Source organism: Macrosteles quadrilineatus, unplaced genomic scaffold, assembly GCF_028750875.1.
Source record: "Macrosteles quadrilineatus isolate MER2022 unplaced genomic scaffold, UCM_ALF_1.0 Scaffold_9__3_contigs__length_116548681, whole genome shotgun sequence".
In the NCBI taxonomy this organism is placed as follows: domain Eukaryota; kingdom Metazoa; phylum Arthropoda; class Insecta; order Hemiptera; family Cicadellidae; genus Macrosteles; species Macrosteles quadrilineatus.
This window is the reverse complement of record NW_026542602.1, coordinates 89,811,415-89,883,503: the sequence shown is the minus strand read 5'-3', so window position 1 is coordinate 89,883,503 and position 72,089 is coordinate 89,811,415. Positions and strand designations below refer to the sequence as shown.

Sequence of the window (72,089 nt, the reverse complement as noted above, 5' to 3'; positions counted from 1 at the left end):
AATCATTCAAGGTACAGATTACAAGAGTACACTAGAGAGATTAAAAACTGTCCTAGAAAAACTTAGAGCGCATAACTTGAAATTAAATTTTGACAAATGTAAATTCTTTCAACAAAGAATAACATACTTGGGACATACAATTGATGAAAACGGGCTGAAGAAAAACTCAGAAAAGGTCAAAGCAATTATCGAGGCAGAAAAACCTAGAAATGTGAATCAACTACGATCTTTCATTGGCATGGCCAATTACTACAACAAATTCATACCAAGACTGGCCGAAAAGCTATATCCATTGAATAAGTTACTACAGAAAGGACAGCGATTTGAATGGTCACAAGAATGTGAAAACAGCTTTATCAATGTTAAAAAGCACATAGCCAATGACAACACTCTAGCACACTACAATCCAAAACTTCCTCTAATACTCTCAACTGACGCATCTCCTTATGGATTGGGAGCAGTAATTTCCCATAAGTTTCCTGATGGGTCGGAACAACCCATAGCTTTTGCTTCCCGATCTTTATCAAAAAGTGAAAAACAGTACAGTCAAATAGACAAAGAAGCTACAGCAATTTACTGGGGGGGTAAAGAAATTCTTTGCTTATTGCTATGGACGAAAGTTTGTTCTTCAGACGGACCACAAACCTCTTGTTTCCATATTCCATCCATCAAAATGCTTACCGGCAATGTCAGCTACTCGTTTATTGAACTACTCACTTTTCCTTGCTGGGTTTGATTATACAATTGAGTATAGAAGAACTTCAGACCACTGTAACGCAGATTTCTTGTCTCGTTTTCCAGTTGAACAAACTCAAGATGATGAAGACTTGTATTCCAAATTCCAAATGAATCAAATAGCAATTCTTCCTCTCACACAATGTACACTTGCACAGCATACAAAGAAAGACTCTGTACTAGCTACAATAGTTACAGCACTAGAAAATGGAGAAAATCTGGAAAAGGTTGGTTTCCGAAATAATGATTTAAGTTTACATAAAGGTTGCATCTTTAGAGGTAGTCGAGTTGTAATACCTAACACATTGCAGAAAGAAGTTCTCAAGGAACTACACATTGGGCATTTAGGCATGTCGAAAATGAAGGCCATGGCGCGAAGTTATGTATATTGGAAAAACTTGGATAATGATATTGAAAACTTGGTTAATAACTGTGACAAATGCAAACAGAAAAGAAATGAACCATCTAAATTAAACCATCACCCTTGGGAAGAACCTACAGCTCCCTGGCATCGCTTACATTTGGATTTTTGTGGACGCGTAAATGGAAATTATTTCTTCATAATTATAGACGCCCATACAAAATGGTTGGAGGTTATACATACAAAAAACACTTCTTCAGACTGGTGCATTCGAAATTTAAGTCACTTATTTTCAACTTTTGGACTGCCAGTTATGATAGTAACAGACAACGGCTCCCAATTTACGAGTGCACTTTTTCAAAGGTTTCTAAGCAATAATGGAATTTGCCATAGGACTTGTGCACCTTTTCACCCATCAAGCAATGGCCAAGCTGAAAGATTTGTCCAAACTGTTAAGAAATCATTGGCTGCCATGAGTGAAGACAAGGGAGACTTGCAGCATAAAATAGATCTTCTCGTAACTCAGTTACGCAAAGCTCCAAACTCTACAGGACTCTCCGCTTATGTGTTAATGTTTGGCAGAGACATAAGAACGAAACTTAACGTGATGGCAGATAAAGTTGAATGGAATAAAAAGACTATGTCGGAACACAAGCTGAAAAGAAATTTTCAGGTGGGACAGAGAGTACTGGTAAGAAATTATTCCTCAAAAGTAAAATGGAAGGAAGGGAAAATAATTTCAAGAACAGGAAATGTTATGTTTAAAGTCAAGACAGACACTGGACTCACTTGGACTCGTCACTCAGACCAAATACTTCCCTTACACTAAGGGGGGAGAATTGATGTATAGTTTTAAACATGTGTTCATTAATTGATTGTTTATGTTTACCAATTTTGTAAATAGAATGGATTGAATAAAATAATGTACCTATCTTTTGATTTGAATCTAATTATTATACAATACATTCAAAAACACTTCAATATACTAAATTATTTGTTTTTTTAAGCTCTTCAAAATGGTCTAGAGAGAAATTTAGAAATTTTAAGTTTTTATGGTCAAAAATGAGAAAAACCCATTTTTACCCCATAAAACCCCCCATAAACCCCTGATCCCATGGTCCGATTATGCTGGTTCGCGAACTCGTTCAAATAAATGTACGTTTACACGTTTGTACCAAATTTCATCAAAATCGGATCAATTTTGCTCGAGTTATCGCGCTAACGGACACATATATAAATATATATATATGAATTTGAACGGATGGTGTTTTTGGCCTCTGGGGGCCTCAAAACGAAAAAGTAAATCGGTCCCGGGTCTAGGTCTTACAATGAGACCTACGGTAATAGCTTATTCCCTATATGGGAAATTCGCTAATACAACAAAAATTTTGTATCCATAGATACAACACACTTTTAAGAAAGAGATCTTACAATTATCATCAACTATAATAATTTCTTCATAAAACATTTAGAGGCTTAAACCAGCAATGCCTCCCATCATGGTTCCTGTTCTGACGGCGGTGTTTGGTGCGGCTGCGCGGTTTCTGTGGATTTTGATTTTGGAGCAGGTATGGGGAGTAGATTGAGTTTTGAGAGTATTCGTTGCAAGTGTTGTATCCAATGGAAAAGAAACATGGTCAAAAAATGAACAACATTTTCTGAGTTTTGAAATCAAGGATGCATTATCCTTATTAAGTCAGATGAACAATTATATTGAACCTGAAGAAACGTTAACGACCGCCTCTTATCCAACTACTCCTCAAAGTTAGTCAAAGCTATTAGTCTTGGCGCGTGGAGTAGCAGGGAGTGTTTATTGGTAATTTCAAAAAACATCTGGCCTACAAAGCTCGAGGGTGGTTCAGCTCTTTATGGCTAGAAGAGGTGGACGGGGGATGGCTAGTAGTGAAGGAACCGCCCAGACAGATTGTTCTTACTGTACTGAGACATCCTTTGCAACATCTCCAACAACCATCAAAATGAACCCAGTTGTTCCTACAACTTCGATTAAGTCTAGCGTTCTGCTTGGCGTGGATGCCATGTGCACTTATAAAAAGTAGTCCAGTGAAAGAAGTGTAAATAGTTCTACACACTACTATAAGAAGAAGGGGAATATCAGAAGGGAAAGAATCAGAATTCATAGCAATAGTCCAAGCATTAGTAGTGATCTTTTTTTTAAGAAAATAAAAATCCAAGGCAAGATAATAACGTATTTTATTAAAACTAGAGTACCTGTTGCTCGAAATCAAGCAATTTTCAAGTACCTGAATTACAGGAGTTATTATTTTAAAATTAATAACAGTCATAATTTTTTATGAGATTCAACTAAAAGCTTATGTAACCAATCGAAATACTTACACTGTTCATAACAGTTCGATATAACAAACATTTCTTGTAAATGTTGTATAATTTTTCGAAAGCTAGCCTTGATTTAGTGTTTTCTAGAAATGTTTCCTGACTCACCCATAGCCCCATATTGTTGTCCATGTTTATCTTCATCATTGATACTGTAGCTTACATGGTACCACCGTTGTTACCAATATGTTTACAAAATGCAGTCTTTTTTTATATAGCATTAAAATTGTCCAAGTACTACCCGACTTCCTGCATTATCTGTCTGTCACAATTTTATTTACTTAGAATATAAAAAAAATGTTGCGGTGAAATATATCAAACTGCCTCGGTTTCTTGCCTTTTCCATTATCATACGAACGCAAGCCCACATTCAAATCGGTAAATGTTTCATTTCAACTAAGTCAGTAAACGTGTGTACACAGGCGCGTTTCCTTCAATTGTAATTTTTAAAATATTAACAGCAGTTAAATTGTCCAGCTGAGCTTAATCTAATGTAAACAAATAATGATAATTTGGAAACTTTAAAAGCCACTGGGACGGAGCCCAGGCGATTTTTTCAACATGCAAGACCTTATGACATCTACTGAATGAGATCTTTCCAACGAGCCTTAAACCAAAAAAATCGGATGAGAAACCACTGAAAAGTTCTGCCGACAAAAATCCTGCTTGCCTATTTTATACATATAGATTTTACAAATTTGTATTGAATATTTACATTTGTATTGTAAGAAAAAATGGATAGCAAAAAGATAGGGTTACAAAAAGAAATGGTACACAAGCCGCACTAGCAGGTCATCTTCAGCAGGAAATTCCAGTTTTAAGTAAGTTGGCGGGGAACATGCAACTTGAGGTGGTAGCATAGTATAGAAGTCCCTGAACGTAAAACTGCCCAGACCCCAATTTTTAAAGACTTCGGTCGTCCGTAATGACGTCATCAAGATGGCGACTGTAAAAGGATGCTGGGTCGCCATGAATCGGTTATAACACCCAATTGCCTGAACCGATTTTAATGAAATTTGGCATACAAGTGCTTGAATACATTATCTCAGCCCAGGTTGTCAATGGTCGAGTTTGATTAAGTCGTTTCAAAATGGCGGCCGTTAATAATTAAATTAATACAAATGTTTCGGTTTTTTTGTGTTTTCAACTCCCTCCAGAGATCTGCATCAACCTATTAATTTTCCTTGCAATCACAGGATGTGATGCCGTCTCTAAATTTCATGGAATTGGCAAAATACCCCCACCACAGCAAACCTGTAGACTTAAGTGAGTTTCTATTTGCCTGATTTGATTTTAAATTAAATCTATTTCAATAACATTAGACTTCGTGAGTACCTGGGTTTGCTGCTACAGGGAGAGTATTAAAGCAAGTTTTTTTATTTATATAATAGTAGCAAAGTTTAAAATAAATACATTTGCCAAGTTTCATAAAAATATATTCATAAACAAGCATACTACAACAGTTTATGTATTCTCCGTAAGAATAACATGGGAATAATTTAAAAAATTGAACTTTCTCCGTAACTTATAACCGTACAAATACACTTCAATATACTAAATTATTTTAGGTTTTTTCAAGATCTTGGAATTGTTTAAAGATAAATTGGAGAATGTCATGTTTTGAGGTTTAAACATAAGAAACCCCAATTTTTAACCCTTAAATCCCGCCTAAAACCCCGTTCCCATGGTCCGATCACGCTGGTTCGCGAACTTGTTCGAAGAAACGTAGGTTTACACGTTTGTACAAATGTTATCAAAATCGGATAATTTTTCCTAACGGACACACATTTATACAAACAGCGTGTTCAAAAAGGGTAGGAACAAAATTTACAAATTGATCCCTTGTGCCAAAATAAGAAAAGCATAGTTTCGTTCACATATCCACTGTTTTGTAATTTGTTATTAGCCTACAATTTTTATCTTTGGATTATTTTGACTGAACTTTATGAAACTTGCTATGTTTGTAAAGGTAGAATATGCCAATTTTAGGTAATAAAATTACCTTGGTCCAATTCAAAAATTTAAAATGGCGTTCTTTTAATTTTTGAATAATAAATTATTGAAAATTGAAGATTTTATGAAAAAGTGTCAAGGACACTTCTGTTTAACATTTAAAATTCCCTATCAAACGATACCAAGTTCAAAATAATCTTAAGAGAAATGACTGATATATCACGATTTTTAGTTGTAAATATAGTCGGATTGAGGCTAAGCTAGCCAGGTGTTCTTCAATTTACAACTAAAAGTCTTAATATTTAAATTATTTTTATTCAATCGTTTTGAACTGGAAGTAGTTTGATAGGAAATTTAAATGCTAACCAAAAGTTTTCTTGACACTTTTTCATAAAATCTGCCATTTTCAGTAATTTTGATTTTAAAAATAAAATGCCCGCCATTTTGAAATTTTGAATTGTACCAAGGTAATTATTTTCCCTAAAATTGGTATGTAGGTGTTTTTGTTCACCCTGTTTATGTGTGTGTCCGTTAGCACAATAAATCACACAAAAATGATCCGATTTCGATGAAATTTTGTAGAAACGTGTAAACCTACGTTTCTTCGAATAAGTTCACGAACCAGCTTGGCCGGACCATGGGAACTCCAAAACCATGGGAATAGGGTGGTTGGGGGGATTTATGGGGTGAAAATTGGTTTTTCTCATTTTTGACCATCAAAACATAGAAATCCCTAATTTATCTCTAAAAAATTGTGAAGAGCTTAGGCAAATAAATAATTTTGTATACTGTTGTATTTTTGTACAGGTATTAGTTACGGAGATAATTCAAAGAATTGTAAATTTAAAATTATTCTTACAGATAATAAATAAACTGTTTTAGTTTGCTTGGTTGGAGATATATTTTGATGAAACTGGGCAAATTTATTTATTTTAAACTAAGCTATTATTATATTAATAAAAACTCACTTTATAACTCTCCCTGTAGCAGCAAACCTAGGTACTCATGAAAACGAATGTTATTGAAATAGATTGAATTGAATATCAAAATAGGCAAATGGAACTCACTTGGTCTGCAGGTTTGCTGTGGTGGGGGAACCAATTCCATGAAAAGTAGAGACGGCATCACAACCTGTGATTGCAAGGAAAATTAATTGGTTGATGCAGATCTCTGGAGGGAGTTGAAAACACAAAAAACTGATACATTTGTATTATTTTAATTATTAACGGCCGCCATTATGAAACGAATTAATCAAACTCGACCATTGACAGACAACCTGGGCTCAGATAATGTATTCAAGCACTTGTATGCCAAATTTCATTAAAATCGGTTCAGGCAATTGGAGGTTATAACCGATTCATGGCGACCCAGCATCCTTTTACAGTCGCCATCTTGATGACGTCATTACGGACGACCGAAGTCTTAAAAAATTGGGGTCTGGGCAGTTTTACGTTCAGGGACTTCTATACTATGCTACCACCTCAAGTTGCATGTTCCCCTCCAGAACTGAAGTATTCTGCCACTTTATACAACCATATAACCACACTATATGCATTTTGGTCCCACAGGTGCGTTACATGAGAGTGTACTTTGACACTCGCCGTTTACGTCAATATTGCTCAAACATTGTTATGTTATATATGGAAATGAAGCGGAATTTAAAGCTCTACATGTTTGTTGCAGGTAAAATCTGCATTTCCTCAATAATAATGGCGAAAACCCCCAAAAAGTAAGAATATGTCTTATTTTTTACATATTTTAAAGTTTAATTTGTTTTTTTCACTATTAACAATCGTATTACTATTATTTAATATGGTATTTTCTTGTAGATAATATTATGCCGAAGAATCTAAGACTAATTTGACTTTTCTAGATGGAATGGTTTGGGAACAATAAGTTTTTAAGTGGAACCTTGCAGTGTTTTACAGATTGTCCGCCATTTTCCAAGATGGCGGATTTTCCTACAGTGGGAAAAGTTGGGAATTTTCACAAAATGTTAAGGGAAGTATGCCTAACACATTCCAGTTGGTTTTGCTTTGTTATTAATTTTGCCCAGGTAAAAGTCTAAAAGGCCTATCCTATTAGTCTATTAAGATTATGTTACAGTACATTATACCATCGATATGACACGCGATCGACAACAATAGGCTAAACCTTACCTAATAAATCTATCAATAAATAATTTCGGTCAATACGATTGCCACAAACGAAATTTACATTTTTTACAACTGCTAGTTTTGACTCCCTAAAGACTAAAAATGATTTTTACTACTTAGAGAGTAAAATGCTACTTTAAGTAATGCTACTTTTAGACCCATAACGCAAGCATTAAAAACAGATGTTTTTGCTGCAGTATGATGAAATAGTATATTACGTTACTAGTCCTGAAAATAAGTGTTTACCGGACGAGTGTGGTCGTTCCCGAGCGAGACAAAGTCGAGTACGGGATTACCATGCGAGTCCGGTACACACATTTTGGACGAGTTACGTACGACAGTTTACGCCATACTACTTATTTCGTACAAATCCTTATATATTTCCACCTACTAAAGGACTAAAAATCACTAGTCATAACCTCTGAGAGAGGTTATGTTTTTGTTTATAACCACTAATTGCCACGCAATTACAGTATAATCAGCTGATTGGTGTCCGGTAAAACTCATTGCAGAACAGTAGTACGCAATGAAACCCCATTTGAATAAGCTGGCGGCAAACAGCTGTTTTCTGGACTAAATCCTTGCGTGGGAAGTTCGTCAAAATAATGTAGTGCGGCGTAAAATCATTTTCGTAGTATATCAATTAATAAAAAAAATTAAAAAATAGTCCCTTGTTTGGCTTAAAAAGGCATTATGACACAAAACCGCTGGAGTGTGTCCTACTTATTACAGATTTAGCTGGGGAATTAAAACAATTCATAACGTGTATTTGAGTTGTCTAAAGAAAACAAAACTACCCATCTAGAAATTACGATACACACAATATCATTAAATAAATCACTAGTTCCGCAAATTCTTTAAATTCTCCCGCTGTATAAGCTAATACGCCGGATAAGAATCAGCGAAAACAACCAAAATGGGCCATTTGGACGACAAATCTGCTATAATGTGGGTTCTCGGAGATAATGTTGTATTTACTTTATAACTGGTCACATTTACAGTGTTTTATTGGGTAATTTGTTGGTAGTTAGCGGTTTTACAAATACTTCAGTTTGAAATTTGTTACTTGGATTTTTTATTTCATCTTGGCGAGACTTAGATTATAGTAGTAAGTTTTTTTACAATGAAGTCTTAGTGGAGCATACACATAGGGTAGTAAAACCTTCTTACTTTTCTCAACTGGATTATGCTATAACGTAAAATTGATTTAAAATTGAATTTACACTAATCTTGGAATAATCTCATAATCCCCTCGAATCTAACATAAATATTCTAAATACTATCAGAAATGTGTACAGAAAACAGCATAAAACTCATACTATGTACACTTTAGTAAATCGTAATCTTTACTATAACTTAATACTATACACTTTCAATTGTGAATTTTCTCATATTCAGTTATTAAAATATTTTCTTTCAGCTTGTTAACATACTTGTTTCTTATTTAGTTTAACAAATTAATAAGCTGATTTTGCCGTTAACCTATTTATCCCTACATTCCAGTTGCAGCGTTATATAGTGAATAATGTCACCGATTAGAGCAGTGCCGCAGGAGATTGTACAGTGCTATTGTACGGACAGGTTAACTTACAGTCTAATTTCCCATTCAGTACCTGCAGTAGATCTAATTTATGGTGAAACTGTTTACTTGAAAGTTATGGGAAAGCGATAATCAAACAACATTCAGTCACGAATATGGACAGCGTGTATTAAATAAAGCTACAACAGTATACAACGAGGCAGGTTTTGAAATAAATCGTTAATGAACTAAAAGAAAAATGTTATGATTAAAATTTAAGGTTATGCTAATACGTATCAGTATTTTATCTGGCATAAATGTATCCTAAGACAGAGAATACCTGAAGTAAATGCGCTTGGTTGACATTACAGGCACAAACATAAAATACACATTAGAAGGACGGTTGGAAAAGAATTATGCAAAAAAACATTACTACGAGGGCCATTTCAGAAAGTAAGGAACGTTTTTAAATAAAACTAAAAATAAATACAATACCAAATTTGTATTACATACATCTGAAAGAGCAACTAAAATACTACTTTTCTACGTAGTCGCCAAACAAATTGAGACACTTATCGTACCGGTGCACAACCTTTGAAATTCCTTCATCATAGAAGTCTGCCACCTGCGATCTCAGCCCCTCAGAAACGCGAGCCTTTGAGCTCCTAGTCGTCGTCGAAGCGCTGAGTTAGGTCTTCATTCTTGGAAACAATTGGACATCGCTTGGTGCAAGGTCAGGACTATAGGGTGGATGAGGAAAAACCTCCCATTTGAAAGAATCAAGGAGTTCTTTAGTACGGTTTGCTGTGTGAGGTCGGGCATTGTCATGCACAAACAAAATCTTCGACGTAAATTCCCCTCTGCGCTTGTTCTGAACTGCTCTCCTAAGGTTGCGTAAAGTTTGTTAGTACCGCTCAGATTTTATTGATGCACCACGTTCAAGAAAGTCAACAAGAAGCACACCTCGCCTGTCCTAAAAAACCGTCGCCATAATCTTCCTTGCTGACAGTTTGCAAACATTTTCTTGGCTTTTTTGGGGGATTTTGTGTACCCCACGCCATTGACTGTAATTTCGTTTCGAAATTAACATGTTTAACCCACGTCCCCTCACCAGTTGCGATACGATCCAGTAGTGACTCACCATGTAAGTTGGAGGCATCCAGAAATGTCAAAGCTGCCCCCATCCGCTGAACTTTATGGTGGTCCGTGAGCATTTTCGGCACCCATCTTGCGCAGAATTGTGGTAGCCTCCTAACCTTTGTGTGACAATTTCAAACAACAAAGTCCGCGAAACTTGTGGGAAACAAAGCGAAAGCTCCGTTATCGTGAATCGGCGGTTTTCGCGAACCTTTTCATCATTTTTTGCGACCAGTTCATCAGTCACAATGCTCGGACGTCCGCTCTTCGCTTCGTCATGAACGTCAGTTCGGCCATTTTTGAACCGAATGCACTATTTTTGCACAGAACTTTCATTCATTACGTTTTTACCGTTGACTTCACACACTTGGTGATAAATTTCTATAGGTTTTAAATTTTTACCAACAAAAACCGTATCACAGACCACACCTCGCAACTGGCAGGATTTTCAATCGCAGCGCAAATCTTAAGTTGAAATTGCACAAAAACGGGCAGCGACATGATGTTCCTTTTGTCACGGCTAGAGGCTGACTAAAATCGTAAAATCGTAAAATCATGAGCGACTTATCTAGCTGACTAGGCTGTGAGTAGGTAGCGGACCACAGGATCAAATGGAGCCGTTCACACGAGTGTAGGGCGACGGCGATCAAGCCACGTTCGAGCCTGAAGTTGCGAACCCATGCTGTTCCAGCTGCGATGCAATCCCATGGTTACTTAAAAGCCTGGCTATCTGTTAAAAAAATCACCAAGTTGTCGAGTGCGCACGCACCAAGATGTACGCAATCGGCACGTGCGTAGCGGCGTAAGAGTGAAACGTTCCTTACTTTCGGAGTAGCCCTCGTGTAGTATATGGAATGTATCTAGGAAAATATCAAGTGATTTTAACAAGAAATAAACAGAAAAGAATAACGTAGCAAAGTGTTACTGGAGTTGAGTGTAGCTGGTCGATCTAAACATGTAATAAATATGTAAGGAGATATATTCTTAGAGGCTAATATTTTTATGTCATCGTATAAAAAAAAGCTTAATACTTAAAGCTTACTTGAAAGCTTACTCTGATATTTATGTAACGCTTGTTTTTACGATATGATGATGATAGGCTCTTTATAATTGGTGGTTTAATATTTCCCCGTTCAATTATTTATGAGAGATTTATGACGTTATCGTCAGACAAAAAGTTAGGAAACATTGTTCTCTCGCGGATTCAAACTGACAACTTCATTGCTTCACGCCTCTAAGATTAATACTCTTGATAATTAGTTTTTGAAACTTGCGAATCAAAGTGTTGAAGGTTAAACAAAATAATTTAACAATTGTTTACAATCGAATGAGTTACGAGGCAGATAAAAAGTTCACAAATATTTTAGTGAAAGACATTTGTTTTCCTTTTATTAATATAAATTTATGAATACCTAGAATATTTTAGCAATATTTCTTTCTTTGACTTCTAAAGCTTATAATTATTCAAAATTTACTTAACATGATTCTGCTTTCCTATACACTTTAATTATTTTTGTAACTATACCTAGGCTTTTGGCGTTATGTTGTCATTTCGTTTATCTCATTCAAAATACTTCTTTTATCAGATTAAATGTAAAGAACGTATACTCAAATCCGTTTACGATACGTAAGGATACGTAAGTTTAACAACATGCACTACATGAAAATTAGTGGATTTCACGAATTTTACATTTTTCAATCCCTTTACACGCTCAGTTTATTCCAACTTCTTATTTAAGTTTTGTGCAACTTCGCTAAAATAGCGTTTTTAATTGAATTCCAACAGAAATATGTTAACTTATGTTAGATTTTAAGAACTTTGTATCCATAGAATATAACATTGTAATATAAAAACATTTAAGAGAATGACACTATTCATGTACTTTGTGCTTCAATGAATAAAGAAATATTGAATTGAATTGAATTAACCCACAGTATTTTGAATATCTAGTAGAAACTGTAACCGATACTTCAATCTCGTCATTATTTTTGAAAATGAATTTAATTTTGTCGGTAAATGATGTAGAATGTAGATTGATTCATTGATCGGGTCTTTATTAATTGTAGCAATTCGAACTAAAGTGACTTGCCTGGATTTTAGACAAGAATTACGTGTGATCATCAATATCTGTTGCTACAGACTCGAGTAAAGATCGAATAGTGTTTAATTCTCCAAGAGGCTTAGGTATTAGTTCATTGTACAATTGCGATTTTAATATAAAAAAACAAATTTAGGATCTGAAGGGTATGTCGCAATTGATATTATCAAACTACTAGCTTTTTGTCGTCAGCTTCATCTTATAACACACATTTTCCTAGTGAAGAATTGATATTAACTTAAGTACCAGGGGACCGAGCATTGCTCGAGGTGTTTCATTTGTTCAATAGGTAAAAAATAGAACTTAAAAGCCTACAAATATTTTCAGTTTTACTACGATTAATTAAGTTGTAAAGCCAATTTGTTTTCGGTAGACATCCATTCATCCTTAATTTACCTGAAAAACTTTTTCATGTAGACGAACAATTTATGAAATTTCTACAATACGCTTCAATAAAAAACTCATGATAAGATACAAAACAGCTGTCATCTGTTGACCGTTATTGCGTAAAACACTGGGATCGCGGAACGTCGCAACTATAATAACGCATTAATTCCGTAATAGTGCATCGTCGAAAACTACAAAACGTCCTTGGCTTTTCCTTTAGACTTTTAGTTCAATATCAGTGTATAATGTTCTGCTGTAAAACACTTAATGTTTTTGAACTGTCGTAATTATCACTTTGGTTAGTAATACGTTACACAATCCAAATGTAAGCAATGCTCAATAGCATTCATAGCATTCCTTTTCCTTTGTACTGTATTTTGTAATTTGCTACTGTACTGAAGATGATTTGTTACAAGCTTATGTTACAATCCATTTAATTAAAATTAAAATTCAAATACAAATTCAAATTCTCATAACACTGTCATAGCTACTTGACAGTTCATAAGACTAACGTTAAAAATAATAAAATACGTTTTTAAGCTTTTAATGAAAAATGAATTTTCCCAGAACAGAGCCATGGACATTGTTTTTAGACTTAGAAATCTCGTCAAGGTGACAAATTATTAACTACGACAGTAAATGTGATCAAAAATAAATCATGACTTTTATTGGCTGAATTTGGCATGATGAGCTATGTACCTTGTTTTGGGGCCACTCTGTATAATAAATTAATCAAATACAGTTCATTTAAAAAATGTTAGTAAAAATATATTCAATTAATAAAAACAAGTATTTCACACAAAAAATCGTCCAAAGTCATCTAAATGTGGATGAGTTTGATATAACGCAAAATCAAACAATAATGAGGATGGAAAATTAAAATGTTTGTTTTGCATTCAAACCACATGCAGTATTAAAATGTAATACAGTTCATACGCATACTGTATGTAAATAGGATAGTAGGTGATTGGAGTTCATCCTGATGTTTTAAAACTAAAAATTTTCTCACAGTTAAGAACCATCTAAGTCGGCGATCTAAAGCCTTTAGCCGGGTTATTGTACAAGGAGTAGTAGCTTTATTGATTTCTTTCACACGTATGGTAGTTTTTATTGTGTAGAATGTCTTTGCAAAATCACAAACAGCAGATAGAAAACATAAAGTTAAGAGTAGTAACCATATACAACGATGAGTCTGCAACATGTACAGATAACGTAATGGGTGACTGTCATGCTTGTTCATCAAGACAAGCGACTTGGCAACAAAAACACAGAATAATCCTACAGCTATAAACAAACTCCCACTATACTGAACTCTTGTTTTTCCTAGTGTGTTGTTGTGGAAGGCTTGGATTGTATTTACTCAATTCTGTAAAGAAATGGCTGATTTTCAGTTTATATTTATTTAACGATTATTGGCCTCTCTTAAAATTGAATTTATCTTTACATGTTTAACCCGTGTCAAACAAAGCAGGGGACAGCTGGTAATATACATGAATTCTCAGCAGTGGAATATATTCAGGGGCACGAACTCACTATATCACGACCATTGGTTTTTCAGTCCATTGCGCAACCCGTGTGGACCACCGTCTAAAGAATTGAATTTGCATCTTTAGGGCCAAATTCCTAAAATTACAGCCCAAGTAATTTATAAAAATAAAAATCTTTGTTTTCTTCACAGGAATGTAATGTGTTTTTTTTTATTATTTCGTTTGATTGTAACGTAAAAATTTATTTTGTTCATAATATTTCTACTTGTTCATTTAACGAGGGGGAGTAACTAGGGATGCAGTTATGGCAGGCAATTCTAGAGCCCAAAACAGGTTCAAAAACACTTTGTTAATGTTTTTAATGATTACATACCTTTTAAAAATCATGAATATTATTCAACTGATAGTTCTATGGAGGTAGTTCGTCCCTTTACTAAAAGTCGTTAAATTATGAAGTAAAATTGTTAACAATTTTAACTCGTGTATGATGCATACTTAATTTATACGACGAACATCAAAACCAGTTACCGTCGGTTTTATACTTATGTTAGTTCTTGTTTCCTTTGAAAGACTAATAACTGTTACTGCAGTATTCAACAACGAACTTGAATCAAAAATTTGTTTCCTCTCGGAAAAAAAACATTTGGAAAGTCAGCGTCAGCAGAGATGACAGTGACACGTTGAAACGGATATCGACAGTTGCAATTGTTTCGCAGCGAAATATTGTTGTTTTAGCTTTCGGTTGATTTTAACGTTTTTAGAAGTTATTGAAGAAGGATTATTGTTATATCATATAAAATACTAATCTGAGGTTACTAATGCTTAGCACTGTGTAGCCTGCAGTTGACGAAGAACAAAGTAAATTTGAAATTAAATTTAAAGAGCATTTTTTAAAGGGGTTGGCGGCCTCTTTTAACCTTGTATACATTTGCCCGTCCACATAGGCTATGAAGCGGTCCATGGAACGTATCCAACAAAGCGAGAGGTGAGTCGGTACAGTACACGGGCGAACTATACCGATAAAAAGTAGTGGCAGTGAAAAGAATCCGTATCCACGACATCACTGCCTTTGGCCCGAAGTCCGCGACGTTACCGGCTGAAGGCCAGGGACACACTTAACGGCGAAACCGCCGGACGCCGGATCCGGCGGTGCCGGAGCAAGTTGAGATACACAGGAAGGCATGGGGCAGGCCACACTTCTCCGGTTCGGCGAATCTGCCGATCCGGCGGGAAAATGCTCCGGCGAAACCGCCGGATATTCTCTACCTCGCCGGACCGCCGGATCGGTGGTTTCGCCGGAGCAGTGGGTAGCGAAGCATTGTGCCTTAAGGAGATGAACACACTAACCGGTGATACAGCCGGACTGCGACTGCCCCCACTCCTCAGTCATGGTTCAACCCTCGAGGTTGGTGATTGTTTATGATTTTAATGCAGTGTCCAAGTGGTGTATTTAGTTTTGTTTTGCTATTTAGTTAATTTAGTTTTTATTTTTAGTCTGTTTAGTTTTCTATATCATCATGGTAGATGTTATATGGATTTACTTATTAGTTTGGTTCATGAGAAACCAGAACTTTGTGATAGGTCTTTGGAAATTTACAAAGACAAAAACAAAACGAGGGACAGCAGCAGCTGGCGACGAATTTGTGCCGCACTGAATCCAGCCTTTCCAGCGTCTCATGTATGTGTTTTGTCCTTGTATTTGCACTGTGTAATCTTCGATAGTAGCTCGTCGAATGAGGGGACAGACATTCGAAAATAATTAAAAAACTTATTTTATTCATTTCTCAACTGTAAAAATAGAGTGTAAAAAGCTCCATGTAGCTGTCTGATCTCCAGAATAGGATGCACCCAGACAGTTCGGTGGTGTTTTCTCTTCCTTCAGTATTGGATCAAACACAGCAAGGCCAACTTTTGAGGTCTTGACAGCTCCATTTCTAAGACTAAACTGTACTAGAACTGTACTAGTGTAAGGCAAAACTGATTCACAGTTCATTGCACTCTATTTAATGTCGCTGGCTCCGGCAAAATAGTTTTTGGCGGAACAAGTGTGTTCTGACCCTCAACCTCCGGCGGATCCGCCGGATCCGGCACTCGGCGGTTTCGCCGGTAAGTGTGTCCCTGGCTGAGCCACCGACTCACCTAAAAAAATGATGAGAACATTTTTCCAGGTCCATAAGGTTTTACATTTAAATTTTTACATTTGTGTATGATTTGTGGCAGTTCGTAATACGTATCATGGAATCATACTATTTACCTATATTTACATCTAAAAACTTCGATTCAAAAACTTTTATTTCACGTTGACCTCTTGTAAATGCCAGTGGCGTAGAAAAACACCAGTGCAGTTAAATATCAAATTTAACGACATTATAATGACGTAATAACTTCATTTATTTCTTAATACAATTTTATATACAAGATAAAATTAGGTATCGTTATATATAACACTAAATATAGTCCTTTTCCAACCTATAATTCCATTATATTTATAAAACATACTTAAAACAAAATATTTCCCTTATTAGACCCTATAACGTGATATTATTAAGAAAAAAAATTGTATACACAAATTTTCATTATTTGTTAAAGCTCGGTTAAAAGCTAGTCAGGTAACCATGATGTAAGGTAAGTACTTTAACCAGAATTTATACGTTTTAACTTGAACATGCATCAGCAAGGTAACAAGGTGAACTAGGTTAGTGAATTAACTAACATTAGGAAACATGTTGGACCCCATTACGGTATAATCAACCAAAGTTTGTCAGTATAAATTTTGCTAGCTAGCATTATTAACCTACTAAGAACAAATTTATATTATCAGAAACTATTATTTTTGTAAAAGCAATTTGAAATTAATTGTTACGAGCTGTTGGTCCGTCCTACGTACAGGAGTCGAGTACTCAATTAAGACTGAAAATTATTCAGAACAGCATTCTTTACACATAATTCAATAAATGTTCAAGTGGGTGGCCCGCTAGGAGTCAGAAGAAATCTTAAATGTAAAACACAGGTTGATATGTGCATTAAATTTATGTATAAGTAGAGTACAATGGCGCAAATCCGAACTCAAACGGACAACGGTTAAAACTTAATTGGAACCAATTCAAAGATTAGTTGAAAGTGTGATTATTCCACAAAATTTATTGGTTATTACTGGCGAAATTATAAAATTCTAGATATCTGTATAATGTTAAGGTCACTCGATCCTTTAAAATACTATTTACTATTTGAAAAGATAATCTTTTAAGCATTTTGAAAGTAAAACTCAAATAAAGCAGACAAACTTCAGATGTTCATTCAAAGACAGTTCTGAAGAGACTTTCCAACAAAATTTCCTCAACACATCACAAATTGCAAATTGAAATGGTGAATTTTGAAAAGACTCTTTTCAACTCAAAAGGAACTCCTTTTAGCTTTATTTGTATTTCTCGCTTCTGGTTTTAACGTCAAAAACCTCAACCCTCTTCAGGACCTTTTCCCCGATCATATCAGAATCTGATGGCAATACTTTTTTGTGTAGTCCTTATGCTAAATATAAAGTGTTAAATTAACATACACATATGTGCAGGTAACCCATTTTTGAGGGTCATTTTTTTGTTTAATGTGCACATATTACCTAACAACACAATTAATTGTGTTACTTAATTAACATGTGATTTAACTGGTTTAAAATGCATATAAACATCACATTTACTGAAAACACACACTGAATATTATATTTATATTGGCAATTATCTATCTATACTATTATAAAAAAGAGGTTTGATTGTTTTAAACAGTTTTGCTTGCCAAAAAACCTCAAGTAATTAATATATAAAAAATTATACAGTCACTAAAAATCATGAAATAATTTATTTTTGTAAAAAAGTACAACCGACTTCAAACGCTCTAAAAAGAATGAAATAATTTCAATAAAGTAAACTTTTGTATTAGGCAAGCTCACGTATTTCAAGTCGGCGCTCAAACTGCAAATTGAAATTAAATATTGTGTGTGTATTTTGAAAATCAATAAATTGTAGCTGGATAACATAAATATATAAAAAACACACTGAACTGATTTGTTTATATATTAAAGGAAATATTTTCTTGTATTTTATGTTTACTTCAGAATAAATGCATTATGAAAATAACACACACAAATGTTCTATATGAATAGGAAAATAATTTAGTTTGATATTATGATAGGGAAAAGAAGCTAGTTTAGTATTAAAACGTTACTTTTCCAAGTTAGAAACATTTAAATGCATTATAATCTTTTTAAAGATACTCGTTAATACCACTATAATGCCGATCTCTGATTACGGTAATAAAATAACACTTAACGCATAACTATGCAAAAGACATGCAGATTAACACCTTTAGTTATAGTCACATGCAATATGGACACCCTCTTTCAATTTTGTATCAAAAATCATCATAGAGCCGCGCCGACTTAAAATACGTGAGCTTGCCTAATACAAAAGTTTACTTTATTGAAATTATTTCATTCTTTTTAGAGCGTTTGAAGTCGGTTGTACTTTTTTACAAAAATAAATTATAGATTAACGTACTTCGATAGAAATCGCGTCAGCAGGTTTGTTGAAATGTGGTTTGAACTACTGTATTAATTATTTGAAGAGGATGCGACTGGTTTAGTTGTCCAAACTGTCTGGGAAGTGCTATTTCAAATCCCGTAAACTACCAGTGGTCTTTGACCTTGTGTTGTGAAACCCACCTTTAACTGTTAGTATGCCTACCTAAAAAACAAAAAGGTTCGATCGATAATACGATAATATCGCATCGATGAAATTTTCAACTAAAAACATACGTTTAAAAAAAATTATTTTGAGTTACCTCAAACCATTCTTTAAAAAGAAACCCGCACTATGAACATGTATGACACATCCGGCTTTGGGACAGCTACTTTATCTGTATCATATGGTGAAAAATCTAGCAACATTTCTTCCTAAAACCCTTCCACTGTTACTAAAATGAAGAGCTGTTTATTTCGTCGAAATTTCTAGCTTTTATAATGTGCATAGTGGATAAATATTATTTCTCTTTCCAAGAATAAATAAATATACTTGATTAGGTCCAAATTTAACATTGTTTGAAAAAGTTTTACTTTATAAAGAAACTGTAGTTGGTTTAAGCTGTAGTTGGTTTATTGCAAACCAACTACAGCTGAAAACCCCAACAGCTGTTATATTAGTAATTCGTACATGAACATGATATCTATATACTATTATAAAAAAGAGGTGGTTGCTGTATGTGTGTATGGGAAAAGTAAACTCGAAAAATACTGGTCGGATTGGGCTGAAATTTGGCATGATGATAGCTCACATTCCCGATTAACATATAGGCATATTCTTATTTCAAAAATCCTTTCGGGCTCCGCCCCAGTGGCTCTGGAGTTTCCCATGTTAACCTTATGAGAAATGGAATTATTGAATCTTAACAGCTGTTTCAATTAAACAAGTTGGTTCTGTTCTATGATGTTCAATAGCATTAAAGTTACAAGGATTACCAACAGGGTGCAGCACTATTATTTCTTTTACATTTATGACAACAGCTAATTTGCAACCAAAAGGTGAGTGAGCGTAGCGAACGAACTTCAACCTGGAGGCGAGTTAGCGTAGCGAACGAGCTAACCTGAGGGCAAGTGAGCGCAGCGAACGAGCTCCAACCTAAAGGTGAGTGAGCGTAGCGAACAAAGTTCAACCAGGACGTGATTGAGCCATGCGAACGAGATAATCTTGAAAATTAAGAAGTTAAACGGGGCAAAGCCCGCGGGTTACAGCTAGTTAATCATACAATAGAACAATCTATGGTGTTAAAATTAAAGCCGTGTCGGGTACAGACAGTAACTTTATAATAAAAAACTAATTCATAATTAAGCATAAAATTATTCAGTCAATTTTTAAATGGCAGGCTACAAATGGAATATATTTGAGATTAGGCTATTCAATTTTTCAAAGGTTTTGTTTATAAATTTACTAAGACCCACTTTTGTACAAATAATACGTATGTAAAATACACTTGTGCCCAAACGTCACAAATGTGTTGGTAAGGAAGTTACCTTGAATGCTAAACCAACACATTTGTATTAGTTAGTAATTCTTGTTGTAGTTAATTATAACAGTGCTCTGATAAACTATAAATGAATATGGACTAATAAGAACATAAAACCAAAATTATGAAGTCAATACAATAAGCAAGTCGTCAATTTATTTAGTTAACCTATAAATAAACAATTAATATTTTTTTTAAAGTATTAGATTGTTATTAATATATAAACAACAATGAAAGCAGTAAAGTATTTTTATAAACTGTGAATTGTTGGTTTACTAATAAATTACGCACTAAGTGATAAGTATTGCGATGCCTTTGCTAGACTGCAAACACTATGAACATAGTGCACATATTTGTTGATTAAATTTAATCTATTTGTTTCATATAATCTAATATCCGTAACCTTTATAACCTTTATCCGTATATAATAGTAAATATTATTTCATGAATCAGCTTAATAATTATAAAACTTCACTGCAATTGTATTCGTTCAATATTATCACTTCGTCAACTTTACCAAACAGTCTACCGATGAAACAAATCTAATTTGTCTACTCTTACATGAATGTTAGGTGTATGATGACAATTTACAATTTAAAAATCTATAGAACTGAATGATTAAATAAAGTTAATACTGGTTTCTCATACACGTAAGCTATTATACCAATAACACATCATGAAACATATTAAAAGAATAATACAGTATGTTGTAACGATCTCGAATGTTTACAAACAAATACACGATCCAATATAAAATTAATATTGTCTGTCATTAAATACATGACGATAAATTCTTGGTTGAAAAACAAATACTTAACAGAAGAAACCGCACTTATCTCCGTTAAAAGGTGCCAACAGCAGGTCTGGCCCTAAATTGACCCTTTGAGTCACATTTCGCTGCGTGGGGATTCTTATCTAGTTAATATTTCTTGTTATAACTTAAGAGGCCGTTAAACGGATATAAATAATATTATTGAAGACACTTTCAAGGTTTGATAGCAAATTGACTGCTACGATTAGCTAGGAATTTGTAAGTTAATAAAAAAATAATTGTTTTAAAATAATATTATTGTATAACTTCAATTATCCGAATTCCAACCATCCGCAAAATACAGTATATTTGTATTGACAATGCTTTTCCTAAGAATATTCCAAAATTGTTCTCGTAAGTTACATTTAAAAAATAATTTCGTCGTTTATTCTTCAATTTGATTTTTGCTTATTTTGCTAAACGCATTGTAAAACCTTCGTTTCTTAATACAGCTTAACATATTTTATTTAAATACTCTATGTACATATTGTAATCAGCGGAGCAATATTGAATTATTATTTAACCGATTAAAACTTATATTTTGAGAAGCTACGTTTCTGTTTAGTTAAATAACTGCAGATATTTTAATTTTATTATTTCTTTATTACTTTATCATTAAATTTGTCGATTTATCACAATCCTCCCTGTTCTTCATTAATTTGCATTGTGTACAGTGTATAGTTAACACCAAAGAAATATGTATACATTATTTAACTATCTCTAAATATTCTTTAGGAATGAAATGAAATAACCATATCCAGCCCGTCCTATGTAATCCAAAATTGTTGAACAATTGAAGACATTATGCAGTAGGCATTCATGAAAATGCAATGCAATGGAAATTGTTGTGATTGCCTTTAGAGACAATAGTTCTGAATAATCCATTATTTATTTCTCAACTTTGAGTTCCCTAACAAGGTAATTTTCATGAGCAAAGTTTTACTCGAATGTAGGCTTTAAGTTTTTATTAGGCATCTTAGAAGATATTTAGATTAACATATTTAAATATTTAATGGAATCGTTAAACAGGCTGCATTATTTACACTTATTAACCTGATTAATAAATACCCTAGTGTGTAGAAAATCATGAGATAAAAATGTCTTATTTACGCATTAACTATTAACTTCTTTAAAAAAATCAAAATAAATTACTTGTACTTAATATTTTACAAAATAGTTACACCATATTTTCGTCGTGTTTCTTTTAATCGTCCTATTCGTAAGCGTCTTCGTCTACATGGTTCTCGTTGTCCATACTAGTTTGCTCTACATTTATTGTTTCATGTACGAGAACAAAAAAAAAACATTACTTATGAAAAACTGGTATTTTTTTAGCAAGTGATGTTTTAAACTCAGTGTAAGTTTGGTCCATGTAAACTTTGCACTATTACTAGAAAATAAGAATAAGAATAAGAATAAGAATAAGAATAAGAATATTTAAGAATAAGAATATTTATTTTCCTTTAGACAAATACATGCATTTGGAATCGTCATAATAATCACAAGGCAAGGCAAATTCAATAACAATCAACATCATGCTTCTACAAAACTCTCAAAATTTCTACAATAAATAAATAATATATAATAATAAATAATCACTTTGTGTTCACAACTAAAACTAAAAGATGCAAGGTCTAATTACACATGCAAGTCAAATAAATATCACATATCAAGAGTCAAAACTTAAAAAAAGGTACAAAACTTAAAAATAGGTACTTACGGATGCTGCTGGTATATTAAAAAAATCATTCTAGGAATACAGTGGGTTGGCCAATAAAAGGTTTCTGAGGTTGGTTTTGAATTTTGAAAAATTCTGGTTTCGGGCTTCACATGGGAGTCTGTTAAAAAATCTTAAACTTAATAAGCTGTGTTGAACTTGACTTTTTCTTAATCTAACAAATGGCACATCAAAAAGGTTCTTATATCTAGTGTCATGCTCATGAAAATCCTCTCTCAAATTAACATCGTCTATCTTACTTTTTAAATTTAATAGGCACACAAATACATATAAACTAAAACATGTCATCAAGCCCTCAGATACAAAAATGGGCTTACAATGATCTGTGGACGTTGCCTCAGCCAGCAGACGTATTGCTTTCTTTTGCAGTAGCAATACACATTTTACGTCTGGTGCACTGCCCCATAGCCTCAAACCATATAAAATTACACTTTCAAAAAGGGATTTGTAAGCAGTTTTGACATAATCTTTAGGTGCACACATTTTCAGGTTTCTGAGCAAGTATAGGATTCTAGACAGCCTACAACAAACTAGATCTATATGACTAGCCCAAGTTAGCCTACTATCCAACACAATACCTAGGACCTTAACACTCTTTACCTCATTATTTCTCAATGAGAAAATTACTGACTCAGTTTTATCTTCATTTAAAAGAAAGAAATTAGCCCTAAACCAGTCAGCAGCCTGATCCAATGATTGCCCCATGGCAGTTTCCAGCTTTGAAAAATTTTGTTCCGTAAGTACCAGCGAGGTATCGTCAGCATAGCTGACGATCCCAGCATCAACATTACCTGTAATATCATTGACACTTATCAGAAAAAGGAGGAGCCCCAACACTGACCCCTGAGGCACTCCATGGTTCACTTCCCTTAAGGTTGACCTCATACCATTCACATGAATGATCTGCTGTCGTCCTCCCAAGTACGACCTCAGCAGCTCAATTGAGTTCTCCTTGACTCCATAGTGCTTCAACTTGATTAACAACGTGTCATGGTCGACAGTGTCAAAAGCCTTACTGAGGTCACAAAAAGTAACCCCAGTAAAGCTGTTCCCCTCAAAGCCCCCAACAATTTTAGCTACCAGACAATCAATTGCATCAATTGTCGATAGATTACTGCGGAAACCATACTGGGAGGACGTCAACAGATTGTTGCATTCAAAATACCTGTACAACTGAGATTTTAATACTGCCTCAAAGATCTTTGAGAAAATTGGCAAAATGGACACTGGCCTAAAATTTTGCACACAGTCCCAACTGCCTTTTTTGTGAATAGGCACTGTTTTAGAAATCTTTAAAAAATTCGGAAAAACACCCTGCTTGATACACATATTGATACAAAATGTGAGCGGAAAAACTATATGCAAAATGATCCTCTTAACTAATGAATTTGAAATGTTATAAAGATCATTACTTGTAGAGTTCAAATACAGTATTCGTGAAACTTTGTATGGTTTGTCAGTGTAAACTTTCTAGCTGTCATCAGCTATTGGAAACAGATGTTTAAGGTGGCTGGCCACTTAAGTTAACATACACTACGCTGTTGTTGGTTTGGTCTAAGCTAATTTAAAATTTCTTATTTTATTTGATAAAAAGATTCTGAAATAACAAAAATATGTTACAAGAACTAGATGTATGTTTGGTAGAATGAAGATTAAGAAAGTTCAATTCCATAACGGTATTCGTTTCTTTAAAAGTCGTAAAAAATTTAAGATATTTATGGAAACTATCATCGTCAATTTTAATAACATTCATAATAAAAACGAATAAACATATAATCATTAACATATTAATTAATATATTACATAGGTATTAGATTACGAATTTCATAAAGTTCAGGTCAAGATACGTAATTCATAAACACTACGGAGCATAACCTAATAGTTTATTTGTAAATATCAAGTTAACATGTACGAATTACTAATATAACAGCTGTTGGGGTTTTCAGCTTTCAATTTCTTTATAAAGTAAATCTTTTTCAAAACAATGTTAAATTTGGACCTAATCAAGTATATTTATTTAATCTTGGAAAGATAAATAATATTTATCCACTATGCACATTATAAAAGCTAGAAATTTCGACGAAATAAACAGCTCTTCATTTTAGTAACAGTAGAAGGGTTTTAGGAAGAAATGTTGCTAGATATTTCACCCTATGATACAGATAAAGTAGCTGTCCCAAAGCCGGATGTGTCATACATGTTCATAGTGCGGGGTTCTTTACAAAGGTTGGTTTGAGGTAACTCAAAATTTTTTTTTTTTAAACGTATGTTTTTAGTTGAAAATTTCATTGATGCGATATATTATCGTATTATCGATCGCACCTTTTTGTTTTGTAGGTAGGCATACTAACAGTTAAAGGTGGGTTTCACAACACAAGGTCAAAGACCATTGGTAGTTTACGGGATTTGAAATAGCACTTCCCAGACAGTTTGGACAACTAAACCAGTCGCATCCTCTTGAAATAGTTAATAGTTCAAACCACATTTCAACAAACCTGCTGACACGATTTCTATCGGAGTACGTTAATCTAAAAGGGAGTTTTCTATTTGGATTAATATTTAAAGTACGAAGAGAAAATTTAAAAAAAATAGTTGGGATATGTAGTTTAAATTATACTTATAAATTCATAGTTTTATCAATATCAAAGCCATATGATTAGAATTTCGATTACCAATAGTTAAATAACAAAAAAATCCACACGTTGTTTTGATCGATAAGCAAACTTGCGAATCATCCAATAAATATCCAACAATGTTTGGATGACAGACTTTACGATTCTGTCTAAGTTTGTTTACTGTGAATCTCTCAAAACTTAGCTTTGTCAACATTCAAGACACATTACTTATGCTTTCCTCACCATTTGTCCCAAAATTTATTGTTAACATTCTTAAGTAACCAATTTCTTTGGAAATTGTTTTGTAATTCTTTTAATATGTTAGTTTTTTACTCTTTTGTGAATAGTTATTTTGTCTGTTCATGTAGCCAACAAAAAACTGCTATAGCAAATAAAAATTAACAGATTGACTAGTCTTCAAACCTATGTTCATACTTATAAGTTATGGTGAACTAGCACAATACTATAATTAATTGTAACCAATTTATTTATTTATTTCGACGGCAATCGCGATTTTACAAAATAGTACATGAGATAGATATACATGCAACAAGATTTCAAAATACAAAAGAAAACATGACATATAACCCCCGATATTTATAAAACAAAATAAACTCCGCATCCCTTCAAATGTTATTATGACCAACATATGTTATATACCAACATAATGATTGTTTCGTGTATTAGTATTTGTTACTGCTTCTTGCTTATTTAGTTAAGTTGTATCCCGGTTTCTTCCATTCTCAATACATTTAAAAATATTGTATTATTATGCATTTTTAAGATTGGAACCAACAAGATAATAACTTTTTCAGATAATAATAATCAATAAGGCACGTGCGCAATATAAATTATTCCCATGATTAAACCTCAGCTTGTTCCTTATGATTTCATTTTTCTGTTTGGAGTAGTTTCTAATTTACACAATATTTTATAATCTCCAATATTTTGTCTGATTTAAAGAATTCAAATCCATTCCGTTTCAAATATTATTTTATTAAAATATGTGTTAATATAATGTTGTCTGTTATGAAGTGTACTGAAATAATTTGACTAGTAAAATACTTTTTAATAAAAAAAAAAATAGTTTTGCCATTTGGATAAAGTAAGAATTGTAAGAAAGGATATGTAATGAATGCTTGGGAAGAATTGTATATTTATAAGGAAAAATTAAAAAATAAGTCGATTAATGAACAAGTACATTTTGATTTTAGTTGTACTTATAAAAATGTATTGGCCGGTGCTTCCGGTAGCCGATTCTTGTCATTCGCCTATTGGGTCTGATGATGATTGGAGTGTCCAATCGAAATCGATCACCAAATCATCAAATTGAGTAACAGTATAAGCGTAAATTTATGTTTTAAGTGTTATAAGACGTTTCTTTTATTTACTTTCCGCAAATTTAATGACACGTACAATGCTGATCAAGAAGTTATTTTGATAAAGTTAAATAACTCAACTGTTTCAGTTCGTATTTTATACGGAGTTGACTCCCACAGAAGGCCTAGTAGTTCTCAAAATTGCATTATTTATCCCTTAACTTTGAACACCCTAAAAAGGTAATTTATGGGAAAACTTTTGCACGAATGTAGTAGGTAACTTTTATTCGCTACCTTGAAGGAAAAATAGATTTTAATATTTAAATATATACGATTTTAACTAACCCATTTTAAATATGATGCAATAATACTGTGGCTAACCATCCATTTGAATATAAAATATCCTATTCTGTGCACTTACTATTAACTCCCTATTAAGAAAATTAAATAAAAAAATATTTCTCGATTTCGTTACACCTACCATTTTGTCATGCTTCCATTTTTCGCCCTAACAGCAAGTGCACCTTGATCTTCATCGTTCGCGTATTTTTCTTCCTAGTTTTCTCCAAATTTTAGTATTTCACGTAAAAAAACTGAAAAAATTTATAACTTACGAAAAAGTGTTTTTGCCAGCAATTCTTAGTTTGTGTCTATAACAAACCTGATATAAACTTGATCTATGGACAATCGGTTGTTGAAAACAGTCATTGAATGTGGCTGACCAGGAAGGCAACAACTATTGTGTGTTTGGTTTATACTAATAATTTATGTTTTTTGAACAATTTTATTAAAAATCTTCCCAGCGGTTAATATGACCAACTATTAGTCAATAGTTTCATACTGTATGTGTGTTGGTAGAATGTAAAATAAATAGTATTTTATTTTATTACAGTATTGTGTTTTTTAAGTAATTTACGTTCATATTTCCTCGTCACTTCGTGCAAAATTTCTAACTTAAATAGTAAGATTTGAAACTTCCAACTTTAGATGGAATCTACTTATCCTAGCTGTTATATGTTTCCGCATCAACAATCACATGTGATGTGAAAATGTTTCCAGATGTGGTTCCATTGTCGACTTGTGACGTTCACTTATTTCAAGTTGAGCTGTTGGATTCCCTTCTTGCTACAAAGTTTACAACTTGGATTTTGTTGAAGGTTTCTGTTCATAAATCGTGCTACCCGAATCTGCTGTTATTGTGTTATTTATTATTTAGAAATTATTACTTTGGCAGAAACTCTTTTTTTTATGAACTTAACAATCAAAACCTAATAAAGTCAGAATTTTATTTTTACTTACGTAGCATTGTCAAGAGTTAGAGCAATAGAGAGATTGCTTATTTGACCAATTTTCAATAGAGAGAGTCAACAGTATAAATAAGAGAAGCAAATATAACGATGGGTAAACATCATGTATTATGGTGTATTAATTAATAACATTTACTCATGTTTTTATGTTGTAATCTAAAATATTTTTTATAAGAAATTGTATTAGCAAACAAGGTTATTTGTTTATATCGATGCTCACTCCGCTCAATTGGCAGACATACTAACTAAATTTATTTATTTTATTTTTATTTTTAATTTTGTGTTTAGTTATATTTATTATTTAAAATATATTCCAACATTAACATCATCTCTTACACTTAAGGGCGTCGAAGTTCGAACTCAAAATAAGTCCATCCAAATATACAGGTGCCTTGCAACCAACAAACAACACAACGAACGTTGTCCCGTTATAGATCATGTAAACAGAAACAAAAAATTTAATGTAACATCTATTTCTGTTTTGGGTCTATCTGGCTGTAAGTGATTTTTACAAATATATTCATAACTCATTATCTGATTGATCTACGGCGTTGACCTTCTGTAAAAATGTTTATGTTATAGACCACTATGTTTGTGCAAAACATGAATAAGAACGCTTTAACGCATTTTGAACAAACACAAAACAAAATATGTCTATAAGGTAAACATTTTTACAGAATTTCAACGCCCTAGTTCAAACAGTTAACGAGTTACGGATATTAAAAAAAAATCACATATAGATAGACCGAAAACTGAATGAGATAGGATACATGTTATATTACATTTCTTTTCTCATGCTCCATAACGGGACAAAGTTTGTTCATATGGTCGCAAGACACCCTGTATAGAATGTCTGAATACCCAAAATACTATATTGCCATGGGATTAACTTGCCATAAATATTATTATGACTACAAAAAAAGCTAATACTATTAAGAGATGTAACTTATCCGAGTTAAACGGACACAAACGCAGATCTGCTCCTAAATTGCCCCTTTGTGTCACAAAACGCTGCGTAGGGATTCTAATCTTTCTGCGTTAAATGTTATTTATCGTTGTAACTAAAGCAGCAGTTAACTTATAAAATATTGTTTTAAACCATTTTAGGTTCTTACCATACTGCTTTAGAATTTATAGTTTTAAGACCACAATTTTCATTAAACTTCCATAAAAATAATACCCATATTCTTGTTCAATACCATTAGCGTTTCAAAATCGAGTGATTTCTTTGGTAATATTTATGAATGGCAAAGAAAAGAATCTATAACCGTCCTCTGTTATCGTTTCATAAGCAATATTAGTAAGAGCATTAAGAAAATGAATTTTTCTTCGCCACATTGACGCAAGACATTTTATTTGATCCACATTTTTAACGGGTTTGTATAGAAAGTCCAAAAAAGTGTTTAAGATGCAGCTTCCAGAATTTCATTGAGGTTTGGTTCTGGTAGGGCGGTGGTTTAGAAACCAAAACGTTCTCACCAGTGAACTGCAATGTGAGGCTGGACTGGTATCCCTTCTTATGAATCACCGCTGTGGAGCCCGGTGGCATTTATCTTATTTAGTGGCATGGGTTGAGGTTCGGCTGAAAAAGAAGGGAAAAGGGAAGAAGAGTTCTTTAATAGGAAAGCGAAGAAGAAAGAAGAGCCAGCAAGAGAAGTATTGCTGGTCATAGAAGACAGATTAAACAATACAGGGGATCTGGGGATTGGCTAGGGTACCTCGGGGTCGCCAGCCTACAAGAGGCCTCCCGTATAGTTGACAGACAACTACCCCAGAGGGGAGGGGTGTCTGCAAGTCAGTCACATCGATAATGATAGATCTCAGAAAATGGACTAAACCAACCATGGTTAAAGGTTAATTAACACGATTGCTACTACGCAAAATTAACATTCCTCAACAAAAAACAAAATAAACAAATCATGCTTCTTGAAATAATTATTATAACCAAATTTGCAAACTTAAAACTAAATTTTTCTTATTAAGAAGTAATGGAAGATAGTTTAACATTTCAGTCTGTCTTGCGAATTCAGCTTGACTTATATTAAAGCTCGAGCGCGCTACGAAGTCATAAATAAGAATTAACTACAGTACTTTCTATTAACTTGAATATACGAGTTCAACTTTAAATCCTGTACAGCTATATTTATTTTCTTACTATGTTAGTTTGAGAGACTTTATTTTTATTAGCTTTTAAACTAGTTGTAAATAAGTTCTTCTTAAAAAATTTTCCAAATATTAACTTCAAAAATGCAAGCAAGCTAATCCAACCTAATGTCAAAACACACAATACAGTCACGAGTCCACAAAACCAGAGCTACCTACCTCACATTTCTAAATAAGAACTGATTAGTTCACAATAATCAACGTTCACCGCTTTGTAATTTTTGTACAAACTTAACGTTTGCCGTCTTAGGCTTCTTCTTCTTCCCTAGATGATCCTTTAATAGTTCATGTTTGTGTTAGTATTCAATTCACTTAACGTGACAGAGACAAGCAGACAAGAGGCATTACAGTAATATCCAACCGATCGTAGTTTATCAAGTTTTTGGCTTAATCTGGCTTCGAAATTGATGTTCTTCAAATATAGCAAAACAAACATATACTTTGTGATGTAACAGTGTAGATTTCCCACGTGGCAAGTGATTATTTTGTAATTTCTCAGTTTAACAACACAATCGGGTTGTTCAAACCTAACTATTTTTTTCCAATCATCCAGTTATTTTCAATTAAACAAATATACATGTTAACCCCTTAGTTTTATTAAAATTTGCACCATTTTGTGAATTACATAACCAAAACATACAGCTTCCAATTACTTTGGAATTATATCAATTAACTTCAAAATAACCGTGTGTTAATCCCAAGTAGCAATCAAGATACAGTAGTATGAGTATTGTTGTTTAGCATGCAATTAATTTATCATGTTGTATACTATTAATAATAATTGGAACTACAACGATCATAGTGGCCTAGAACAGTTACTGCTAGTCTATGATTGTAATTGCTTTATGGTTCGAAGAGATTACTGATTACTCGACGGCCTGTGTAATTCAGAATTCTATGTTTTCATGAGTTCCCATTAACAGCTGATTTATGGAAACTGCTACAATGTATGTTTGATTTTTTGAACAATTGGTAAGAATAAAACCAAGAGTTAAAAGTGTTCTGTTAGAAAGTATTTTACATTTAGATTATAAATAGTCAATATATTCTAGTATTATGAGTTCTACACTTTCCATGGGCACAAATGTACAAAATAAGCAGATTGTTAAAATATGTTTTTGATGTCTTGTTCTTTGATCAACTGTATCTTCGGCCAAATTAATTAGTTTATTAATTAATTGGCTAATATCGCAACTAGTTTGCCGGAAATTACCTAATAGACTTAGTTTTGAAAATAGTAGTTCATTCTCCCATAAAAAAATCACTGTTACAAGGAGCGTATCACATACAAAAGAATAGTTTTGGTTTGAAATATATTTCAGCATCGAAAACAAATTACGTTCTTCCAATATGAGTCCATTGTCAGGGAAGTAAGTTGAAGTATTGAAAACACCTTTGACATGAAGTTATCCATTTGTAACACTAAACCAACGATTTGTTTGCATTAGTTAAAAAGTAACATGTTATACAGGGTGTCTTGTAAGTAAACAGCCAAACTCCGGAAAACGGTTCTTTAGGTCAAAATAAAGAGAAAATCTAGAATAACATTTTTTTCAAAATCGCTTCGTTAACCATAGGGCTAGTCAGGTTAAAAAATGGCGGATATCTGGTTAACGAAGCTATTTTGGGAAAAATGTTATAATTGGTTTTCTCTTTATTTTGACCCAGAGACCATTTCCCGGAGTTTGGCTGTTTACTTACAGGACACCCTGTATAAGGTACATATATTCTTAGTGTTGACCTAAATATAAAACTAGAATCCAAAACTCTTCGTCATTTATTCATACGAGGGGACCCGTCTGCAAATTGCTCAATTTAAAACCTTCAAAACTTGTTTTGAGGAAAAACGAATAATGTCATATCCCTTTAATTCTCCAATATTGTTTTTCTATCCATACCATTTTACCATTCTACCCCAATCAGGTTACAATTACCAATATAAAATGGCTATTTAAACTCTATTTACATAAACTATTTTGTCACTTGTTTACGATCCGACTGTGGTTAAACATTTAACTAAAAAACAACCGTTATATTAAAATGGACATTTTTAACTGTTATAATAAAATTTGACCAACAGCCCTGGATATTTGTAAATAGATTCAAGAAACAAATCAAATGCTAGGGGGTTAAGTCATAAATGAAATTACTCTTTTAGCTAACATTTGTTCCTCCGCTGGATCATAAGCTTTAAAGTGAGAACTCGGTCGTAAAAATCGGTTAAGTAGGACGACTGGAGAAGGGATGTAACAGAAAACCCCCAAGTATGGATTATTGATAAAAAACAAACCATTAAAATTGTCGATAATAATTCTCAGTTAAAGAAGTTGGTATTTCATAATATCATAAACTAATCAGTTTAAACCATAAATATTTTTTAAAGGTATTTTTCCTTAAAACAATTATATATAGGCTATACATAGGCTATATATATATATATATATATATATATATAAAGCACAACTAGTATTTCAATAAATCCTTCCACAGTATAAGCTAAAAGCTAATTTCCTTTACCTTGCCATAAACAAACTCGAAAGATATAAACTGTGTGCAGAGCTGGTGAAGCCGACGAAACTAAGTTTGTACTGGTATAATTAATAAGATTTATTAAGTCATAGTAATTTTAAGTTAATTTATATCTTTGCAGCAAAATGTTTATTCAGAGGGTAATACTTGTTTTTGTAAACCGTATACATGATATTAATGAAGGTAATGTGTTAAGAAATGAGCTACTTTAAAAATAGAACCCGGGTTTCCAAACTGCATACAAATCTCCAAGTTGCCATATTATTTCAACCCATGAGCCAATCTTATTCGTTTCTTGCCTTTGCCAACAAAGTGATTCTTATAAACGAGAGCGTGTCTTTGTTATTTGGATTGGATGCAAAAGGTTTCATATACTTTGTATTTGTTTTATATCCCTACAATCCAATAATAATACTCGAATGACCTGATAGGATAAACAAACTACGTGGGTCTTTTAGGGGCTAAAGTGGATATAGTCCTAGGTTCATATTGGCAAAACATAATCATTTGACTATGTTACCATTATTATTGTCTAGCTTTTGAATACGAACTTGAGTGATTTATAAAAATATCTTTGTACTTGATCCGTTATGGTTCTAAAATAGAGCAATACTAAAATTATTAGATTTTTTTTAGATAAGTGTTTACGCTTAACTGGCTGGCTAGAAACCGGATATTGTTTTCACCCTTTTTAAGACAGCGGGTTAACTAATTACGCTTGTTAAAGAGGATCCCATTTTGTTCATAATTGGATTTCATACTCTCCCTTTAATAGCTTGGAAGCTTTTTCTTCCCAGACCCAATTTTTCATCCTACTGTTGAAATCTCTTCAAGTGTACAGATATTTTAGCTGATAAGTAATACAGAAGGTGAAAACTAATTGATTTATGTATTATAGTTTCCAACCGACGTTTTATCAAATAAATCAATAAAAGTGTATGATTTATAGAGTCACTACGCAGCAGTGCACTAAGCTTGAAAACTCCCCTAAACGTATACAAATCTAAAAGCATATCAACCCCTTACAATGCATCACTGTTTAGTATGGATACATGTCATTGCTATCGATATTCGCAACCAGAACGACAGTTATGAGTATTGCAATATTAGGAAATCAGGGTCACAATATGGCCCGGTGCTGTCAGATGTTAGTTTATACACATCACACATGTTTCATACATATGGGTTCATATGGGTTCATACATGGTGTTATATGTTAGCTAGGAATGTATCACTAAAGTTGAACCAAAAAATGTCATACCGTGTTGCAACAGGAATGTTTTGATAAAATATATGGTATAACAGGTAAACTAAGTTAAATGTTAAATAATAAGGGGACAGATATACACCTTTTCTTTCTTTAGATGATCTAAAAAATTAATAAAACAAAACAATAACAAAACTAAAAATCATAAATAAAAAAACTAAGAATTCCTTAGCTACATCACATACAACACAATATTCTTGAAAGAATATTAGCTGTAGGCGTATTAAGACAGGGCAATCTAGGAGTTAGAAAAAAAGATTGATGTCAAAAAGAATCGAGTTCAAATTCCTCCAATCACGAGCGACGTATAGATTTGTTATGATAGAAATACCCACGAAACGAGACACCAACATAGCTGTTAGTCTCTCTAACACTGTGTATTCCAAATCATGTAAACAAATATTTTGATTTGATCGTACTGCACTTAAATAATCTAATTTATATATAAGAGTAATTCAAATGCAAAATTATCGCATTTGGAACCAAGCCTAGTATTTATCGAAGTCTTACTCAATAACCGATTCCTCTTACATTTCAGAAGTTTTATATCATAATATTATCACCTGTTGTAATTCTTATCAATTGTTTCATTTTCCATCGATTACTATTTTCAAGAAATGCATCACTGGCTTGATAGAGTGGGGTGTAGATGAATCAGAACACCTTATCAAAGAAGAGTAAAGGCAGACTTTAACCTAATTTATTTCCCTTGTAATCATTACTTAATTAGGCTTACTAACATTGAGCATACCATACTTAACTATATTTATGTCCATGCCCTCCGCATTGCCTCATTCCCTCAAATTGCCCATTTCACTCATTTAGGTTCAGCATCATTGCCGGTACATTACAAATTATCTACTATTATATTTTTTTTTCAAGATTCTCTGAATATTATTTATATTCTTGTTTTCCAACAAACACGTAAGTCAGTGATAGCGACTGAGCCTACACACAGGCTTCCAGCCCGTAGGCTTATTTCCTATGTTTATTTAACATAGCTTTTTTATGAAACATACTATTCTTTGTCATTATTATTAAGTTTACATGTGATAATATTTAATAAACAATCTTAAACACAAATAATATCAAATCAATATGGTACTCTAGAAAAAAATTGTAAAATTTAAATTAATATTTAGATATAACTTTTTTGTTTATATAGATATAGAATTATTACAGTAAAAATATTCCCATACCTAGAGGTTGATACTTAAGTTATAGTTATATAAACACGTTTTTAAATTATCTAATTACAAATGCCGTGGGTCAAAAATAAGTACAAATCATATTTTGCGTTGTTTTTAAGTTAATAATTTGCTTGCTTCATTTGTTTGCAATGCAAGAAAAAAATTAATTAGCAACGGCAAATAGAAATGAATAGTAAGCCTGCGGGCACTAAGGAACATGTCCATCGATTTCATATGGCCTGTGAGATTTTCATTTGACATAATTATATAATTTTTTATTAGTGGTACTGTATTAAAAAAACCCATGGGAAATATTTTTGTCACACTGCAGCAAAAATTGCCATTTTTAGTGCATGCGTTGTGGGTCTTAAGTAGTATTTTTACTCTCTAGAGAGTAAAATGCTTTTCCCCACAGTTACGTGACAAAGTGGACTTCCTTGCACTGATTATTATGTTTATTCGGATAATAGCATTGTTTATTCATGTAAAAATCCAATGTATTTCCATAATGATCGTAATCTTTAGAAACAAGTGTGGAAGGGTTGTCAAAATTGAACTATTCTATCAATACTTTATTTTTTTATAGTCCGACGAGTTACTAGTTGATATCCTACTCATACAGTATCAATGTACTGTTTCAGTACTTAAATACGCCCCAATAACCCTGGGAACTTGCCAAGCGCCTCAGATGCAAGAATAGGATTAGAGCGATTGTGGAAGTTACATACAAGCGATTGAACAAGACCCGGAATAAGTCAATGGTATGGTTGTAATTTAAGTATGTTAAGAGTACAATATTTCGTAACACTACACCAATTTTTAAAAACTAATTATGAGCTGTCATATCCGACTGCTCTTCGCATCGAGCAGATTTTTTATCCCTAGGGCCGAAAACCAGCTGTTTGCTTATTTACTTAAAAAAAAAAGTGTAACACAGGTATCCATATGCATTGCAATAGACTGATTTATTTTCACCGCTGTCCAGGCAACTAAATTATCGTTATTATTGCTAATTCCTCAAAACATTTCACATAACCTATAATATTTTAGATAAGTTGTAGTTGTGTTGACCGCTAGTGTGAATTATTAATGTGGTGAAATGTGGTAATAGGGTATAGTGTGGTGAAAAATAGCGTTCGTACCACGGGTCTGAATGGTGTTGCAGCTCTTAACCGTTTCAAGTTCTCGACTTCGTCACGAACTTAAAAACCAATTTTGAGCAGGCAAAACCTGATTTACGGCCCTAGTTACGAAATATAATTTATGAATTCTTATGTTGATAAGGAAATGTTAATAGTGTTTTAGTCTGTGTTTGTTAATATACGGTAAATAATTTGGTTACTTCTCACTATATTATATGAATGATCATATGCAGCTAGTAAATGCTTTTAGCATTTTATAGAAAAAACTGTAAATATTTAAACCAATGGAATTTTCAGTTCGTACGGACCGTATTTTAAGATAAGACATGACATGTAAAGTGTATAGATAAGTTATCGCTGAAGAAAGACATGCCAACTAAAAAAAAATTTAAAACTATTGAAAAGCACAGAGACTAGAAAACGAGCGTAGGCTACTACACAGAGTAATAAAGTCATCATAGTTTTCTTTGAATTAGAAAAATCTGGTATGATGTGATCACACTTTACGCTAAGCTGTTTGTTTTAAAAAGCATTAGAAAATATCCAAATCTACATTTCTTCCGTAAAATTTTTGTAAAATCGTTGAAAAATATCACCACAGATGTGATATAAGTTATGTATTCATCGAAAAAACCTCAGGGGACTGAAGTTCACAGTTCACTCTAACACGGTGCATTAAACACGAGGTTAGCTAATAAAGCGTGGACGCTGTGTGTGTGTAGAGTTTAACGGAGTTTAATGATGCGTCTACTTGACGAAATTCGAAACAGTTTCGTTTTTAATATTTTGTTTGAAATACATATTAAATAATTAACTATCAAATTACTTCTATAAATAATTGGAGTGGGTTCTCCAAAATATATAATAGGTAAGCTTTTTCCTTATGAGAGACTGATTTTAGTTAACAATAAACAATCTTAAATACTTTGAAATACCGGATACTTGAACTGACACACCAAACTAGCCACTGATAATGTATGAATCATCACTGGTGGTTGGTAACAAATAATGACAAAACTGGTTTATTTCTGCTCTTTACTCCCCTGTACCTTTACTGTGTTTTTCTTATCCCCTCACTCGACTTTACAATTAGAAAACACAAAAACCGCAAGCACGTAAGTCAGCCAACCGTAAAACTAGCTGACATCATTGGTTGCAAATATACAGACTGTCCCAAAAGTCCCGGACCGGTTTTATATTTTCTAAACGACAACAGATAAATCAATAAGATTTGCTACATAAACACCACACCTAAAATCTACTTTTTTTTAAGGAAATATCAATTTTTTGTCATATCATGGGGACGTCCCGCAAGGAGTCAGACGAAAATCTTAAATAGAATCATAGGTTGACATGTAGGCCTACATCAAATTAAAGACCTTTACTAGCAGAATATAATGCCGCAAATTTGAACTCAAACGGACAACCGAGCCAAGAATGGCAGTGGTTCAAAGATTCATTTAATTTGCATTGCTATTATAAGCTTACTCCTCAGGGGGGACAGCCCTAGGAATCGGAAGAAAATTTTTAGCGTAAGCATAGGTCGATATGCACATCAAATTAAAGGTCTTCACTAGTAGATTACAATACCGTAAATTCAAGCTCAAAAGAATGCATGATTAAAAAATGGCAATCGTTCAAAGATTCAAAATGGCAGATTCAAGAAATCTTTGAACGGCTGCCATTTTTGACTCAGTTACCCGTTTGAGTTCAAATTTGCGGCATTATATTCTGCTAGTAAAGGTCTTTAATTTGATGTACATGTCAACCTATGCTTCTATTTAAGATTTCCTTCTGACTCCTAGCGGGACGTCCCCATGATATGACAGAAAATTTATAGTTCCTTAAAAAAAAAAGATTTTTAGGTGTGGTATTGATGTACCAAATCTTATTGATTTATCTTTTGTCGTTTAGAAAATATTAAACCGGTCCGGGACTTTGGGGACAGTCTGTATAAGCTGTTGCGATGTTCATGAGCAAACAATAAAATCAATAAAACAATGAGGTTTTTTTTAGACAACTTATTCAAAACAAGGTGGTACAAACCCATTAATTGGTACAATGTAGCTTTATTGACATTCCATTGTTTTACAAGTAATATAATAAAGTATTCATCAATTAACAGCTAACGTTTAGGTAGATTGCTTTTTTGTGACGACAATATATTTGCATACATCTAAAATTGAAGAATCCACAAGTCACTATTCACAATATTTTTAAAACCCTTTCATTATTTTATTCGTTCAGAAAAGTAAGAATCACTTTTTAGACTCAAAAGACTGAGATGTCAAACATAAAGCCTAAATAATGACAAATTGAGCAAACGAAAGTAAAAGAAGTAAAAGAATATAATATTAAATTAAATTAAAATACTATCTTGTATTAAATTTGATATTTGTGAAAATTTATCTAAAAAAATATAAGTCATCGATTTAAACCTCATTGGAAGGTTTCTAAACAAATACAATCGATATTTAACCCCGTGTCCCACATAATAGACAATGTGAGGGTAGTGATCGAATTCAACCCGTCAGACACTTTCAACCTTCATGGTAAAGCTATTCTCATGTGTGTATTAACTGTTTTAATTGTATCAGCCATAACAATGACATGATATTCATTCCTTGACCATAGAAGCTGCTAGGCTCGGCTGCTAAATATTCAGGGAGTTATCTTCTGTTTTTCCCGTCTGCGTGTATTTCGAGCTTGTCTGTATTGAGACGTGGTTCTCATCCCTGAATCTCAACTCTGGTACTTTTGGCAGCACTGAAACATCAGATTAAATTTCAACATTTGATAAATTATGCCATGATAATTGACAAATAATATTCGAATGTTACACCATCAGAATAAAAGGAAAACTAGGATAAACTATGCGGAATCCATTGCAGTTTCAATTTGAGAAACAATGATTGACGTTTCCAAAAGTTTAGCGGATTGTGTTTTTGATAAGGCATCAAGAATAATTCGGGCATCCTAAGGGTCTATTTCAGTAGAAAAATCCAAAAAGTTTGGGAGGAATTTGAAAAAAGTTGAAATTCAATGGAGACTACTATTAAATCTCACTTTTTACATTCTGCAGCACACACTCTATTATTTATCACTAATTTACCTTGGCTTTTATCGATAAAGTCACACTTCGATAAACAACGTCATAACTCTAATTTGTTAAATTATACTACTCAGACGTACCCATAACAACTACGTAAAAGATCTATTATATCCATTTCGCCCTTCACGTTACTTCTCTTATCCCCCTGATGACGTAGTTTCTGGGCCTCACAGCCCATTTCCATACTACTTACGTAATCAAGTTATCGCTTGTAACACTCACATGTGACTTCAGTGACAGTGGCGGGTCTCACGTGACCCCCGGAGATGTGTTGTGTAGTACAATCGGTAGTCTTGAGTCTAGCGTTGGGCATCATACTCTGACGTACGTTCCTCTCTGGATGTATCAGGATGATGTATAGCTGCAAATATACACAATCAGTGCAGGTTAAAAATTATGAATTGAATATTTAACATAAGTTTAGGTTTTGGTTGGATTTTGGATATTTAGGTTTATTACCCCAAGTAAATTTTCATTAGCAGAACAATTTGTGATATCTCTGACTTGCCAACACGTAATTGAGGATAAATATGGTATAAAGTTAAACTGTCTTATTACTAACAAACTGTAGAAACTATTTCAGTGTTTATGTGGAGATCTTAGCTACACAGTTCAAATAAAAGTCTACGTGGATACTGACCCTGTTATATACTTCAACATTAGTGGTCCATACCTATTCTTTCTCTTGTCGTACGGGATGTAATGGAACAAATTTTCTTAACTTTACATTTCTACGAAGTGTAAGTCCCAAATAGTCTTCTGTAGATTTTGATTTTCTATTTCAGGTACACATTCTATGATTCCCCTCTAGACCTGCATCTCTGTGGATTTTACAAGTTTTAAAAATGGTATGTAGGTTTTTACAAACACTGTAAAGCTCTTTACGAAGATTAACGGTTTATATATCTGGAAATTATCAGTACTAGGAAATAGTAAAATTAAAAGAATATAAACAGAGATGCAGTACAAAAGTCAATGAAGAAAATTTATTTTGACTAAATACCTTTGGTGTGAAGAGGCAAGCCACGGTAACACTGGCAGATAAACTGATGGTGACTGACATAGAGGTGATCCTCAATGCGGTGTTGTGACCTGTGCCGAAGTACAGAGGAACGAACGCCAACCAGATCACACATGTCGTGTACATGGTGAACCCTGCAATAGAACACAAAGTAAATAGAAGGGCCCCACTTGTAATTTATGATAAATATAAATTTATTTGGTCTTCAGAAAATTTTTGATGCACACTTAGATAGAAAGATTGACCTATACAGTATTTTCATCCAGTGGATAAATAAAAGTTTTCCAAAAAGTTAATGATGATATTATTTGATATTTAATCATGATATATTATTGTCCCAATCGATTTAACACTCAAACGTTAATTGGTGTGCTAGGTACATTAATTTATAGCTAGGCACAACAAGTATACCCACACGGTAATTATGTATTAGGGTTTCAAAGTCTAAGGTTTCAGACCTAGTAGTGGGGTGTTATTGTAGATAATTAAACCTTCATTCTTCTTCCTCGATGTCATAGTAATGGCTTGTCAGACGCAAGAGTGAGGCGTAGCTGTAGTCAAGTATTTTCATGTTATCAGTGTCTTATGAAAAAAAACACGATTTTAGAACGTCTACTAAGAGCGTGTTACTTTCTCTGATATTATAGGAGGTAACCTTGCTATTCTTCTTCTTTTTAATGACTGTCTCATTTTACTTAACACACCCTACGATTCTTACGCTCCGAACTCACCAATATGTTTGCTCTCGTTGAACGCCTCTGGGATGTTCCTGGTCAGCACGGCGTACACTGTGCAGACGACGATGAGCAAGATGGGATACCCGAAGGCGATCATGTAGGAGGCGTCCACGTATGAGCTACACACAAGGAGGTTGTCTTCTCTGGTAGGATAGTGATGGATGGCACGAGGAGGTGAGACTATCATCCACACTGCATTGATCACTACCTGAATGTGGATGGGAACAGTTGGAAAAGAGATCAATAATGACAATAATTACACTCCGGTGCCAAAAGGATAAGACAGATTTTCAAAAATGTGCAAAGAATCTGACCGTGGTTTGTCAAAAATAGATTCTATCATAATACATAGATTTTATTAATGAACTAAGTTTTAGTTGAATTGGGTATGGTTTGACAATACTTTGACAGATATCACGATAACACAGTCATCGGTACTGTCTGGCTTTGTCAAAGGTAAGGGCATTCAGGTAAACTCTTTCAACCACAATCAAATTGGACTTAGTACATAGAACATCACGCTGGTGTATTCATATTGGATTAATACTCGGAACAGTAAAATGTTACATATATCACATTAAGTGTTGTTATATGTAGGCCTACAGCAATAAGCGTTGGAGCCTGTACAAAACTTTTATCATCCAAACTTTTATCAAGATGCTCAAAATTAAGATTATACAAGATCATTCATTATACAGTCATCATTATACAGTGTTATTTTATTGGGAGTGAAACATGGGTCCTCTCCAAAAGAAATTAAGGACGTTTGATGGTCTTTGAAAATAAGGAAGCCTACTTCGTCAAATATTCGGCCCAGTTTATGAAGAAGGATTTTGGCACATAAGAAAAAATAATTAGTTGGCTAGGTCATGTACTTCGGAGACAGGATGGCACAAGACTGAAGGATTGTTAGGCCGTACCAACAGGAAGACGTTTAGTTGGCCTAAATTAAGATGGTGACCAAGTCAAGAAGGATGTGATCCAATGCAGAGGAGAAATCTGGATGGCGGAGGGTAGAGAAGAGTGGAGGCGGCTATTCTACGAGGCAAAATTCTACTGACATTTGTTACAACCCATCAGTAAGTAAGTAAGTATATTTACAACAGTAAAAACGGTTTTATTTTTATGTGATGGGAAACGTCTGTTATTTACAAACTGATAAAGCTGTACGATTTTGCAGCAAACTTTTCAAAAAGAAGCCAATAACCTATTTCAACTCAGTCTCGATTCCATTCCACTCAAATTAGTTGTAATGGTCAGACGAGGGATAAGGTTTAGTTTGGCAGTTACCCAAATGGTGTCGTCCGTTCTGTGATTTTGGCGCCAAACACACACAAAGTCTTGAGTAGCACCAGCTGTTTTGCCAATATTTAAGTTGTGCTGTGTTTGCTTTGTAGTAAATAAACATTGGTTTGTAAATGCATGTACTTGTTGAAAGGTTACCTGTGTTCCTGGTGCAATAGGTGTTAATGAACATATCCGCAAGAACATTTTGTTATTGTCCTGGGACACTAGGACCGAGTCCGGGATTGTTTTTCACGTAACTTCAGGCTAGACCTAGGGGTTGCGGCAATATCACTTGGATAAAATCCATTTGGGATAATGGTGGGATTTGAACATGGGACTTAAGGGACCAAAGTACCGTGCTCTAACCACTAGACCAGCTCACTAGACAGCTATTTAGTATAATGATAGAATATTCAAAATCAAAACATGTTAGACTTACCTTCATATAATATGAATTAAGAGTCTATGTTGAAAATATTTAATTTAATCATACTAAAAAACGTATCCTATCCCAACGTACTATAGGTTAAACCAAAGTAGCATCTTAATCTAGGTCAGGCTGGCCTTAAGTGTTCTTATTATCATAATCATAGAATTTAAACGAATGGAAATTGATTTATGCTGATCTGAGGGTGAAGGTGGTGACTAGAACCCTCCCACTGTGTGTTCTCGTTGAAGGAACAGCAACGTTGTCTATCTTTGGAGAACCTGTTATATTTGTCATATTTATATTCATACTGTTTATGTATTGTGTTGAATGCACGTGTTGTTGTATTCAATCCGTCAACAATGCTATCGGAGTGGATTTAATTAATTTTCTGAACTGAGATGTTTGATGACGCATTCCCACCAAAACACTAACACCTTCATCACTAATTGGAACTGCTGACGGGTTTGCGAATCCATATCAATCATTATTACAGTAAATTTTAACCATTTCTGTCTCCTTCTAAAATGTAATAAATACCCCCGCCGCAGCAAACCTGCAGACTAAGCGAATTTCCATTTGACTGATTGGATTTACACTGAAATGTCTGCTTAAAAATATAACATTTATTCTCGATTTAAATAGAATTAGTTTAACAAGTACTTAGGTTTGCTGCATCAGGGAGGGTAAAACTGTTTTTTTTCTTTGTAAAATGTGAATAGTTAGTAAGAAATAAAAACAATTTCCAAATTTGATGGAAATATGTTCACAAACAAGCAAACTACAACAGTTTACTTATTCTCCATAAGAATAACATGGGAATTTTAAATTTTACAATTTTTTGGAATTTTCTCCGTAACCATTGGGCGCATAATAACGCTTCAATATACTAAATTATTTGTTTTTTTAAGCTCTACAAAATGGTTTGGAAAGAAATTGCTAAATTTTATATTTTTTGGGTCAAAAATGGGAAAAACCTATTTTTACCCCATAAACCCCCCCCCCGTAAACCCCCGTTCCCATGGTCCGATCATGCTGGATCGCAAACTCGTTCGAATAAACGTACGTTTACACGTTTGTACCAAATTTCATCAAAATCGGATCATTTTTGCTCGAGTTATCGTGCTGACGGACACACACACATATATATTTATATATAAATATATAAATATATATATATGAATTCGAACGGATGGTGTTTTTGGCCTCTAGGGACCGTTAGTCAAAACATAAGCTACTCCAACCTAACCATAGTTTTCTGAGGAGAGGGTTGGTGGATTACATTTACTTGTTCTTGCTAACTTATTATGTATGCTGTTACTTAATATTAATTTAAGTACAGAATTTCCTTTTTTTCAACAACCTTAAAGCTTTATACATTACAAAATGAACATAAAAATGTGGTTTATAATAGCTATAATGTCACCATACCTGTACAGAGACCAGCCCGCTGCAGATGCACAACTGGGAGCGCGGTGTGATATAGGAAGGTCGCTTGGCTGTGCGTTTGCCTGCGTTGAATATTCTAGAGATCCGATTGGTCTTCGTCAGTAATGCGGCGTACACGACAGTGAAACTAAATCCTGCCCAGAACCTTAGAGCAACGTGGATATAATTGTAGCCATTTGTTAGGAGTGATTTAAACACTCAGGTTGTAGAAAATGTTATTTACGTCCCTCAAAAAGTGTTACAATACTTCTAAACAACATAAAAATCCAGTACAATCATAATTAAATAAGACAGGCATTTCAAGTTTATAAATATATAATTGAGGAGATACCATCTTAAAACACAAATTACTCTATTTGAGTGTGATAATTAGAACTACTTGACCTGGAACTTAAAGCTAGTGGCCGATGAAGGATAAGTAACATTTCTCATCTCTCAGAGTAGTTTGATTCATTTTTCGTGTTCATATAGCCAATAATGTATTTACTAACATTGATTGAATCCTAAAATTATTGTCAATATAGTAAACTAAATGTGTGTCAGTTACACAACTTTTTTAAGGCGTGCATTTTGAAAATGCGCAGTGATAAGTTGAAATATAAAGTATTAAATACCTCTGAACTCCACAAACGATGTCAGAAGGTCGTAATACAAGGACGAATGTGATGAGATAACACATTAGTAAGCCTGTCAGTAGCACGTATGTAAGCTCTCTACCAGCAGCCTTCACCACGGGAGTGTCATTGTGAGAGACAAACACTCCAGCGACCAGTGACGTGGCCAACACACCTACCTGTGGTGAACGTAAATATTATACCACATATTAGGAGAGTCAGTAGCACGTAGGTCAGTTCTCTACCAGCAGCCTTTACCACGGGAGTGTCATTGTGAGAGACAAACACTCCAGCCACCAGCGACGTGGCCAACACACCTACCTGTGGTGAACATAAATATTGTACAACATATTAGGAGAGTCAGTAGCACGTATGTAAGCTCTCTACCAGCAGCCTTCACCACGGGAGTGTCATTGTGAGAGACAAACACTCCAGCGACCAGTGACGTGGCCAACACACCTACCTGTGGTGAACGTAAATATTATACAACATATTAGGAGAGTCAGTAGCACGTATGTAAGCTCTCTACCAGCAGCCTTCACCACGGGAGTGTCATTGTGAGAGACAAACACTCCAGCGACCAGTGACGTGGCCAACACACCTACCTGTGGTGAACGTAAATATTATACCACATATTAGGAGAGTCAGTAGCACGTAGGTCAGTTCTCTACCAGCAGCCTTTACCACGGGAGTGTCATTGTGAGAGACAAACACTCCAGCGACCAGTGACGTGGCCAACACACCTACCTGTGGTGAACATAAATATTATACAACATATTAGGAGAGTCAGTAGCACGTATGTAAGCTCTCTACCAGCAGCCTTCACCACGGGAGTGTCATTGTGAGAGACAAACACTCCAGCGACCAGTGACGTGGCCAACACACCTACCTGTGGTGAACGTAAATATTATACCACATATTAGGAGAGTCAGTAGCACGTAGGTCAGTTCTCTACCAGCAGCCTTTACCACGGGAGTGTCATTGTGAGAGACAAACACTCCAGCCACCAGCGACGTGGCCAACACACCTACCTGTGGTGAACATAAATATTGTACAACATATTAGGAGAGTCAGTAGCACGTATGTAAGCTCTCTACCAGCAGCCTTCACCACAGGAGTGTCATTGTGAGAGACAAACACTCCAGCGACCAGTGACGTGGCCAACACACCTACCTGTGGTGAACGTAAATATTATACCACATATTAGGAGAGTCAGTAGCACGTATGTAAGCTCTCTACCAGCAGCCTTCACTACGGGAGTGTCATTGTGAGAGACAAACACTCCAGCGACCAGTGACGTGGCCAACACACCTACCTGTGGTGAACGTATATATTATACCACATATTAGGAGAGTCAGTAGCACATATGTAAGCTCTCTACCAGCAGCCTTCACCACGGGAGTGTCATTGTGAGAGACAAACACTCCAGCGACCAGTGACGTGGCCAACACACCTACCTGTGGTGAACGTAAATATTATACAACATATTAGGAGAGTCAGTAGCACGTATGTAAGCTCTCTACCAGCAGCCTTCACCACGGGAGTGTCATTGTGAGAGACAAACACTCAAGCCACCAGTGACGTGGCCAACACACCTACCTGTGGTGAACGTAAATATTATACCACATATTAGGAGAGTCAGTAGCACGTATGTAAGCTCTCTACCAGCAGCCTTCACCACGGGAGTGTCATTGTGAGAGACAAACACTCCAGCGACCAGTGACGTGGCCAACACACCTACCTGTGGTGAACGTAAATATTATACCACATATTAGGAGAGTCAGTAGCACGTATGTAAGCTCTCTACCAGCAGCCTTCACTACGGGAGTGTCATTGTGAGAGACAAACACTCCAGCGACCAGTGACGTGGCCAACACACCTACCTGTGGTGAACGTAAATATTATACAACATATTAGGAGAGTCAGTAGCACGTATGTCAGTTATCTACCAGCAGCCTTCACTACGGGAGTGTCATTGTGAGAGACAAACACTCCAGCCACCAGTGACGTGGCCAACACACCTACCTGTGGTGAACGTAAATATTATACCACATATTAGGAGAGTCAGTAGCACGTATGTAAGCTCTCTACCAGCAGCCTTCACTACGGGAGTGTCATTGTGAGAGACAAACACTCCAGCGACCAGTGACGTGGCCAACACACCTACCTGTGGTGAACGTAAATATTATACCACATATTAGGAGAGTCAGTAGCACGTATGTAAGCTCTCTACCAGCAGCCTTCACTACGGGAGTGTCATTGTGAGAGACAAACACTCCAGCGACCAGTGACGTGGCCAACACACCTACCTGTGGTGAACGTAAATATTATACCACATATTAGGAGAGTCAGTAGCACGTATGTAAGCTCTCTACCAGCAGCCTTCACTACGGGAGTGTCATTGTGAGAGACAAACACTCCAGCGACCAGTGACGTGGCCAACACACCTACCTGTGGTGAACGTAAATATTATACAACATATTAGGAGAGTCAGTAGCACGTATGTAAGCTCTCTACCAGCAGCCTTTACCACGGGAGTGTCATTGTGAGAGACAAACACTCCAGCGACCAGTGACGTGGCCAACACACCTACCTGTGGTGAACGTAAATATTATACCACATATTAGGAGAGTCAGTAGCACGTATGTAAGCTCTCTACCAGCAGCCTTCACTACGGGAGTGTCATTGTGAGAGACAAACACTCCAGCGACCAGTGACGTGGCCAACACACCTACCTGTGGTGAACGTAAATATTATACCACATATTAGGAGAGTCAGTAGCACGTATGTAAGCTCTCTACCAGCAGCCTTCACCACGGGAGTGTCATTGTGAGAGACAAACACTCCAGCGACCAGTGACGTGGCCAACACACCTACCTGTGGTGAACGTAAATATTATACCACATATTAGGAGAGTCAGTAGCACGTATGTAAGCTCTCTACCAGCAGCCTTCACTACGGGAGTGTCATTGTGAGAGACAAACACTCCAGCGACCAGTGACGTGGCCAACACACCTACCTGTGGTGAACGTAAATATTATACCACATATTAGGAGAGTCAGTAGCACGTATGTAAGCTCTCTACCAGCAGCCTTCACCACGGGAGTGTCATTGTGAGAGACAAACACTCCAGCGACCAGTGACGTGGCCAACACACCTACCTGTGGTGAACGTAAATATTATACCACATATTAGGAGAGTCAGTAGCACGTAGGTCAGTTCTCTACCAGCAGCCTTCACCACGGGAGTGTCATTGTGAGAGACAAACACTCCAGCCACCAGTGACGTGGCCAACACACCTACCTGTGGTGAACATAAATATTGTACAACATATTAGGGGAGTCAGTAGCACGTATGTCAGTTCTCTACCAGCAGCCTTCACCACGGGAGTGTCATTGTGAGAGACAAACACTCAAGCCACCAGTGACGTGGCCAACATACCTACCTGTGGTGAACGTAAATATTATACAACATATTAGGAGAGTCAGTAGCACGTAGGTCAGTTCTCTACCAGCAGCCTTCACCACGGGAGTGTCATTGTGAGAGACAAACACTCCAGCCACCAGTGACGTGGCCAACACACCTACCTGTGGTGAACGTAAATATTATACAACATATTAGGAGAGTCAGTAGCACGTAGGTCAGTTCTCTACCAGCAGCCTTCACCACGGGAGTGTCATTGTGAGAGACAAACACTCCAGCCACCAGTGACGTGGCCAACACACCTACCTGTGGTGAACGTAAATATTATACAACATATTAGGAGAGTCAGTAGCACGTAGGTCAGTTCTCTACCAGCAGCCTTCACTACGGGAGTGTCATTGTGAGAGACAAACACTCCAGCCACCAGTGACGTGGCCAACACACCTACCTGTGGTGAACATAAATATTGTACAACATATTAGGGGAGTCAGTAGCACGTAGGTCAGTTCTCTACCAGCAGCCTTCACTACGGGAGTGTCATTGTGAGAGACAAACACTCCAGCCACCAGCGACGTGGCCAACACACCTACCTGTGGTGAACGTAAATGTTATACAACACATTAGGAGAGTCAGTAGCACGTATGTCAGTTATCTACCAGCAGCCTTCACTACGGGAGTGTCGTTGTGAGAGACAAACACTCCATCCAGCAACGACGTGGCCAACACACCTACCTGTGGTGAACGTAAATATTATACAACATATTAGAAGTGTCAGTAGTACGTAGGTCAGTTCTCTACCAGCAGCCTTCACCACGGGAGTGTCATTGTGAGAGACAAACACTCCAGCCACCAGCGACGTGGCCAACACACCTACCTGTGGTGAACGTAAATGTTATACAACACATTAGGAGAGTCAGTAGCACGTATGTCAGTTATCTACCAGCAGCCTTCACTACGGGAGTGTCGTTGTGAGAGACAAACACTCCATCCACCAACGACGTGGCCAACACACCTACCTGTGGTGAACGTAAATATTATACAACATATTAGAAGTGTCAGTAGTACGTAGGTCAGTTCTCTACCAGCAGCCTTCACCACGGGAGTGTCATTGTGAGAGACAAACACTCCAGCCACCAGCGACGTGGCCAACACACCTACCTGTGGTGAACGTAAATATTATACAACATATTAGGAGAGTCAGTAGCACGTAGGTCAGTTCTCTACCAGCAGCCTTCACCACGGGAGTGTCATTGTGAGAGACAAACACTCCAGCCACCAGTGACGTGGCCAACACACCTACCTGTGGTGAACGTAAATATTATACAACATATTAGGAGAGTCAGTAGCACGTAGGTCAGTTCTCTACCAGCAGCCTTCACTACGGGAGTGTCATTGTGAGAGACAAACACTCCAGCCACCAGTGACGTGGCCAACACACCTACCTGTGGTGAACATAAATATTGTACAACATATTAGGGGAGTCAGTAGCACGTAGGTCAGTTCTCTACCAGCAGCCTTCACTACGGGAGTGTCATTGTGAGAGACAAACACTCCAGCCACCAGCGACGTGGCCAACACACCTACCTGTGGTGAACGTAAATGTTATACAACACATTAGGAGAGTCAGTAGCACGTATGTCAGTTATCTACCAGCAGCCTTCACTACGGGAGTGTCGTTGTGAGAGACAAACACTCCATCCACCAACGACGTGGCCAACACACCTACCTGTGGTGAACGTAAATATTATACAACATATTAGAAGTGTCAGTAGTACGTAGGTCAGTTCTCTACCAGCAGCCTTCACCACGGGAGTGTCATTGTGAGAGACAAACACTCCAGCCACCAGCGACGTGGCCAACACACCTACCTGTGGTGAACGTAAATGTTATACAACACATTAGGAGAGTCAGTAGCACGTATGTCAGTTATCTACCAGCAGCCTTCACTACGGGAGTGTCGTTGTGAGAGACAAACACTCCATCCACCAACGACGTGGCCAACACACCTACCTGTGGTGAACGTAAATATTATACAACATATTAGAAGTGTCAGTAGTACGTAGGTCAGTTCTCTACCAGCAGCCTTCACCACGGGAGTGTCATTGTGAGAGACAAACACTCCAGCCACCAGCGACGTGGCCAACACACCTACCTGTGGTGAACGTAAATATTATACAACATATTAGGAGAGTCAGTAGCACGTAGGTCAGTTCTCTATCAGCATCCTTCACCACGGGAGTGTCATTGTGAGAGACAAACACTCCAGCCACCAACGACGTGGCCAACACACCTACCTGTGGTGAACGTAAATATTATACCACATATTAGGAGAGTCAGTAGCACGTAGGTCAGTTCTCTATCAGCAGCCTTCACCACGGGAGTGTCATTGTGAGAGACAAACACTCCAGCCACCAACGACGTGGCCAACACACCTACCTGTGGTGAACGTAAATATTATACCACATATTAGGAGAGTCAGTAGCACGTAGGTCAGTTCTCTATCAGCAGCCTTCACCACGGGAGTGTCATTGTGAGAGACAAACACTCCAGCCACCAACGACGTGGCCAACACACCTACCTGTGGTGAACATAAATATTGTACAACATATTAGGAGAGTCAGTAGCACGTAGGTCAGTTCTCTACCAGCAGCCTTCTCCACGGGAGTGTCATTGTGAGTGACAAACACTCCAGCCACCAGTGACGTGGCCAACACACCTACCTGTGGTGAACGTAAATATTGTACAACATATTAGGGGAGTCAGTAGCACGTATGTCAGTTCTCTACCAGCAGCCTTCACCACGGGAGTGTCATTGTGAGTGACAAACACTCCAGCTACCAGTGACGAGGCCAACACACCTACCTGTGGTGAACATAAATATTGTACAACATATTAGGGGAGTCAGTAGCACGTATGTCAGTTCTCTACCAGCAGCCTTCACCACGGGAGTGTCATTGTGAGAGACAAACACTCCAGCCACCAACGACGTGGCCAACACACCTACCTGTGGTGAACGTAAATATTATACCACATATTAGGAGAGTCAGTAGCACGTAGGTCAGTTCTCTATCAGCAGCCTTCACCACGGGAGTGTCATTGTGATAGACAAACACTCCAGCCACCAACGACGTGGCCAACACACCTACCTGGGGTGAACATAGATATAGTACAACATATTAGGAGAGTCAGTAGCACGTATGTCAGTTCTCTACCACTGTCAGTTCTCCACTGGATACAATGATCATATTATGTGTTAGTGATCGTGGAAGAATGGAAGATGTTAAAAACTTATGTTAAACTGATGCAGCAATAGCTGGACTCGGTGAAGATGTCTTTGTGATCACAGGAGTTGTCTCCCCAGTCGAGGAAGATGTTTTCGGAATCACCGCAATCATGTGTGGTAAACAAGATTTCATAGCTACCGTGGGAGATAATAATGATATCACCACGATCAAGGAAGGTGTTCGCGAATTCACCGCAATCATGGAGGGTTGTCTCTATTTACCAGTTACTGCGGGAGACGATATTGATGTTTCCACGATCTATGTTTCATTGAGAACCTAGCGTTGGCATACGTTTATGATCTCCTTCCGTTTATCCTACGAAAATTAAATTGCAAAATTGTAAGCTGAGTAATAAGTTGGATGTTCAAGAATTAAATATGTGTTGAAATTAAATTCGAAAGTCCAAACTGTAACATGAAGAGGGGATAAACAATTTAGCAGCTGGTGTGTTGAATGGATTTTATAGTTTAATTTCAAATAGGAAAATTATGATTTACTGTAGAGGTGGATAAAACTGTTAGAATAAATTAAATTTAAAATTTCGAACTAAAGTGGGAATCCTGCGTCTCCTTGTGTAATACGAGTATAAAATTTTACTATGGAACACTACTACAAGCCATAACATGTAAGTGACTTACCAAAGAGAAGGTCATCGCTCCGATCGCCCAAGCACTGCCAGCTCTCAGGTAGTCCTCGGGTATGTCCAGGCAGACCTGATGGTACATATCGGGCTTGGTACCTTCAGGACAAAGGAGACACTGCGTCTCGTCAGTCGGGTGGCGGATCTGGAGACAAACATATTGCCGTACCACTGTGTATGATATAAGACATTTCAATTAGAAGTATGGGAATGTATGGGAATGGGGCTATCAGACCAGAAGTGGCCTAATTAGGAGAAGGGATGATGGGTGAAATTGAGGGGGAGGGGGAAGTGACTAAACTATTGGATCGGTGACGTTGTTGAGCAGGGAGGGGGTGAATGGCATCTTTTATCGGTTTGGGTGATGATGTGGTTGGTTGACGTCAAAGGTACAAGGTTTTTGGTGTATTAAAAAAGGACTATCCAACTCCGGAAAAGTGTGTTCATTTCAAATTTCACTGCCATACCTCACCTCCTACGAGCACAGGGTGTACTATGTCCCTATGTCCGAAGCTATATGTTTAAACACAAATAACACTTTTGTATACTTAAATGTATTGGCATAGTGAAAATACTTATTTCTATCTTTTAATTAATTATAAAATTTCGCCACATAAAGGCCTGCACTATAGGTCCGCACTAGTTACTATCGTTTGGTTTTGTGAAGATCAACACACATAAGATAAGCTTAGCTATTTTGTCTGGTAAAATAACTAAAGCTAATCATTATTATCTTAAATAGTCTTACCATATGTCCTCTAATTGTAATTATCTTTGTCTGATATTAGGAGGAAGATAAGTTGATTACATTCCCGTGAAAACTCTTACATTGCATTCATTGTTCAATAGTTTTCCATAAAGACATCCTGCTATTGTAAAACTTGGAAAAACTGATACTGCCAACTGATTTGAAATATAACGAAACACTATTCGTTAAATCCATTTGACTAATAGATTTTACCTGGTATGTGGAACAGTTGAAGCAGTGCCAGCAACAGCTTTCTCCCTCCACGTATGTCTTGGCCTGGCCAACCTCACACGGGAGACTACACACACTCTCAGGGGGTGAGGGCTGCACTTCTGTGAGGGAAGGAAAATAAGGGTAAAGATTGTAAACATACAGTAATAGTCTTAACAAGCTGAAGTTCAAATTATATTTTTTCAGACGATGACAACAAATTGAGACACTAGTGAAGATTTATGAAGAATGTTCAATGAATAGGTGGGCAATTTATAATATGTCTAGTTCTTTGGCCAAGAATAGTATGAACAATTTTGTTTGTATGATCCCGTTATTCATGGAATTTTTACGTCTCTCCCTTTTACAAATGTATGGATCCTTGTGTTTTAACGTGCGAAATTTAACTGCGGCTTTATATAAAACCTAAGTTTATCAAATGTTTGCGAAATAATTTAGATTTTAGTTAGCTAATACATTGAAAACCAAATCTAAAAATCGATTTATCAGCTTTAAACCCTATAGTGAATTCTAATTCAAACCGTCCTTTACTAATGAAAACTTAGCGTTTTTCTGTTATGAATAACATTATAATAAATTTAACCATCACACTATCGTAATCATCATAATTAGAGCCAAAGAATATGTTTACTAAAATTGAGTCCACATATGGTCAAGCCTTTGACATAACACTATTCAAATCAATTGACACAACTTTAAGAAATTGCTACAGATCTTGTTTGGAGCTTCGAGGGTACAAATGCATTGGGACTACTTGAACACTACGAATCCTCTTAACGGTAACGGTTACTGCTGTGGAGAAACTGTTGCATTTATGTGCTGCAACTGTATAACTGGCAAGAGTGCCATTTCAAGTTTCATTAAATCCCGAATTGTCCTAATACATTAAATTTAAATTACAACCCCTAAAGTTATTGTTAAGTAAATACTATAATCGAATAGCTTCTGGACAAAAAAGCTGGTAATTTCCAAATATTGCATAAGCGTTGGAGGAGTATTTCCTACGTTATGTAAATATCCAAATAATCACAACAAAAACTTAAATCAAGTTAAAGCAAGTGTGTTGTGTAAAGCAAAATTAATAGGTTGCTGCAGATCTCTGGAGGGAGTTAAAAACACAAAACACCGAAACATTTTTATTATTTGAGTTATTAACGACCACCATTTTGAAACAACTTGATCAAACTTGACCATTGACAACCTGGGCCGAAATAATGTATTCAAGTACTTGTATGCCGAATTTAATTAAAATCGGCACATTTGCACACATTTGGGTGTTTTAACCAATTCATGGCGACCCAGCATCATCATACGGCCGCCATCTTGATGACGTCATTATGGACGACCGAGGTCCTTAAAAATTGGGGTCTGGGCGGTTTTACATTCTTTGGCTTATATATTATCACCACCCCAAGTTCCATGCTCCCCGCCAGAACTGAAATATTCTCCTGCTACCCATCCCCACTAAAGATGTCGCTTTCAATAATATCTTTGACATAACATGCATTGTCCTGTGTTAGATATTTCTATAAAATACAAGTGATCGCTACGTCTACGTTGAACTATATTTTAACTGCAACGGATCCTCTTACGGTTCCTTCATAATTCCGATGTTTTCTTCTGTTCAATTTTCCTCTTTTTGTTTTAACCCGTTCCACATCTGACAGAACACAACGAGACAAGTTTTACCTGTCATGTTGAGAGTCAGTTCTCCCTCCACATATTCTCCCACCAAGACCCAGCGGTAGACTCCGGGCTGTGTCTGCTTGAAGTGGATGATGTTGTACCTCGCTGGACCATCACCGTTGACGTCAAAGTGGAACTTGTCTCCTGACAGACCTGGGAAACCATGACAATTTACTCTTCATGTAGTAAATCTCAGTATACGCAAATAATGGAATACAAGAAAACTGTGAACGACTATTCGGTAGAATGTACTTATTGATCATAATAGCCAACACTACGTTGAAGAAAATCCGATACAAAAAGCCAGTTTGCTCGTTGGACTGTTCTCTATTCGCCTTTTATGCAAGAGTGTTTTAAAAGTTTTGGTAATAATGAAGGATTTCACGATAGTTCATAGGCGTAAGATAAACGTTTCCAAGTTGAGTTCGAACCCAAGTAACAAATAATATCCAAAACTTCATCACCTCACCACGGTTAACAAAAAACTACGATTCCAATTCATGTAGAACATACCTACAAAGTTGACAGTCCTGAGGTACTTCAACAGCTCCGGTCCTTTGGTTGGTGACATGTCGCCACACAGACCCGGACTGCGACACAGATCAGCGTGCATGTCGCCCAGTGCGACAGCCAGCGACATGACGGCGTCACTGACAAACTGCAGCTGGTTCTCAAACGCGGTGTTCTGAAGAGTGAGTCTGTCGTCAGCAGAGCAGAGTCTGGAGTAGCGAAGGTTGTACGGGGTAGTGGGACTGCCGGGGTAGCGGCACTGGAAGTGGTCCTCCCAGAACTCTGGGACATTTACACATATAAATACAGGGTGACAAAAAAGTCTGGAAACGGCTTGATATCTTTTTAACTAAATTCGTTAGAAAATTCAAACCTTTCACATCAACTTATATGTATGAAAACTACTTTTTGCAAGTATTACCATTTTTTTACCTTCACCAGGGGACAACCTGTAAGGAGTAGGTACATAATCTTTAATGTAAGCATAGGTTGATATGCACATCATTTTAAAGGTATGGTGAAGTGGAGTTTATTGCCGGAAACCGCGTCAAAAAAGGTTCATTCGTTACATAATGGCGGCATTTCAAAGTTCTTGCGGAATACACCTGCACAGGCCTTAGTAATGGTAAATACTCATAGTCAAAATTAGCCGGGAAATCTGAAACCCGTTTAAATTTGTTTTGAAGATTGAATAAACTTAGTCTATGGGCTAGTTGACTTTAAAATACAATTTCAGATCTCAAGATAATGTTTAATACGAGTATTTACCAATATTAAGGCCTGTAAAGGTATATTCCACAAGAACTTTGCAATGCCGCCATTTTGTAACGAATGAACCTTTTGAGATGCGGTTTCCGGCAATGAACTCCACTTGACCAGACCTTTAAAATGGTGTGCATATCAACCTATGCTTACATTAAAGATTTTGTACCTACTCCTTACAGGTTGTCCCCTGGTGGAGGTAAAAACATGGAAATGCTTGGAAAAAGTAGTTTTTATACATGTAAGTTGATGTTAAAAGTTTGACTTTTCTAACGGATTTAGTTAAAAAGATATTAAGCCGTTTCCAGACTTTTTTGTCACCCTGTATATTTAAGTTTAAATTATTCGTCGAGTTATGGAAAATCAGTATTGATTGGAATGGACTTTAAAAAATTGCCTGATGATCGGGGTATCTCGTTAGGATATGCAATATAACCATAGCTCTCACTCTATTAGAATGTTTGTCGTCACGGCTAAGAATATGTTAAAATAAGGATGAATGGAAGATGTCCATGGGATGATAGCTGCACCGTATAGTTTTGTTACCATATTAAGTAGCTCAGTTCAATTCTGAGAAATGTGTTTTCTGTTACTAATCCATAATATCTAGCAGTAGTTTGGTATGAACTTTCCACAAAGACCATCTCGAACAAAGCAATATATTTTGTCTAGAAATAGTTTTAATAGCAGGTAACATCACTATCTCACAACGTGGTATCGCGATCTAACATAGGCTGAACTTACAGGGTTAATAAACGATCAAGGATAGCTGAAACTAGTTCCTGACTGTTGAAGAAGAATCTTTTAATTACAATCCAACATGTTGCATGAACTTTCTAAATATAAGTTTGCATAAGCCAACCTCCAACGAAACGTGTCATTCTAAACTATTGTCTGAAAGTTCCCAAGTTGGTGGTTAAACAAGTACCAACCTACAAACCAAGGGTTCCTCTTGTTGTTCTCCACCGTCAGGTTGAGGAAGTATGTGTCAAATCCTAGGACAGGGTTGGCCTGAGGTTGTACACTGAGAGTTCCCTCAACCTCAGCCTCACTCCCCTCGGAGACCAAGGACCTCGCTGACCATCCGTCGCTGCCAATCCAGGTGAAGTCTCCCGTGGCGTTACAGCGACGAACCGCTCTCATGAGACCAGCCACCTCCTGGTCCGAGGCGAATACTATGACTCCTGTAGGCAAAAGGAGACACAAAAAATATATATATATTTAATTTCACGCCTCAAGTATTATAAAATAGTATACAGGTCTTTTCAAACTAGGCAAATAAGCTCATTTGATTGACCCATAGCTTAACATGAATAATAGCTATAGATGGGATAGGCTATCATTAGAAAAGATGATTCACTTAAAAGAATATCTTGATGTCAAAGAACATCAGGTTCACCTTAAATTTTACAAAACAGGATTTCAATGTTAAAACATTACATGCTGTAGCCAATACTTTCATATGTCTCTAGGAAAAAAAACTATTTTCAAAACACTCAGTTGCAACCATTTAGGCTTGTTTTGAAAAGTATCTTTCAGTAGGTGTCTAAGTATCTTGTAGATGTCTAATGCAATGAATTAAAAAACTGAGTTTTAGTTATATCTCTGTCTCCAAAACATCAATTGACCTTGTCATTGTTCAGCTTTGGCGATACTCACCTCTTGCTCTAGGCTTTGTCTGCAGCCTCAACACAACGTTGTCATAGGCGATGTCTTCGGCCACTCCAGAGTCTTTGGCGAGCTTTTCCTTGACGGCGATGCAGATATTGGACTTTGCCAGCAGCTGTTCTAACTCTTCAAATGCCTATACAAAAAAATAGTTATTTCTGTTCAAATTAAATACATGTAGGGACACAAGTCTCTAAAAAGCTCAAATGTAAAACAAATTATTGTTATATTTAAACAAACTAAGAATGAAATGATTCTTAATGCAAGGCATTTTATATGAAAGATATTTTTGTTATTTCTCATTTTCTGATAGATTTTGACATAATCTATTTTTACCGACCCCCTCAGATCAAGACCTTTAATTCGAGCCCCCTTCCATCATCCTGCTAGTTGTTACGCTCTTACAATGTTAATTAAAAACCGCTTACAGAATTCATAATATAGATAGATCTTGTTCAAAGGTCTATTGCGGACATTTTCCATCACGATGGTAAAAAAACAATACACAACATTTCGGGATCTGGAATCTGATCCCGTCCTCAGTTGAAAAAAACAGGTTCACACTACACCTTTTATAGACTATTGTGTTTTGTGATTGGTTATTATTTGCATGTTGTATCATGACTGAACTGCTATACAGTGTATACTTTTTTACTGCTACCCTCTTCCAATTTCAAAACTTTCCATACTTGTATTCCAACTTAGGTTGGGCGTTTGTGTATTGTTAGTTGTAATGTGTTAGTTAAGTTTTTTGACCTGAGGACGGGATCAGATTCCAGATCCCGAAACGTTGTGTATTGTTTTTTTACCATCGTGGTGGAAAATGTCCGCAATAAACCTTTGAACAACATTAACTCACCCTCACCAACAATGAATTTCAAACAAAGATAAATTTTATTTTAAGTTTAGTAGATGGTAATTATTTAATACAGTTTCTGTGATCAGTCTGGTAGATTGAAAGATGTACATTTTGCAATTGAATTATCTAAAGAAAACTCTACTTATTTGAACTAGAACTTATTAAATGAAAAGGGACTCTCTGCAATGGCAAAATGTACTTTTTAAAGTTATTGTGTAATCTAGACTGGAACTTGGAACTGAAAACCTAATATGTTTGCCCTAGTTTTGTTGCTAAAAGTTCATACACTACGAATTAAAAATATACATTGTATATGTTTCTCACTGTCAAAATGATAAAAAACACAAACTTTTGGTGCAGTGTATAGGTTAATAAAAACACAAACTAAAATAATAGATGGTATGTCTATTTTTTTAGATAAATTAAAATGCACCTACGCTTATAGTAAGTAATTGTAAATTATATAGGTTATACCAGTTAACGTGATGTAATTTCAACACAGAAATCTGTTGAAGACTTTGAAGAATGGTATTTATGGTGAAATTAAGCACTATGAATGAAGTCTCATGATGAATTCAGTTTTCATAACTCAAGATTTTTATTGATGGTACCTTGTATAATTAAAAATCATTTTGCGGTGTCTCAAATTAAAGATCATTGTTAATCTCTGCTAAAAGTTATTTTGACAGTTTAGCCTGAAATGTGGTTTGTCTGTCTACTTTATATGTAAAAGGATTAAAACCAACGAGTACTAGTACGAGTCTTAAAAAATAATTTCAGGTTATCTTTCTTATTAGTATATTATATACAGCGTGATTGGTACTCAGTGTGACAAACAATTTTTGGTGTAAGTACAAAGTAAATGAAGTGTGATGATGCATATAAAAGGTTCCAAGTCCAAAATTTAGCTTCCCAAAAAATTAGTTTATGCTTTTCAAAAATAACTATGTTTTTAAACTTAATACAGCAATTTCTCAATTACCTGTATATGGATTTGAGTAGATAATGTCGTTTTCGTGTTCTTCATTAAATTTTGAATAAGAATAATAGAAAATGACGGGGGATCAGTTGTAAAAACCCCATTGTAAATAGATTCAAAGATAAAAATTAAGTTGTTTGATAAAAAAAAAAAAAAAAACATTGGTCTATTGAATTTTTTCACACCCTGTATATAAGAAAGTGTCCGAATATGTTAAAAACTGCGCCATTTTACTAGATTTCCAACCATATGCTACCCTATTGAGGATTAGATATTCTTTTGTTTGTTTTAGTTGTTTGAATACCAGAAAACAGGGAATTTTTTTACTGTTTTTACTGTTTCAGCTGAAAAATACAACTTTTGCTTAATACATGCTGACTTTCTTTGTTTTAATTGTTAAAGACACCATGTTTTCTGGTATTCAAACCACTAAAACAAACAAAAGAATATCTAATCCTCAATAGTGTAGAACATGGTTGGAAATCTAATAAAATGGCACAGTTTTTAACATATTTGGACACTTTCATGTATACAGAGTGTGAACAAATGCAATAGACCAATCTATTGCATTTGTTAAATATATATTTTTTTGTATATACTTTTTAAATGTTTATCAAACGTCTTAATTTTTTATCTTTGAATCTATTTACAATGGAGTTTTTACAAACGATCCCCCGTCATTTTCTATTATTCGTATTCCAAATTTAAAGTAGAACACGGAAATGACATTATCTAATCAAATCCATTTACAGGTAATTGAGAAATAGCTGTATTAAGTTTGAAAACATAGTTATTTTTGAAAAACATAAAATAATTCTTTGGGAAGTTAATTTTTTGACTTGGGACCTTTTATATGCATCATCCCACTGCATTTACTTTGTACTTACACAAAAAACAATTGTGTCACATTGAGTACCAATCAACCTGTATATAAAATCCAATGTATGTTTGTCATTTGTTGTTTGTCGTTTGTTTGTCTTTTATACGATACCAAACCGGCCAACCGATCGTAACGAAACTTTGGGAACTTGTTCTATGCACCCCCGAGAGGGTTTGTGTGGAATTAAATTTTGGAAAACTCCTCAGGGTTATGCCCCACTGGCCTTTAAAGATCCCATGTTATTCTTATGGAGAAAAGATTTGTTTGCATTTAAACGGATGGATATTTATTTGGTTGGAATGAAAATAGTTGTATTAGTTTGTGGCTTAGAAATTTTTGTTTTACTACATAACACTTTTTGTAATCACCTAATGAATTTAAAAATCATGATATTTACACTAATTTTGTTGTGGTTTTTAAGATCAGTGTTTCTCTACAACTAAATATTATCTAATGTGTCAATAGTATCAATGTCAAAGAAATGGTTATTTGTAATCGAGTTTTATCTGATAATGATTCAACGGATGGCACCTACCTTCTTCACTTATGATTGTCAGTAAATTTATGATTATTTATAATAGATGCTCAAGATAGAAGATACGAAGTTCTCTATACGTTTAATCACGTCCATCCATACAGGCTTACAATGTCACAATCATGCAATTGCAGATGAGTATGTTGTTTTTTTGTTTTTGGTTGGTAATTGTGGTAGAAGTGAGTTAATGCTCTTTATGCTTTTTTCTTAGTGAAATGTACGCATAATATCGAGTTTTAATAATTCCAACTGGAGATTTCAGAAAAGTAAATTTTATGTGTTTACAAATTTGGTGAAAACATCATAGACACTGTAGACCTGCAACTGTTTAGAGCCTTTGAGGGTTATAAGAACCACAATTAAACATTGTGCAATGTGTTTATGTTACTTTGTGTTATTTTAAGATGAATAATACTTTTCAATAAAGTTATGGGAGAACTAACTGAACTACATATTGGAAAACTTAGGTTTAAGCGTGTATCAACCTAAGTGAATGGATATACAGTGGGGATATTTTTCTGGCCAAGTAACATTAAGTAGGTGGTTTAGGAATGAAGCTCCTGGTGGAAGTTTATAATTTTTTTAAATGAAGAAGTTCTACCTTAGTCCTTAGGCCTACTTTATTTTAATATTTTTAAGTTTTAATGTTGTGTAAAATAATTGAGCATAAGTTAGACCTCTGCATTTTAAATTCTAACACATGCAACATTTTTATATTAAAAGCCGTGCCTAATTCAGTACAAAGTATAAACTGTGAAATGTACTACTAAGCTCCAATTAATGCAGTTTCTACTATTTAGTAAAGGAAAAATTAAGAACAATATGGAAGATTGTTGATGTACAAATTTGGTTATTTTTTATTATAACAATGTCATTTTTTCTATATCTTTAAGAGGTGATTTTACAGGTGTTGTAATATAATATACTGTCATAAAAAATTCAAACGCTGACAGTCTGTTATTGTTAGAACCCTCTAACGATTTACCTTGATGCCGTAGTTGGACTCCTCATAGATGATGGACACATAGTTCCAGTCCATCCTCTTGACAATCTCCACCATAGCCTTGGCCTGATGATGGTCCGAGGGGATGGTCCTAGTGAAATACTCGAACCTCTGTTTGTTGCTCAGCTCCGGGGAGGTAGACCAGAAGGACACCTAGAGAAACCAGTTGAAGAATATGCTATATACTATAAGAAGAATATACTATGAATATCAGTACACAACTTTAAGCAGGCAACTTACTTAAATAAGTTGTACGAAACATTTGGACATTGAAATGTGTTTATTTCTTTTTATACCAACAAAACTTTAGTTTCCCATCGAATTAAACAATTTTAACTTTTCCGTTATCTTCATACGAATTTAAAACTATTTTAATCAATCAACCATAACAGCTTAAATGTTTGTACACGATTGATCAGCTTCTTTTTTACTTTTAATCCTCTAAATCTACGTAAAGCATTTAAACAAACAGTACAGTATTAACTTTTTGAAAATTAAACTGTTTTATTTTAATTCAATTACAATTTGCTTAAAATAAAAATTTATTATATGGTTAGTAATGGGAACGGATTTTAAAATGTAAGGTGTCGTTAGTTTTCTATTGAATTAAACAAATAAGAAATTGATTAACAATTAAATGTTGTCTCAATTAATCATTAATCACTTCAAGTAATTATTAGTATTATTAGTAGAGAACTTTAATGATTAACATGAAATATAAAATAAAACTACTTCCAAAACCATGAGTTGAATGTTACTTAACATTTTATGATTATATAGTTATTGTATTCAGATATCGTTTCACAACCCATGAAGAATTTATACCTAAACTTTACTCATATGTAAGATGGTAAACATGTAAATTGGGCTAATCGATTTTTGATTCGCTCTCCATCAGACACCTTCAAAACAAGATAAGTTTGCGATGACATCTATACTGAAATGATATAGGCCATCTTCAGTTCCTTTAGAGTCTTTGGAGCCTATACATTCTAACTCATAAGACAATTAAAAAACTATAAAGCAAATTTATAATCACACAGTGCCCTAGGTATTAAAATCACACATACTTTGGTGTTTAAAAAAATATTTTAAGATAGTAAATAGCTCTTCACTGGCTGTTTGAAATTAACGGAATTACCAATTGCTCTTATGGCGGACAAATCCAAGATGATTGCTAACTTCCATTGACTTCCTTGGAAAAGAATTAAAAACTACAAAGAGCATTTCTAATCCCACAGTGCCCTAGATATTCAAATTATAATCACTTTGGTCTTTGACAAATATTTTTAGGTGATAAATAACCCTTTAGCAGCTGTTTTAAATTATCAAACATGGACGCTAGCCTCCAAGGACTCTGAGAAAGAAATGTACTAGAAGAGAATCTTTCTTTTGGAATCAAAATAAAATTGCTCATTAATTAACCTAATTATTTACTTTTATTAGAAATAACCTTTTTACTAATTCAAATACAAAAGAAAGCAAAAACCAAGACATTCATCATTGTAATGATAACATAGTTTAATTAACTACTTTTTATCTTATTAAAGTAACCAAAATAGTAATTAATCTTTTAAAATAACGATTAAAACACGATACAAATTAAAAAGATTGTTTGCAAAACTCTCGGGTAAACCTCGTTAACAATTTAATTACAGATAAGAGACTTATAAAGTGAAGTACTTTGTTCTCTTTGGCTTTTACAAAAGTTTGAGATGTTCTCCATTAAGCTTCATGTTTCTAACATAGTTAACCCAGGTAACTTTTTGTGCGATACCTCAGTGAATGCAGCTAATACACCATTGTGAAGAACCAAAATACTCGAAACTGAGTTTAAATTGGTTGTCAACCAGCAACCTTAATCAAAGTTGAACTACATTGTTCAAGATTAGTTAGCTTGTTTATTGCATCATAAGTAGCATACTGTAAATTTATGGTGACCACACTACTAATAGCAATATGTTAAATTTCTTATGCTTTTTCCGAACGAAAAAGATCACATAGTTCTTAACCTTAAACTTTATAATGTACATTCAAAATACAATAAACCATATAAACTCTGCTGTATCCATACATACAAATTTTAAAAAAGTAGTTAAATTACTTATTGTAACGTTACTTAGTTGAACAATAAGTAAATTCTTTGTATTAGTATATATCTTTTAAGAACTTTTTATTAAAAGACTAAGCCAAATGTAGCTGAAGGCTGCATTTTAACGTTAAAATTTACAATTTACCGTAACGTGCAAAGCAAGGGTCTGGTTGTATTGAAATAGTTTCAAATTTCTCCATTCTTCTTTCTACTATTGACTATTGGATACTGAAGTCTATTGGACTGTATTAATAGTCAAAGGTTTTACTTAGTTAGCTCGGTCATTAATTCTTTTTAGGAACAAATAAACCATGTTCATGTATACAAAAATTATGACAATAAGTTGCTCTTCTGGTTTTGCATAGTTATAAATTCGCTCTTTATGAAAAAAATCTATTATACGAGTATAGCAGTACACTTCATGTAATAGTGCCTCCATTTAACTAAATTATTAGCCATTCTAAAACTAACTACAATATGTAATTCAAAAACATAGTTTCTGTTAGTGTATTTAATGATGGACTTGTTAACCACGCACCATTTATTTTACCTAGGGGACATGTTTCAAGCATGTTTTATGGAATGACCTAGATGGAAACAATGTGGGACTGACACAACTAAGTCCTAACATATATTGGTCAACCAGATGACACCCTTATCGTATGACTTTATAATTGAATGGTGTTTATTGCATCCTACATCTAACTTCAGGTAAAATAGCTTTGAACAAAGCACCAGATACACGTCGGACATGACAACCCTCCACTATTAAATACAGGAGCTAATCTTTATCTCAATTTATGCATGGTTTGCTGCGTGAGTTTGCATTTTGTAATTAATTATTTGGAATGATTTGATTTATTTATTTTAGCAGTTAAGTTATTTAATGTATGAGACAAAGCCTATTGTACATTTTGTATTGAATGGTGAATAAAGCTTTTGAATCTTTTGAATCCACTCTACATATTTGCGAAGCATCACCCCAGCAATGGTATCTCGAGTGACAAGTCCCTCTGGGTTCTTTGGCCATTCTTCTAGAAAGTTTCCGCACTCTAAGGATCGCTAAATATCATAACCTTCGCCCAGGCAGAAAATACACCAGCACGACTGCACTTATTGCCTCTGGTAATGGTATTTTCTAAAGTACTCGTGATGAGCTTAATAAACTTAGTTAGAAGTCAAGCTCCTCGTGGCCCCCACAGATTGCGGACGAGATGAAAGGTCAACGATATGACGTAGCCATGCTAGCACACTAATACTAAACTTTGCTTATGGAACCTGTAATATCAGCTTAAAAGAAAACACGATGCGTTTTATGTGATTACTGTATAATGATTTATCACTACCCAATTCATTCAATGTATTTTACAAAATTTGTTATTGGTAGTGCTTATAATTTGGACTAATCAAACTTGGTTCAGGTTTGTACCTTTACTTACTAACTTATTTAGCTAAGTTAAGCCTAGATTAAATATACTTATAGAAAGACAAATGATTAAGCTGAAGGATTTCTTTACAGTACAAATTTAATTTATTTATTTGTTTACGGTTACACCATTTTTCAGAGTTGACATGCTGATATTAATACAAATACAATATTGAAACATTTTAAGTTAATTAACAAAAAGTAATAACGAATGCAAGTGAAATGTTGAATGATATGAAATGAGCATAACCAATGAACTAATGAACCAATAAACTAATAACTAATGAGCTAAAGAACTAAGAATGGGATATTACAATGAATGGAGTTTGATATTTAAATGAACAAATACAGGGTCGCCATCTTTGGTTTAGCCTAGCTCAGTAAAACAGAAATGAGTTTACAATAAGATATAAGTTTAATTACATAAATCTTCTCAGGGAGAGGAACTAGGCTGGCTAAAAAGATCTTCAAATATTTTAATTTATAAAATATAATATGTCAATTATTATGAAAAATGGGATAATTAATTGATATTGCCCTTAGGCTTGGATAGGTAGTTTAAATAGTCCAACAATGAATAAAATAGGTGAAAAATTAATCAAGGTTGAATTTAGTTATCTTGTTCAAATAGTTTTCCTAGAATTATTCTTGTTGAAAATAAAGTACTTTTTGAGTTCAAATAATTAGGTTCGATCAGATAGTAAATAAAATAGGTCTGTATTAAGTTAAATTTCTTGAAGTTAGGCTAAGCCTTATAGTCACAAAATGGAGAGTTCTCACCAGATTGATTCTTCAGTAACAGAGTCCAATTAATATAAATCTTGAGGTGGCAGTACAAATTTAAAATAGAAAAATAAAAGATATATAAAGACTAAACTGTTCTTCTGTTGTAAGTGTTAAGTTAAATAATTTTCATCACTTTGACTTTTTAAATGTTAGGGATTATACCCGAAGCTGCCATGTAGAAGGAATTTTTTTTAATTTCATACAGGATGTTCAAAGTTCATTGTTGAAGCCAGCTGTCTTATTTCTTCATCACTTGCACATGCACCAATAAAATTAGGCTTTTGGATAATAATTCAATGTTGGGGTTTTATAAATAATTTATACTATATTAATCATTTTGGATAAAAGTGTTATTGCAACTATGGACTTAATTACAGGTTACAGGTTTTTATTAACAATAATATTTGTTGAATATATATAATATATTTTAAAATGTGATGATGGTTTCTTAGGGGGGATTAAAGGATAATATAATTTAAATTTGCTATACATTTTCTGACAATTTAATTCGATAGGCTAAATGACAAATTTTGGTACAATAAAAAAGTAGAATTATATAACTAAAAGAATTAATGTAGTGAATAGGCTATAAATGACATGTAACATTGCAAGCTGATTCTCTTACCTGTGGTATCTTGAAGAGTCTCAGCAGGTTTGCCACCTGTATAGACGTGACACTGGAAGCTGCTCCAACTACTCCAGAGATCACCTTCCTCACTTGCGTTTTGTTACAGAGGTATTCGGTGTCATCAATGTTGCTTATTGACCCTGTATAACATAAATTGTAGCCTTTGCAAAATAAATATTTTTACGTCTTAAGCTATGCTTTTTTTTAGATAATTGAATTGTATTCATTATCAATCGACTATTTGTTTATTGAATTTAGATGGGGACGTCACCTTGGTAAGTATTTCAACCCAAATATTAATGAGTGTAGAAAATATAATGAGTGTAGAACCATAGACAAATATTTGTCTATGGTAGAGTGGTGGGAGAGCTGTGTTGCTTTGTTACTGACTAAGATCACCTGTTTAATCAGTCAAGATCATTTATTTAAGCCCAATCATTAGGGACAGCTGGCTCCAGTTTCGAACTATCAACAAGCTATTACATAGTTTAAATCGTTGTAAAGGAATGGTAAGTATTATGCGTTGTATATGTCAGTGGTACTGATAGTGAGCCATTGACTAAACCTTAAAATAAAGGAGATGGTTTACCTAAAACTACTTGCTAATCTTCAAAAGAATTATTTAATATATTATTTTTTATTTCAAAGCATAGACCCAACCGTGTATCCTTTTGGAACCCCTACTTATAATTTGATATGGTCATGTTCATCTTGAAAAAATCCTCCTATTCTTCAAAAGGTTGAATCATATGAACCCTATGATTAACATGAAATTAATTGATCTTGAAAGTAATAATGTTGAAGATTCCTTACACTTTTTACAAACTGGTGCAACGCATGGCAAGGTCCATTTTAGATTGATTTGATTAAATATTAAATATTTAACCCGTCTCTTATGTCCATCTCAACAGGTTGCGTATTTTTTCAATGAAAATACAAGATCAAGTGAAAATGCACCAAGTCATACACTACTTGCCTCTGATAAAATCCACGGCCATCTCAAGCCCGTAAGTGTCTTTGTCACAGTCGTCCAGAATATGAGCACCGAGCGTGAAGGGCAGAAGTTTGCGGTTGTTTATTACATCCAGAGTAAATAGCATCGTCTCCAGAGCCTGTAAATAACTCGGTTTATCATAATATCCACGTTTATTTATTCACCATATAACCATTTTACAATGTATACTATTTTTTTATGCTCAAGCCTTTTTCTCAAACAATAAATATAAATATTAAATTAATACACTATACCAGTTGGCTGGCTGGTTACTGGCTAGGTTACCTGCCTCTAGTGAATTTCAAGTTCCCTGAGGCAGGTAACTTGCCCACCAACTTGCTTCCTGTAAACACGGCTTAAGCAGCACTGTAGAATTCAAAGTGGCAGATGAAAATAAAATATATTATTTGTGAGCATACTTACCAAATATAATTGGTTATTTTCAAATTTCGTGCTTTTCAAACGTAACATATGTACTGCATTTACCTGTATCCCACCCTGAGGCATGACTGGACCGCAGGTCTCTGTATCTGACCTCTCATGGACCATCATGAGGCCTCCCAACACCAAGTCCCCAGGAACCTCTGACACACGACGTACCGGCCACAGGGGTTTGGTTGATGCCGCAACAGATTTAACTCCATCTAGAGATTCTGGACCTCTTGGAGCTGAAGATTCTCCTAGTGACGTGTACCTTGCTGATCGTGTTACAGCTGTAGATCTTTTGGCCATTTTTCTTGGAACTAAATACTTTTTTAGAGACAATGGGATTTCTTGAGCTAAAGCTTCCACTTTACTTTTGACATATCTTAAATCAATCCAATTTTTATCTACATACCGTTTGTACCTCAGATGCTGCTTCATTCTACTGACTGATTTTAATTTCGCTTGTGACGATCCTTGAATCATAAGATATTTTCTTTTCTCTTCCTCTGATCTACTCTGTTTCGCTATTCGGTGGTCCTTGACAAAGTATGGTTTGTATTTTTTAATCTGTATTTTTGGCGGTAACGTTTGAAGGTAAGAGGAAGTTACGTCAAGATACAACTTTTTAGGTTTATGAGAGGATGGCGACTGTCATTTTTCATAATGCTTGAGAGTAATCTCATTATTGTTTGGCTTTGCAATCTGTGCTTCCACATCAGAATTCTTACCCACTTTTTCATTTAACATTGTCAGGTTAACGATTATGAAATCTTCCCGAACAAAAATTTCATTTTCTAAAATCTCCTTTTCATTCTTTTGGATTTCCTTCGTACTAAAGGTATTTAGGCTGCAAGCAACGAACACAATAATCCATGGAATCATTGCAAACTCTTAGATTGTCTTGACGATTCTGGAACAGAGACATAATTAATTAATTAATGTGATATAAACAGTGTTCTCCTGTACATATAAACTAGTGATCGATGTATGGCGAAGGGGTGTGTTTATTATTCAGAGTCAGCGATGCTGGAACTACGTAACGTCGGGGACTGTTCAAAGATGCAGAGGCTACGTAGGTATTCCATCTAAGCGAGAGTTTAGCCTCCAGCCGCTACGTGGTTTTGAATTTCACCAACCCTAAAGTTAATTCAAATCCTCTGTATTCAATATATTAGTCTTTGTTCATTATTGTACCAAAACATAAACAAACCTTTTAATAACTATACTATTATAAGGAAGAGGTAGTGTCTGTCTGTATGTGTGTTTGTGTGTTTGTATGAGCTAAACTCAAAACTACGGAACCGACTGGGCTCAAATTATTGGAAAACTTTTATAGCTTTTATAGCTACAGCTACGAGGATACATATAGACGCTTAGATATCGACCTAGGACTCTGCCCCGTGGGCCATCAAAGTTCTGAGGTGAGAGTTTAAAAGTAGATATAGATTGGTATCCAAGGCAGGAAAGAGCAAACTCATGCTTAAGTGTAAAAAAAAACAGAACTGTCAAAATGCACTTTATTTCACGATTCCACAGTTGATTTAAATAAATTTAATGAAATAAGACATATGAAATAAGTTATGGAAAAAAATTATTCATTGATAAAATAAGTATTGAATCTTAATTATTTTATCATTGAATAATTTTCTTTTTTTGACACCGTTTCCATACCGTCCTGAGATTTAAGAGAATTATGTTTTTTGTATATTTTTGTGAAAACAGTAATAAAATACACCCACCGCAGCAAACCTGCAGACTAAGTGGATTCCCATTTGCCTGATTATATTTTGACTAAAATGTGTTTTATTTTCAATGGTAAGAGTGTAATTGTAAGTAGGTTGGATTATGGAAAGGACAAAGTGACACTTGGTATAAGAATTGCCAAATTAAACCAGTTGTTTGCAAGTTATTATTCGGAAAACTTACATTAATAAAACAATAACGCTATTTTTCATAAACTATAGGTAGTGAATATTAGATGTTTTTCTTTCTTTATGCTCCATGTAAATTATATTTAACAAGCGCCTAGTAAAGAGGCCTTATTATAATCGGAGCATTTGGGTTTGGGTTATTTGTTTCTCTTTATGTGTACATATATAACATATATCTTTATGTACATTTATAACAATCAATGATTTTTGTATACACAACAGTACCCTTAGTTGTAGGATTTGTTTTGCCAAACATTTGACTTCCAATATTTTTTATAATAATAAATACACTTATTAGTAAGCGTATTTCTAAACATAAAATCATATGGCTTTATACAATTGTTTTATAAGTGCATCCACACTCCACTTTTATATCACCCTAGGTAGCATAAATAAGTGTTCAGAGTCTTAGTTAAAAAATGTACTATTATCAAGTTAAGTGGAACAGTTGAATTTCGTTTGTAAATTAAAAGGTAATTGTGAAACCAATTTAAGGCATTACCAAAGAACCAACAATGTCTCTTTTGGTACAAAACATAGTTTCTACTTGTATTTACTTACTTACTTGATTTTGCATGTATTTTAATGGAAAAAGTTCCACAATATAGAGAATGATTTTCTCACCTGAAATACATATTCTCTTAGTTTTCCAGATACTCGAGGTGAACCTACATTTCAAAGTGGGCTCCGAACCACTGAGTATGGCATTATCTGTTAGCTCAATGCCGTGTTTGGCAAAACTTATATCTCAATTCCAGAATATAATTCCCTTCATACAACAATAGAACCACCAACGCTAATATTTACCCAATTCTAAGTTTGATCACGGTTTTAGTATTACATGTTGGATTTGTGCATTCAACGACAGAAGAAAGGGAATATATGTTGGATATGTAGATGTAAAGGGCGCGATTAGGGACCTGGGGACTGTACACATCGCAATATTTCCTTCACTGTGGATTTGATTTCAGCGACAAAGCTTCAGAGAAGAATCCTTTGACATATATATGAGAATATACATTAGTTTACAAAATTATAGATATAGCGTGCCTTCCTTTTTGTTGTGCTCAGGAATGTCGTTAAACAATCTTAATTTTATTTAAAGTACTGTATACGTTTTCTATTAAATAGTTTAGATTTTGTGTAAATAATCTATACTGTTATATAAAAACCTAGTGGTATATGTCTATATGTGTGTAAATTTAATGTAAAAACTACTAAAGAGTCTGGGCTTAAATTTTTCAAAAATATAGCTACCATAAGAATGCTAATCGGACTATTCACACTTTGATACTGACCGTGGGCTTTGCCCATTTGGCTTTAAAAGTTCTGAGGTGAGGATTTTAAAAGTAAATATTGATAGGTCTCCATGGGTGTAATGAGAACAATCACAATCTTTACATTTGATTTGACATTTCAATGTAAACAAGAAGAACTGCCAAAATACTTATTTCACAATTTTAGACAGCTGATCCAAAGAAATTAAACATAAAATTTTACACAACAACAATGTAGAATGTTTATTTAATCCAAAACGTGATCGTAGATTATTTATTCTAAAACTATATAAATGATTATAGAAATATAATAAAATTAAATAACCGTTGCTGTACCAACCCAGGTTCTGCTTTAT

At 34.9% G+C, this 72,089-nt stretch overlaps 1 protein-coding gene across 1 annotated transcript; it reads right to left on the bottom strand.

Annotated features, from left to right (window-relative positions):
• Positions 1–38,828: 38,828 nt before the first annotated feature.
• On the bottom strand, positions 38,829–68,890 carry LOC129002680 (metabotropic glutamate receptor 2-like). Its single transcript, XM_054430667.1, has 16 exons — positions 68,586–68,890; positions 68,082–68,217; positions 67,103–67,245; positions 62,156–62,326; positions 57,909–58,053; positions 57,182–57,433; positions 55,491–55,769; positions 54,981–55,130; positions 53,274–53,392; positions 52,311–52,457; positions 44,966–45,144; positions 44,334–44,496; positions 41,183–41,396; positions 40,434–40,585; positions 39,653–39,791; positions 38,829–39,084 (listed from the first exon to the last, which is right to left on the bottom strand). Exons 1-16 carry the CDS (start codon positions 68,829–68,831, stop codon positions 38,972–38,974), a joined length of 2,748 nt encoding a protein of 915 aa, XP_054286642.1. The 5' UTR covers positions 68,832–68,890; the 3' UTR covers positions 38,829–38,971.
• Between the last annotated feature and the right edge of the window lie 3,199 nt (positions 68,891–72,089).

Bases quoted from the DNA above. Each gene is read 5' to 3' on its own strand.
- LOC129002680 (XM_054430667.1), bottom strand. From the start codon at position 68,831: ATGGCCAAAAGATCTACAGCTGTAACACGATCAGCAAGGTACACGTCA. The intron at 58,054-62,155 runs GTAAATCGTTAG...TTTTTTGTATAG, and splicing joins AGTCCAACTACGGCATCAAG to GCATTTGAAGAGTTAGAACA. The intron at 52,458-53,273 runs GTAAAATCTATT...GTTTGTCTCCAG, and splicing joins TCAACTGTTCCACATACCAG to ATCCGCCACCCGACTGACGA.